General features: G+C 45.7%; 2 protein-coding genes across 17 annotated transcripts; both read right to left on the bottom strand.

The window, feature by feature from the left end:
* Positions 1–617: 617 nt before the first annotated feature.
* Positions 618–28,739, bottom strand: PARP6 (poly(ADP-ribose) polymerase family member 6). Of its 11 annotated transcripts, XM_059371903.1 has the most exons (25): positions 28,471–28,490; positions 27,761–27,889; positions 27,076–27,342; positions 24,406–24,603; positions 23,688–23,765; positions 22,854–22,948; positions 22,355–22,415; positions 22,022–22,112; positions 21,500–21,566; positions 18,374–18,523; positions 16,978–17,188; positions 16,407–16,460; positions 14,584–14,679; positions 13,896–13,988; positions 12,899–13,024; positions 11,554–11,619; positions 10,580–10,647; positions 9,449–9,497; positions 9,100–9,212; positions 8,246–8,318; positions 7,469–7,538; positions 2,019–2,098; positions 1,572–1,635; positions 1,342–1,426; positions 618–999 (listed from the first exon to the last, which is right to left on the bottom strand). In XM_059371903.1, the coding sequence occupies exons 4-25, from the start codon at positions 24,406–24,408 to the stop codon at positions 897–899; spliced, it is 1,896 nt and encodes a 631-aa protein (XP_059227886.1). In that variant the 5' UTR covers positions 24,409–24,603; positions 27,076–27,342; positions 27,761–27,889; positions 28,471–28,490; the 3' UTR covers positions 618–896. The 11 variants fall into 11 exon arrangements, 8 of the variants coding, with proteins under 8 accessions (XP_059227886.1, XP_059227884.1, XP_059227885.1 ...); XM_059371901.1 differs by lacking the exons at positions 27,761–27,889; positions 28,471–28,490 and adding an exon at positions 28,581–28,739; XM_059371902.1 differs by lacking the exons at positions 27,761–27,889; positions 28,471–28,490 and adding an exon at positions 28,581–28,739 and having other exon boundaries at positions 27,076–27,339.
* Positions 28,740–39,576: 10,837 nt separating this feature from the next.
* Positions 39,577–68,270, bottom strand: CELF6 (CUGBP Elav-like family member 6). 6 transcript variants are annotated; one of them, XM_059371893.1, is made up of 13 exons: positions 67,691–68,270; positions 63,887–63,969; positions 55,025–55,073; positions 43,375–43,503; positions 43,196–43,275; positions 42,879–43,022; positions 42,609–42,741; positions 42,376–42,525; positions 42,134–42,196; positions 41,802–41,882; positions 41,572–41,715; positions 40,788–40,943; positions 39,580–39,922 (listed from the first exon to the last, which is right to left on the bottom strand). In XM_059371893.1, exons 1-12 carry the CDS (start codon positions 67,950–67,952, stop codon positions 40,816–40,818), a joined length of 1,446 nt encoding a protein of 481 aa, XP_059227876.1. In that variant the 5' UTR covers positions 67,953–68,270; the 3' UTR covers positions 39,580–39,922; positions 40,788–40,815. The 6 variants fall into 6 exon arrangements, with proteins under 6 accessions (XP_059227880.1, XP_059227882.1, XP_059227876.1 ...); XM_059371894.1 differs by having other exon boundaries at positions 41,802–41,879; XM_059371895.1 differs by having other exon boundaries at positions 42,376–42,522.
* Positions 68,271–70,515: the final 2,245 nt, after the last annotated feature.

Raw genomic sequence — 70,515 nt, 5'->3', positions numbered from 1 at the left:
CAGCTATTTCCCCCTCACCTCCCTTTTCCTAAAGAAATAGTTGGGAGGGGTGCTTGGGTGGCTCAGTTGGTTAAGCAACTGCCATCAGCTCAGGTCATGATCCTGGAGTCCCAGGATGGAGTTCAGTATCAGGTTCCCTGCTCAGCGGGGAGTCTGCTTCTCCCTCTGACCATCTCCCCTCTCATCCTTTCTCTCTCTCTCTCAAACAAATAAATATTTAAAAGAAAAAAAAATAGTTGGGAAGAAGAGAGTAGGGGCCCAAGCCCTGAGAGAACAAGGAAGAATGGCAAGGTTAAATGCAGAAAGCAGAGATCCTAAAGGTAGGAAATCTGAGTTGCTTTGGCCTCAATGGTCCTTTTAAATCTTGAGGAACAGGCATCAATGGTATTCTCTATCCTTCTGAGTTTGTGTCATCTGCACAACTGGAAAGTTTCCCTTCTTTATCCAGCCGACTGAAAAAAATGTTGCCAGAACTGTAGGATGCTACACTAGATGGACTCAGCTTTGACTCCACCCAACATTAGTTCCAACCCTGAGGATATTCCACTCTCCCCACCCAACACCCCATTTGGGGGCTTGGGGCAGGTGCTGGGCCAAGGCTAGTCAGACCACAGTGATCATATCCAGTCCACAGCACCTTCCATTTTATTGTTTTATTTACAAACAGGGTGAAGTCAACTGGGAAAATCAGGAGGAGGGAGTCAGTCTGGGCCATCCAAATGTTGAGTGGTTCCTGGGTCAGTCTCCACCATGAAGGCCGCCTCTTCTATCCTTTTCCTGCCCCTTGGTAATGGCCCCTTGATTCCTCAGGGCAGCCTCGCACGCTGCTCCTGAGCCCTTGTATGAGGGCAGATGGATCCTGGGGGAACAGGGGTGGTACGAGGGCTGGGGCCCCCTCAGTTTGTGTAAACCTGAGTTCCGATCACACGCATGATTTCCTTCTGTATCTTGGGGTCCTGAGTATTAATGTTGGCATCGCCCACCTGACCATCCTCATATCTGCCAAAGATAGGGCAAGTGTGAGCATCAGAGGGAGAACAATACCAGAATAATGTCAACAAGTGGAACTATATCTGGAGGTGTGGTCATCCCATCCCAGAAGTCGAAACCCTTTCTTGCTACTCTTCTGGGTGGAAAAGATTCAGTGTTATCTGGTTTCCTTTAAACAGACCTTGACCTATACCCATCCCCATCTTCCACAGAGAAAGTTCTAGTGCCAGCTCCACTCAGGCAGCCAGGGACAAGTCTTCGATGACAGAAACAGACTTTCCCGGTAGTCATACCATCACAGCCCCACCCTCATTCCTCAAAGTAAGCCCCAAGGTACCCTCCTAGACTTACACAAAGAAGAACCGTGTGCAGACATGGTCAGACACAGGGCACACCCAGATGTTCCCATGCTTCTGGAGGTCCTTAGATGTAATCACTGGGAAGAAGGGGGCCAGAAGTTATAGATATAATGCTTAAGTCACACAGTCCAGGGAGGGGAGGAAAGACATGATGTGTCAACACCCTTGGCTGGATCACAGGGTTAGGGACACAGAAAAACAGGGACTGGGTGAGCTACCTACCTTCACAAAGTGCTATACAGTTTAGATTCCGACTCTGCAGGAACCTCGACTGAATGGATCGGGTCTGGAAGAGAAGGAGCGCAGAGACAAGTGGACTGTTACAGCTTTCCCTAGAGAGGACGGTTAGCTGCTGATGGCTAGGGGTGTGGATCAGGGATATCTGGGGACCCCAGCCATCACCTCCCCCAAATCTGCTTTCCCATAATCAGTCTGGATGAGTCCATAGCTTCCATCTTTACATTTTCATGTCATTCTCTGCTTTCATACTTATGACTGAGGCCACATCTAACTCTGGAAGTGTGTTCATCTTAGAACATACCTGATTCCTTCAAATGATCTGAAAACTCCCCACCTCCACCACCATCTGTTTCCCCATCCATCTCTGTAGCCTCAACTTATCCCAGGGGAAGGGTTCTGCCTCACTAGAGCAGTGCCAACCAATAATACCTGGGGGATGGTATTCATCCTGTTATATCTCTGGACCAGCTCATCCTTGGAGGGCATCCTGTGCTGTCCTTTTCCCATTCCTGTCACAGAACAACAAATCCAGTTTACTCACCCATTCCTCAATCAAATGTTTACTAAAGTGCATACTATGTGCCAGGCACTGAGCTACACATGTAGTGAATAAAACAAACAAGGTATCTTCCCTGACACAATTTAGTCTGATGGAGACTAGAGGCAAAGAACAAGTAATCACAACACAGTATGGTAAGAGGTGTGATGGGGAGAATCTAGAACAATGAGTGAGCTAGAGGAGGAGAAGTAGCCTGTTTTAGAGGTTTGAAGGTGGCTTTCCAGCGACAGCTAGGAAGAATTAGTCAAATGGAGAGGAAGAAAGTGTTCTAGCACAGGTAACAGGTCATGGAAGGGCTGGAGGAAGAGAGCAATGTGCCTTAGTTTGTATGGAGCACAGTCAATGGGTGGGGAGTGACAACAGATGATGTGGAAGCTTTAAGCTAGGATCAGATCAGGTAGGCCTTACAGACCATGTTAAGGCAACTGGAGTTTATCCCGAGAACATCAGAAAATCACTAAAAGGCTCTAAGACAGAGGAGGAACATACAAAATGAGCCAGGAACAAGGGGGCCCAGGAAAGTGGTATCAACACCTTAGATCAATGCCAGGTTGAGCAAAATGATTGAGGAGGAAGCAAGCAGAGCAAGCAGATCTGCTCTAGTCTCAGAGTTACGCAGAAAAATATTACCAGAGTCACTTAAGAGAAAAGGCAGAAAGCACAGCTGGTAAGTGATGAATAATTTTCCATAAGTAACCACATGGCAACAATCTTAAGAATCCTGCTTCCTTCCTTAAGTCTTCCCAGACTTGAGGAAGTGGTGTCAATTCCCTCCAATTTCCCCCCTACCTAAATCCATAAATCCTCCACCATCCTTATCTCCCAGTGAATAGCCCTATTTATAACATTTATAGACTTATTCTAGATTTTTCTTATTTAGATACAAAACAGTGCTTGTGTGCCCCTACTCCCAACTGTTTTTGGCCTGTGACTAGGACTTCAATCTTTGTACTAAGCTTTCTCACAGGCCCAGCCTTATCACAGTCGTGTGTGTGTGTGTGTGTGTCTCCCCCTTTCTGTCAGAGAGAGAGATGGATGAACACGGGAAATGATGCTATCATAACAGGCCATAAGCTGGGCCCCTATCTCACAACTCCATCCTGGGAGCTTTCTATAACTAATCCCCTCTGCTTCAATTCTTGGTTTTGTAACAGCCGTGGTGCAGGAGTGGGGCTGACTGGACTGCCATGCTTCACTATGCAGGCTGTCAATTCATCATGCACTTACACTAAAGTCCCATGACAGATTTATGGCTTGAACAAGACCTAGGGCAAGACTTCAAACTGTTCATTTCTTCCTCCTATGGGCCACTTACAACCCCTCTATTTCTACTTTCTCCATTACCTTTAATTAGGTTTAGCTCTGAATCCAAACATCATGACCTTCTTGTCTTGGGTATTTCAATGCAAGATTCTTTTTTTTTTTTTTAAGATTTTAATTATTTATTTGACAAAGAAAGATCACAAGTAGGCAGAGAGGCAGGCAGAGAGAGAGGGGGAAGCAGACTCCCTGCTGAGTAAAGAGCCCAACACAGGGCTCGATCCCAGGACCCTGAGATCATGACCTGCACCAAAGGCAGAGGCTTAACCCACTGAGCCACCCAGGCGCCCCTCAGTGGAAGATTCTCAGTGAAATTCGCACTCAAGTTCTACCCCAATCTGAAAGAACAATCTGACTTCTACAACTGGTCTTAGAGATGGCCCTTGTGATACAATACAAATCCTGTCCCATCCCAATCCTATTGTACACTGTCTTGTCCATATTGACTCAATAATCTTCTGTCAGTTTATCAAGATCAGAACCTGAGAACATAGTGGCCAGAATAATCCCCAAATGCTTAGTGTCCGGATGATAGACATGTCAGACGTCTCTAAACAGAACTAAACAGATGTTTACCATCTCCTTTCTTACTGGCCCTCATTATAACCTGCACACAATGGCCAAGTCATCTGAATGGAGGGTCCACTAGCCAGATAGATGTTCTCTATTTATACTGGCTCCCAGAGAGCACTGAATGCCACAAAACTAAGGATACCCTGGAGAAAAACAGGGAAAACCAAAACTGAATAGGGTAGATGGAAACACATAAGAAGACAGAGTTGGCTAAATTTTAGAGTAACTACAATAAACTGGACATTTGTACACATCTCACATGCTAGGGACCCTCACGTATCTGCAGGGCTTCAAGACTCAGTGATTCAAGTAAAGCCTACCTGGTCAACCCAACAAAGTGATAAGAAAACTGGCCTAGAAATTAAGAGGCCTAGATTCCAATCCTAGCTCTGCTACTCAGTTATGTGACCCCAAGAAGTCATTTAACTTTAACTGAGCTTTCCTAACTGTAAGGTAATAAAGGACTAGGTGTAACTCTAAGAGGAAAATCCTATGCCATTTTGTATCCATAATCAATGGAACTCTGCAAGAGGGAAAAGGATGGTGTCATATGATGTTTTTCTGTAATGAAGAGAGTAATGAAACAAGTTAAGGAGTCAACAGAGATTCCTGGCTCCATATGGTAACTAAAGTGATTCAGGCACTTAGTAGTAAACAAAGCCAGTGAGAGGGGAAAGAGGAAGAGAACAGACAGGAAGCAAGAATTCTATGGGCATCAAGAACCAGGAGAATCTCACTAACTTAGAAAAAAAGAGCTTAATGAGGGAAGCTCAGGCTTTGACAAAGATAAAAATGAAGAAAACCTGCACAAAGAAGCCAAAAAGACTATCGAACACAACCCCTACTTTGCACCCCAGGCACACAGAATAAGATTCATTCATGCATCAATATTTATAGGGCACTTATGCTGTGTGGATTCATCATCAGGTTTGGTTCATGACACATTATCATTTATTATCTATTATACCTATAGACTTCACCTACAAACTAAATCCAAGAACCAAAACCGTACTAGTGACTTATATCTAACTATCTGCCTCTCCTTGGGAGGTAATCACTATCCTGAAGTTTCTTTAGTTTTATCATACATACACACACACGCAACTAAATGTTTGTTTGCTTTTGAACAATATAAAAAAGACATCACACAGTAGTCTTCTGGGCTTGGTTTTCTGTTTTGTTTTTTTTTTTTAAGATTTTATTTATCTGAGAAAAAGCACGCACGTGGGGATGGTGGGAGGAGCAGAGGGAAAGGGACAAGCAGACTCCATGGTGAGTGCGGAGCCCAATGTGGGGCTCGATCTCACAACCCTGAGCTGAAACCAAGAGTTGGACACTCAACCCACTGAGCCATCCAGATGCCCCTGGGCTTGCCTGCTTTAAAATCAACTAATTACTGGGGCACCTGGGTGACTTAGTGGGTTAAAGCCTCTGCCTTCAGCTCAGGTCATGACCTCAGGGTCCTGGGATCAAGCCCCACATTGGGCTCTCTGCTCAGCAGGGAGCCTGCTTCCTCCCCTCCTCTCTCTACCTGCCTCTCTGCCTACTTCTGATCTCTGTCAAATAAATAAATAAAATCTTAAAAAAAAAAATCAACTAATTACTAAGATTTTTCCACAGTTGAGAGCCACTGTTTATCCATTTTCATTGCTAAATAATAATCCATCCTGAGAATATACTAAAGTGTATTTATCCATCCTCCTGATAATCTGATAAAGAGCATTTGGGTTGTTTCCAAGATCGGCTATTGCAAATGGTACTGCTTTGAACATTCAGGTACACCTTTGGGTGTATGTATGCAGGAATGAAAATGCTGAATGGCTAGAATAAAATTTTTCAGCTCTGTGAAATTTAACACCAAATTGTTTTCCAAAGTCATTGTACCAATTTATATTTCCATTAAAAATAAAAGAGATCCTGCTGATCTACGACATCTAGAATCACTAGATTTTTGCCAATCCAAATAGGTACTACATGTTAAGTCTTTTTGGTCTTGATTTTACTTCCTTGATTAATAACAGTTAAGCAGCTTTTCATATTTTTTTGGTTATTTCTCCAGTGAAATGCCTGTTCATGTCATTTGCCTATTTTTCTATTAGGTTGTCTTTTTCTTGTTGATTTTTTTTTTAAGATTTTATTTATTTGAGAGCACAAGCAGGGGGAGGGGCAGAGAGAGAAGCAGACTCCACACTGAGCAGGAAGCCCGACAGGGGGCTTGATTCCAGGACCCTGGGATCATGATCTGAGCTGAAGACAGATGCTTAACTGACTGAGCCATCCAGATGCCCCAATTTTTAAAATACATTTTTATTACTAATCTTTTGTAGCTAAATGTGTTGCTAAATGTCTTCTGGTTTGTAGCTTATTACTTTCATAATAAGTATTCTGATGAACACAAGTTTTTAGTTTTAATAAAGTCAAATGTACCAATCCTTTATGATTTATAATTCTATCTTTTTCCATTCTCTGGGTAATTTTGTAGAAGACTGTAGTAATGGTTTGGTTTGGTTTAAGACTCATTTATAAAACTATCTGGGCTCATGAGTTTTGGGGTTTTTTTGTTGTTGTTGTTGTTGTTAGAGTAGTTTAAAATTTAGAGACTCTTTTTTTAAGTTATACAATTCTGGATCTAAGTTTTCTTATCTTTGTAACAGTTATAATTACTGGAGAATACTAAATAATGATCTATAAAGAATCAAATACTGTCCCCTTTATATGGTACATGTGTAATATATGATGGTTAGCCTTTATAAAGAGACTATAGAACAAGAACAAAACAGGACTGAAAAGGAACTAAGACATGAACCTGGAACACTGAGACAGTTTCAAGTCAGATTCATTTTCTGAACAGAACAAAGCTGGACTTATCTCCTGACTAGAGTATGGGCTTTATTCATGCCTTATCTTTGGAATAAAAGACTTTCTCTTCCACTCAATGTGACTATTACAATATTATGCAATTACAGACAGTTTAAATTTTAAAAAGTAGTTGAGAGGGCGAACAATGTCTCCAGACATGTAAGCCAATTGAAGATACTCAAGCTTTCAAATGTATGCATATATAAACTCACAGGCCCACCATCCATAATAATGACTGGCTACTAACACCAAAAATGAGGTCTACGAAAAGCCTCCTTTCACTCTCCCGGTTATTCCCTCACTTAATCTCAGAAGCCTCTACAATGAATAAAACTATTCCAATGGAGAAGAGGACTACCTAAGAGAAAGGAAACAACTGGCCTCACTTGTAAAGAATCTGAATTTCTAATAAGAGGAGGCGGAGAGACAGACTATGTATCTGTGACTGGGGAGAGAGCTGACAGAGACCACGCATCCATGATGAACGAGGAGGAGACAGCATAGATTATGTATTTACAAAATGAATGCAACGTAAATAGAGTCAAGGTGGCTAGAGAGTATTTCTTACCTGAGTATCCAAAGGAAATACTGGAGATGGGGCTCAGGTAGATGCCTTTGCCATAGGCTGCTCCATGCAGCTTGCAGGGAAACACCAGGATGAGCAATATGAGCCTGGGCCCTCCCATGGCTGTATATTAGGCAGCCACAAGGCTTATCCAGCCCTCTGTCCCTCCAATTACTTTCTCACTCATTCAGATAATGCTAGGAACCTACTCTTGAAAAGCTGATTGGCTGAAAAATGGATGCAGGTTAACCCTTTTGCCCTACTAGATACTGATGTCTTGGAGAGTGAGGAGTGGCAGAGCCACTGAGTCAGTCCCTCAGAATCCATGCTTCTGTCCCCACACCTTGTATATATGCAGATTCCAAAAAAGGAACTACCAAACAGGTAGCCAAGAGGAGGGACAATATGCATTCCTTGGAGGCTCACAGGGCAAAGAAGTAAGACTTTTATAACAATTCTCCGAATGAACAGTCACATAAATTAAAAAGCTTTGTCTAACAGGTTAATTCATCACAGTGGCTGTGGTCAGCAATTCATATTCCTGCCTTTTGCTACAATCCCATTCCCGAAACCACCAAAAAACACAGTCTGGAGTCAGTTATACGACAGCCACATTCCTTCTATACAAACAATTCCAACCTCTCTCCTATGGAAGCCCCACAACAGGCTAGATTTGAGGATGCTGAGGCAAAAACAGCTAAGTACTCTAGAGCAGCTTTCCCCAAAACCGAATGCGGCATGGTGCGGGGTGGAAAGAAAGGGAAAGGGGCACAGCCTCACCTGCAGTTTGGTGTAGGAAGCATTGACCAGCCCATTGCGCAGGATCGAATGCCAGTTCTCAATGTGGGACCCACTGTAACGCAGCGTAAAATATGTGTTTCCTCACAGTATGAGGTTCCCAGAAGCAGTTCCAAGACTGCCACGCCACTCCCACCCATCCTCACCCACTGCCACTCCCACCCATCCTCACCCACACAGGACATGCTGATAGGCAGATACACCTCGTGATGGACATGCACATGGATATAGTCACAGGCATGCAAGATATGTGTGTGGCTAACCCTCCATCTTTAATTTCCAGTCCCATCCTTTTTTCTGTGCTTCAGCTAGTCTCATCCTAAACCCCCAAATGCTGGTTCAGTATTTTTTATTTGCCTATTCTCCTGATATTTCAAGTTAAGCAGATTCATTTCACACTCAACAAAAACTTATCACTGATCCCAAATATGGCTGCCAGTCCTGACCTGATATCTATTTTAAGAAAAGGGTGCCATCACCCCTTCTTAATCTCTCTCTCTCTTTCTCTCTCTCCCCTCCCACAGTTAGGCATAAATCACTGATTTCCTTCAAAATAGCTTTCAGATCTATCTCCTCCAATCTGTTCCTTCACCATCTTTTTATATGTAAATGTATTTTCTCAACTACAACATCAGTAGCTTGAGAGTAAAGACCAAATCATATGTATCTTTTTACCGTCTACAGCACCTACTACAAGAATAATAAATATTTGACTGATCTGTCGATGGATATAGGTAACACACACACTCCTATACCTCAAATGAAGTTGCCCTCCCATCCCCCTAAATTATTTGTTGTCCTCTCCACCCCCACCCCCAAGTCCCCACCCTCCTCACTGGAAGGCAAAGGTGCTGCCGTAGAGCTTCTTGGCGGTCCGGAACCGAGCCTCCTTGGCAGGAGGGCTGCTCAGCAGGAGGAACTGGTGTGAGGTGTGCATGAACTTCAGCTGCTGCCCAGGGTGGGGGTCGAGTCAGGAAAACAGAGCAGATATGGAGATCAGGGAGGGAAAGGTTGGGGAGAGGGGGCAAATCAGGCTGGTACTGACCCCAAATAAACAGAATATGCTTAGGTCCAAAGGCTGCTGTTGATGGACAGAGCCAATGAGGCAAGTCTAGGACCAATATGGTTAGCTGGTTTGAAGCCCCTCCCTGCCCCTCACCAGATATTTAAAGAATAGTCACTTACCCTGCTGAGAGGTAGTTTGACAATGTGTGACCTGTTGCTAGAGATGATCCTAGCATAAAACAGAAAAAAAGAGATGGAAAGAATGAGTGTGTGGCCAGACCATCCAAAACAAAGCAGCAGCCTTGCTGAACCCCTAGGAGAACAAGCAAGGATTCCAGGGCTATCTGCATTGTGTGAAATGTTCAGATCCTATCTGGGTATTCCTGTGGGTGGTAATGCTAGTGTAGAAAAATGTTAAAAGGGAAGCTACTGACCAGAGACCAGCTAGTTACTGGGTAAACAATGGAGGAAAGAAAGAGAGGGATGAAAGGGAAAGTGCTACATCTAGGAGGAGAAAAGGATAACATGAAAGGAAGAGTACATAAGATCAGCTACAAAAAAAAAAAAAAAATCAGAAAGCAAGGATCTGTATTAGCAGGGTGACAACTAGTACTTGGGTTTTAGAGACACACAACTGGGGCTCAAGAGCCATCCTATCTGAGCTCAGAGAAAGCCTTCAGGGCTCTGGAGGATGGATAGGAGTGGAAAGAAAGTTACTGTTTGGGCTGGAGAAATAAACAGAAGATACTACAACAATCTTCCTGAGGATTCAAGGACAGACTGGGCTGTGTATAGGCTGAATTCAGAGTGCAGGAGAGAGTAAAGGCATAAAACAGTGAGGGCTCAGCAAGGCAATGTTATCTCATGTAGTGGATACAGTTTGGTTCTCTGGGCTTCACCCATTTACTTGTGGTGCCATCCTGATGCCTGGTCACTCCTCGCACTATGAGGGAGCATGTTGCATAGCTGACTAGGATGTCAACAGCTGACTAGGAAAAGGTGGGAAAGCTATGTCAGCAAAACAATAAAAATCAAGATCAGGGAAGGAGGGCAGAAGGTGGAGGCAGTAGAGAATGTTCAGAATCTTTGTTAGAAGAGAATAATAATATTGCCTCAAGGCTGTGGACAGTGTACAGCAACAAGGAAGGACTTGAGAGAGGGAAAAGGAGTAGAAGAGGGAGACAGACCTCTCTGGATGCACAGAGAACTTAGCTAAAACAATACTAATGCTTACATACAGAGGATGCTTAAACAACCCCATACTTCTCTTCCATTCTCCAAAGGATGAACCATTCTACCCATACTACTTACCACTGCAAGAGAGGATGGGCCAAGGGATCCAGCTTGTCCATCTGCTTCTTAATTTCTAGGTATGAGCCCTGTAAGACAAAGGCCATAAAATTATCTCCAAGGAGAGGTTGGGAGCCCTCCCATTTATGACTGACTATCAGGGCCCAGGGCAAGGTAGGCACTGAAGGCCACACAAAGGTAAGAGGAAATGAGGTTCCCACCCTCAAGGAGCCCAGTTAGATTGGGAAGACTCAGAAATAAATATGAAAATGACTGAAAATGCTTACAAAACAACATGCAGGTGGGTCTCCCTCATTTTATGCAATTCCTACAACTCTAAAAAGTTGACTTTAAATAAAAAATAAATAAAATCAATGTCCCAGAAAAATCAGGCTAAGGAATGCTGTGGTAAAACTTTACATAAAGCAGAGTGCTTCTGACAAATCATCCCTCCTAGGTATCTCTAATGTGTTAATCTGAACTGTGATATATAGGATTTGCTGAGAAGAGGCCCACCTGTAAATGTGAGTACAAATGAATGTCTATTCATGCAGAGATTGCAGACGAGGGGTGGGGAAGTCTGGTGAGGGGCAGCCTTGAGTCAAAGGATGGTCACTGCTCCATGTTGTGCCCCACCCCTAGGAAGGACAGAAAATGTAGGCCCCTGGGGCTAGTTCCTTATGTCCAAGTCCCCTCCTCACCCTCCCAACCCTGGGCAAAAGTCTTTCCCTCACTTCTCTAATTCCCTAAGAATTATGGGGAAAACATTAAATACGAACAACTTGTGAAGGAATTGGCAACAAAGGTAAAGTTTGAGAGAGACATTAGGAGTGAGAAAGAGGAGTAACAGACAACAAGGATTGGGAAGGCTAAAGAGGGAAGACTAAGGTAAATACAGTGAGGAATCTGAGTAGCATTTCTAAATCTTCACTCCACTCCCATGGATTCCAAGCACAACAGGGCACTGAAGAAGGACAGGCAGAGGGCAGAATTACCTGGGTCATCTCCCGGATGGACATCACACTATCCAGAGCTTTCTGAAGTCGTTCATAATTCTTCTTCTGTGGGGAATCAATGGGAAGAGAAGACCCAGATGAAGAAAAGTGAAGGAGCGTAAGATGTGATGAAAAGGGAGGGCAAGATTTACACAAAAAGTCCAGGCCCCAGGGAAAGAGTATATGTCATGGAAAGAACACAGATTTAATGTCAGGCAGTTCTGGAATCACATGCTAGTTCTCTTTTACCAGCTGGAAGTAATAGGGGAAGAGGGGAAGTTACTTAACCGCTTAGAATCTCAGTATCCCTGTACGTAAATGAAGATAAAAATTCCCACTACACTCACAAAGACGTTCTAAGGACTAAATAACATATGTAAAGAATCTATATAGTGCCTGATACATAGCAAGAAGGGTAACAGTGAGGCCCTCTGCTGGGTACTTGTGATGGTTAACTCTGTCAGTGGTTAATCGAGTAGATCTGACTGGGTCATGGAATGCCTGAACATTTTGTCACACATTACTCCTGGTGTGTCAGTGAGGGTGTCTCTAGATGAGATTAATCACTGTATCAGCAGACTGAATAAAGCAGATTGCCGGCCCTCATTTGGGTGGGCCTCACACAATCAGTTGGAGCTCTGAGGAGAACAAAAAGGCTGAGGAAGTGGGAACTCTCCCTGCCTGATTGCTGAAGCTAGGACACTCACTGGTCTTTTCCTACCTTTGAACTGGAATTGAAAAACCTGCTCTTTCTGGATCTCAAGACTGCCGGCTTTTGGACTGGAATTTACACCATGGGTTCTCCTGGGTCTTCAGCTTGCCAACTGCAGATCCTGGGACTTCTCAACCTTCATGACCACATGAGCCACTTCTTTCTAATAAATCTCTTTCTATATATATCTCCCATTGGTCCTGTTTCTATGGAGAACCCTAATACAGTACTTTACATATATTCTCATTTTTATAATAAGCTGCAAGGTAGATATTATCCCCCTTTCACAGATAAGAAAATCAAGGTTCAGAAAGGTTAAGTAACTTTTCTTACACCATTCAGCTAGGAACAGTAGAACCTCAAATGGAATCCAGGTCTGTCTGGCTCCAAAGTCAATATTCTTCACTAGTAAAACCCAGTGATGTTAATTCTTCTCTACTCCTTCTAACAAACTCGTTATTTATTCACTAAAATAGCTAAAGCTTGGAGTTTAAGAGTTCCCAAGAACCAGTGTTCCCCTTCTTCTGTCCCACAATCCAAGCTGTTATATACACTAGAATGAGAGCCGTAGACTTCCACCACCTCTTCTCATTTCTATTCCTTAGCCCTGACTTTCTTTCCATGCAACGATACCTTGGGGTTAAAGGCCAGAGTCTTGGGATCAGTGGGGTCCACCACAGAGGGATAAGGCTCAAAGATGATGCTCTTTCTAGGGGATTCCAAAGCTGCCCTACACATGGCCACCAGCAGATCCACCACCTTAGGGGAAAAGAGAGAAAGAGGGCAAAAGCTAAAGGATCTCCCAGAGCTGGGGAGTCACACAATATCCAGCATAGGTCCACCTTTTGGAGGCTCTCAGCACTTACTCCCTGCTGTTCCTTTTAAAAGCAAACATGCTTATGGTTTCTTCATTAGAAAATACAGGCTACTTATAAAAATTCAAGTAACAGGGGCAGTTGGATGGCTCAGTCATTAAGCGCCTGCCTTCAACGCAGGTCATATCCCAGGGAACTCAACCCCCACGTCAGGCTCCCTGCTCCACAGGAAGCCTGCTTCTCCCTCTCCCACTCCCACTGCTTGTGTTCCCTCTCTTGCTATCTTTCTCTCTGTTAAATAAATAAATAAAATCTTTAAAAAATAAACAATTAAAAAATTCAAATAATGGTGAATTAAAAAGTGACTAAAGAAAAGATAAAAACCATCCTCTACCCCCAAACAAAGCTCATGCATCACAGGTACTACTGTGAAGTCTGATGTCTATCCTCTCAGATTGTCCTTCCTGTGGAAATAGTTTATTAAATAGGAAAATGAGAAAGAAAGAACTACACTACACTTACTGTTGCATTTTCTTTTTTATATATCATGTTCTACCCATAAGTAACAGCCATAGAGTATTTCCACTGTAAGGACATACCATGGTTTCTTTAACAGAACCCCACAGATGGAACTGTATCCATGTGGGTTTTTTTTTCACTATTACAAACAAGAGTATCGTGAGCATCCTTACACATGGAAGCATTTCCAGAGGTTAAACTGCAAGGAGTGAAACTGCTAGGTTGCCTGGTCTTTCTTGATGCCAGTTCCCCAGAAGCTCTCTCTCATACCTCTCATACCTCTGTTCCTCTCATACCTCTGCTCCAGTGGCGACCTCCTCTGCAGCTCCAGACATGACTCCCAGCGTGTAGAAGGAGAAAACACACAGCTCACGAGTACAGACAGCTGGCTAGATGGACATATTAAACAGAGAGTAATGACAGCAGGGTATGCAGTAAGAAGGTGTTATAGAGAGAAAGACGAATCTGACCTCAGAGAACTCTAGAATGAGGTAGGAATTTGGGGCCCTCTACGTCATAAGAAAAAACTATAAACTAGTCTTAATTAAAATGCTTTATGTATAAGTTTGAGAGTTAATGCTGTCTCCTCTATGAAGCCTTCCATGACTTCCCTAGGTAGTTAGATGCTCTCTCTTGTGAGTTTCCACAACACTGCTCACGTCTCCTCCCCATAGTTATAGTGTAGAGTCTGTCCACCCACTTAGACTTGGGAGTCCTTGAGAATAGTGTCATATGCAATCATCTTTATCAACACTTAATCCCTATTTTTAAATGTTGGGTGGGGGTTTGCCTTCAAAAACATTCATGTATCCTCACTTTCCAAACAGGATTGCTGAATTTGTTTTCTGAGAAAAATAATTATTTCTAGAGTCTCAGGGAGAATGGACAGAATTCTACCTTTACCACAGACCCAGGAAGAAAGGAAGAAAGGAGAGATGAGTTGCTAAGGGTCCAAGGAACAGGGTCACAGATTAGGGTATATACCTTGAGCATGGATCCATTCTGGAAGACATGCTGCTCATCACACACCACACAGTACTCATTCAACGTTGGAATCCTCTGTTCTGCATACTTCATGATCTGGGCAGAAAAGAGACTGTATCAAGTCTCTTGGAAGTACAGGTATAGATATGGGAAATCATTTGAGCTTCTTTCCAGCTATACTCCCTACTCCCAGCCCTGTGCCTAAGCCGGAATCTACAATTATTTATTATAGTAAACACAGGACCAGCCATGGCAGAAGACCTGAGTTAAAATCCTACCCACCTCTACCACTTAATGACAGATACAACTTTGGGCAAATCCGTTAACCTGAGCCTTATTTTCCTCATTTATAAATGGGGTATTATTCTCCCCAAAGAAGAATGGATATTAATGAAATAATTTCATTAAAGTATTTTATAAACATTAACAAGTACTAACCAAACTATTAACCTTAGTTGTAGTTAATTATATATTGTCCCTCAGAGATAAGTGAGTATTCAGTCCACGATTACATGGTAGGGGGCCTTAGAAGCCATTTCAACTACCCAGAACAATCAGCCTGTTCACTGGTCAAAAACATAGGCACAATTCCGTTGGGAAGAGAGCACAAATTCAGAGCCATTTCGCAATACTCTTAAAAATAATTTTTTTTAAGTTAACATACAGTGTTTTACTAGTTTCAGGGGTAGAATTTAGTGATTCATCAGTTGCATATAACACCCAGTGCTCATTACTAGAGAAATTTTTAAAACACTCTTGTCTAGGGGCACCTGGCTGGCTCCGTCAGTGGACCATACAACTTTTGATCTCGAGACCATGAGCTCAACCCCACAGTGGCTGTAGAGCTTACTTAAAAACATAAACAAAACCTAAAAACAACAACAATGAAGTAAAACCACACTCTGTCTTAACATGACTCTACCAGGTACCAGGTTTTGTGTGAATCAAGTTGTTCCCATTTCACATACTTTGGGGATGGTAAAGGGACATGCAAGGGCTTTTATTCACTGAGATGTACTGAATGCCCACTATGTACCTACTATGTACCCAATGTGGTGAATGGTCTCCTTGACTATGCAATAACTTAAAAGATTATTGGTCTCCTTGACTATGCAATAACATAAAAGATTATTCTTCTCAGACCCTCAACACTGACAAGGAAGATGTGGCATGTATACAAATTAATTACAACTCAAAGCAGGATAGGGTATGTGACACACAGGTTCGATACAAAATAAAAATCATCTTAAGAGGTCAATGAGAGGAGAGATCACTCCCACCTAATATGGTTGGAGTAATGGAGAAGAATTTTATGGCGCAGGTAGCAACGAGCCTTGACTGCAACAGGCTGATTTAGGGAGGAAGGTCAGTGGAGGGAATGATGTGAACAACGGTAAAAGAGATGCAAAAGTGAAAGAAAGCATGTCCAGGGAATAAAGAGATATGATAAAGAAATGACCCAGCAGTAGCTGAGCAATGAAAGAGGTATAGGGAAAACTGAAGACCACTTGAGTGAGGATTTGGGGATCACAAGGAAATCAGTGTCAATCCCTTTCATATCTTGACACCTATGCACTTATAATTTGCATCATTTGCACTTGATTGGACATGATCTGTTAGCGTCTTCCCAATAATGCCATCAGCCTCTTGAGGATGGGAACTATGCCTTCTTTTCTCCTATCCACACAATGCGAGTACAGTTCTGGGAGCAGAGCAACTCAGGAAATATTTGTTAATTGAATGAGGAGCTGGGAGATGTTAGGGGATCAGATGGGCCAGACAACAAGGGAAGGGCTTAGGAATGAAGCTTTGTACTCAATTACCTGGACAAGGAATCCATATTCCAGAGTGGGGATGTTCTTGCAGTGACCACTGACCTAACGAGAATAGAAAGACGGACATCATGAGCCTTCCATGATGCTGGTGCCAAGCGAGACCTCACACTCATCACCTAGGATTCTCCTGAAGTAGCTACACCTAGCTCCAATGAGCCTAAATAATCCCAAAGCTGGAGAGAAGACCTTTAGACATTTTTGCCAAAGGCTCCTGAAAAGAGCTCACCCATCTTTAACCTTCTTCAAGGTAGGTGGATAGGTTAATACAGCACCTGATGACCAAGTCCTAACCACAGCCAAATAAAATCATACATGACATCTTGGGATGCCCAAGCTCAGACTCCCTGCTTCATGGCCTACTATTAGAGAAGCTGGCCAGTTTAGAGATGTCTTCAGCTATTAAAAAATGCGTTCTATTCTACCCATTCATGGTACATGTCCAAGTTTGACTTAGGATCCCTGAAAAACCATATTCCCACCTCATTTTGAGACGTTATACTCTCATATTTCCATTCCCAACCTTCTGGCACCCAAGTCAAACCGTCCCCAGCCCATGTACCAAAGGAGAGGTCCGTGCTGGGGGAGGGAGGCCCACGTGCTGGGGGCACAGGAGACCTGCCTGGGGGCTGGGAGGGTAGCCAAACACCTCCACTTTGGGGTTCTTCATGGTGCAGGAGATGGAACGGTTCATGAGGCGCCCAACTCGCAGCTCTGGTACACCCAGTTTGCCTTTCAGCATGGAGTCCTGTATGATAGGGAAACTGGGAGACCTGGAGAGAAAGCAAAAGAGAAGTGATGAAACTGGGGATACAGAATGAGCCTCAGAAGAACACTGGAGGTAAGTGAGTACTAGGTCTGCATGGGTGAAGTGACTTAAGCCAAAGAAGAACTCCTACCTGAGGAAAGTTCCATTGGATCTTAAACACATTTAAAACAAGTAGGTCACAAATCTGAACTGATTTTTATGTCATTATTTTGTGTTCTTCAGATTGGAACATGGAGAACAGGCAGAGGCAAAGTCTTAGTCAATCTCTATGGCATCTGGGCCAGGTATGGAATGATCCCTTGGATAGGATGCCTGTTTCACTCTTCCATATACTGTGTGTGTGTGTGTGTGTGTGTGTGTGTGTGTGTATGTCTGTGTGTGTGTGTGTGTGTGGTGTTTATATACAAATGATTAAGTGCTAAATACTGTACTAAGCAAGAAGTAGTTGCAACCCAAAGAGCCTAATGTCTATCTGTCAATAATAGTGCCTGGGAAGCTATAAATCTGGGTTTATATTAGCCTTTGGGAAAATCAGAGACCCAAGGGGCACAAAATGAAGGCGTGGGGACAGAGAACGAGACAATTATTTCTAAAACCTAGATAATAAATCAGTGCACCCTCTCATTAGAAAAAAAATTGATGCCTGTTCTCAGATTCTACCTTCTTAGGAGAAAGAGTAATGGATAAGGTTCAAAGAAAGAAAAGACAGAAAAAATTAGCATACAATTCTTCAAATATATACCATCAGCTAGGTATTACATTTTACATAAAGGACAAGGTATGGGGGCACCTCGGTGGCCCAGTCAGTGGGTTAAAGCCTCTGCCTTCGGCTCGGGTCATGATCTCAGGATCCTGGGATGGAGCCCTGCATCGGGCTCTTTGCTCAGCGGGGAGCCTGCTTCCCCCTCTCTCTCTGTCTGCCTCTCTGCCTACTTGTGATCTCTGTCTGTCAAATAAATTAAAAAAAAAAATTAAGAAAAAAAAGGACAAGGTATGAATACTGGTGATAGAAGTACAAGAATAAAGACACCTGGGGACACGACTGTGTGGGTGTATTGTTAAAGATGCAGAATTTAGAGGACCTCGGGAGAAAGCAAAATAGGTAAGTTTAGGTAATCAAGAAAGTGGGGTGGGAGCTCAGACAAGACCAAGGGCATCAGAGATGATCTGCTCCTGGAGGAGCACTTACTTGGGGATGGGCGAGAAGATGCTGAGGCCAGCTCGGAACTTCTTGATGGTACCACTTGCCTTGAACCAACTGTGCCTCTTTTCCTGCTGGGTCTTCAAGAAATCATTGCTGAGATGTTTCCATTGTTGGGAAGTGAACATACCCAGGATCCTAAGGAATCAAAGAGAACAGGCTTACAAAAACTCAGGCAGGGGAGCAGGTCAAGGAATAGATCTATGAAAAGCAATTAATCTAAAATTCAGACCCAGGGGCTATAAAGCTAGTTGTGGTGAGGAAATGTGTCTGAAGACCCCCGATAATAACCTTAGCACATGGAAATGTGCTGTCCTAAAGTATCTCTTTACCTTAGAAGTTAAATATCCACTCCCATTACCTGGTCTCATGGACCAGAACAATTCTGAGATGATTTGCCTTTAATGGAAGATCTCAAAGGCGAGCCTTCAATGGCCATGAACCTGCGAATTTATTGCCAAGAATGACTATACTGACAATGGAACAGAAGTAGTGGGATGACCTGAGTACCAGCAAATAAAAGGAGTAGGGACATGAAGGGTATTGACATTGTTAGGCAAAAAATTATATCCCCAAACTTATGGCTTCCAACTGGAGCTGGGCCCTCAGCTAGTTCTGTCAGTTCTTTCACTTGTCTTTGATCAGTCCTCTCTGGCATTACTCTACGCTATTATCGTAAATCCTTACCGCCTTCTCTAAGCTTTTAACTTCACTTACAGCTGATAACCTCCTACTTCTTAACGGAGAAAAACTGAAGCCATCAGTTACCCTCTCCCTTAATTTTCCAACCCTACTATTAAAATTTATTTCCATTTCCATTCTACCTTGATTCCTCCATTCTCTGGAGACAAGGTGACCCTTCTCTTAATTCCTCTATTTGTTCACTAGATCTCAACTCCTTCTTGCCTCTTAAGGGACCTTCATCCATCAATCATCCCCCTTTCCTGTCAGTTCCTTTCCCAAAGTCCACACAAAATTTCAAGTTTCTGCCCCTCAGTCTAGTTAGACCTCCCCTTGCCCCTTCTATCCTCATCCAAGTATCTGAGTCCACACTTACTGTTTCTACTTTGTTGCTAACCACTCACTTCTCAACTCAATTGCAGTCCAGTTTCTATCTTTGCAACTCCATTACAATTGCTCTTACCTTGATGTTAAATCCAACAAAAACTCTTAAGTTCTCCTCTTATTTATCCTTTATCCTTTCTGGCATCTTGCCCTTCTTGTAGAAACCCTCCCCCTTGCCTTCTGCAACACAATTCGCTTCCTATTCTTCTCCAACTTCTCTGACCTATCTTCAATGTTCTGTCTCTGCCCACTCATTTTCTTGGGTACTTTGTCTGGATGTCAAAGGATGTTTTGCCGTTGATCTATATTCTTTTCATTTTATCATGTTTTCCCTTAGCAATCTCATACTCTCCACCAGTTGTAATCTCCACCCATTCACTGAATTTATTTTCAACCTTAACTTCTGTGACATATCTATGTACTAAGTACAACCACTTGAATATCCCAAGGTTACCTTTACTTTTTTTTTTTTTCAAGTAGGTTCCATCCCCAGCATGGAGTCCAATGTGGGGCTTAAACTCATGATCCTGAGATCAAGACTTGTGCCAAGACCAAGAAGTGGACTTAACTGATTGAGTCACACAGGAAGCCCCCCCACCCAAGGTTATCTTAAAACAACATGTTTAAAATGGAAGTAATTGGAGCGCCTGGGTGGCTCAGTCATTAAGCATCTGCCTTTGGCTCAGGTCATGAGCCCAGGGTCCTGGAATTGAGCCCCGCATCAGGCTCCCTGCTCTGCAGGAAGCCTGGTTCTCCCTCTCCCACTCTCCCTGCTTGTGTTCCCTCTCTTGTTGTGTGTGTGTGTCTCTCTCTCTCCGTGTCAAATAAATAAATAAATAAATAAATAAAATCTTTAAAATGGAACTAATTATCTATAGTCATCCCATAAAACTGTTCCTCTTCTTACATCCCTATTAAATTTGGTGGTATTACAATTTACCCAGACATCTAGGCTGGAAGCCTAAGAGTAATGTTCCACTATTCTGTGGTTCTTATGACCACATATAACATAGCCAAATCAGTCTTCAAGTCTTATTGATTTTATACTCCACAAATCTCTCTAGTCCACCTTTCATCTCTATTCTCAATACTTTCTCATTATTCTCTCACTTGGCTCAGGCCCCTCATCATCTCATGTCTGGACTTCTTCAAAGGCCTCCTAATAAACTAGTTCTGGTCTCTTGTCTCACCCCCTCCTACCTATTTTACATAGCGCTACAGGAATCATTTCTCTAAAATGAAGTCTGGACACATTCTTTCATTGCTTAAAACCCTTCCAATGCTCCTGCTGCCTACAAGATAAAAGCCCAAGATCCTCTCTGATTTGGACCCCTTCCTACTTCTCTGGCTTCAGTTCCCACCACTCTCCCCCTGTATTTTACTAGCAATATTTAACTACTAGACCTTCCTACACACAGGCTGCTTCACCTGACTATGTCCTTGAAAACGTTATTCACTCTCAGAGTCTGTCTGCATGGGAAACTCTTATCCATCCTTGAAAACATGAATCATCTCCCTTTCATTCATTCACTCAAAGCCCTCCACCCACCACCAAACTGAGTCACCCCTTCCTCTATATTCTTTCTAAATCCTACATGTTCACTTGTATTAGAACATGTATCCACTAGACTATTCACAGAGGGTAGAATCTTTAATTCACTTAATTTTCCTTATACACCAAATATTAGCAAGACACTCAACACATTCCACAAACTAAAACTGTCTGAGCTCCGAGAGCCCCACTCTGAGAAAACCACAAGAGAAAACATGAAGAGCATGACCCCATTTCTAGGGTTGTACCTATCCTAAAATGGTAAGTACTGATAAGCCCCACCTCACCTCCAGGAAGTCTCAAGGCCAGACACCCCAGAACCAGAGGGTCTCCCACCTAATCATAAATTTGGCCTCCCAAATTTATTTAGTCTTTTTCGGGCACATCTCAGAAAGATATTTTTGGGAGGAAGCATTCCATCCAAAGGTCTGCCTGTCCATCCATATATCCATCTCTTCCCCTCATATGTTCATAACCAGAAAGATCAAAGTTCTTACTTTTTCAACTGAAGACCCAGCCCAAATCCTTCTTTATTCGATGGCTGGAAAACCTCAATTGATGGTTCTGCAAAGAGGAAAAAAAAGCTCCTAGTATGTATGTCTCCATTTCCCTGGGAGTCCAAAGCCCCAGTTCAGTTGACGAGCGTCCTCAGATTCCAAGATTACTCTAACCAATCGTGATGGAGAAGGCAAGCATCTGAGGCAGAGGGCAGATTCTGGGAGCTTTCTGACCAATTCCAAATCACTTCACTTCTATGAGGAAGGTGAAGGAAACGGAAAGAATAAAAAATATCTGGGGACCAGAGAAAACAATTCATTAACCAAGAAGGCTTTAGGGGATGGCTATCAGGTGACAGGAAATGAAGGCACCAGTGACAGGAAACTGAAAAGCCCCTACCAACGGCCAGCAAATTATACCCAAGGACCGTATTCCTAGCTTTTCTGTGTGGCTCAGTTAACTTAGGACTCTGGATTAGACCACACTCGAAGCACCTACTTGGCCAAACTCACAGCCTTTACCTGGTCCATCGAGGTACTGGGAGAGAGAAAAGCGCAGCCGCAACACAATAGGTTCTGTTCGGAGGACCTTCCAGGCTGTAGAGACTTCCTCCTAGAAGAGTAGGTGAAACAGGTTTCAGTTCAGCAACAGAGAGGAATGGACTTGGAAGTTTTCCCTATATGACACACACATGCACATGACAGTACACACCACTGTCTGCTGATGGTCTAGGAAAGACAGGGATGAAGAATATGTGCTCCAAATGCAGCACTCAGGAACAAGACTCCTGGCCTACATGACAAAATCCACAAGTCCAGCTAGACATGTTGTTGGCAGGTACTAGCACCACTTACATCGAGGAAGCTGATGTTGATGTGGAGGTCAATGTCCACGTCATCGATAGTTCCATATTCTCTACAGAGATATAGGGAAGACTCATTAAGGGGGAAAGAAGGGAACAGAGACTGAGGTGGATGGAGAACTGAGCCTGGGGCCAGGGGAGAGGGAAGAGTGGAAGGTAGCTCTGCATCCAGACTTAGCTACAGCCTCAAGCCACTTACACGATCAGGGCTTCCTCTAGGCCAGAAGCCCTTCTGACCTCAAAGGTCAAACTATCAGCTTAGAGGGAGTCTAGGATGAGAGGAAACTTCTAAGAAAAATGGCTATACTTCCTTTATCACTGCTGTCAGCTAAGCTTAAGTATTCTGAGCATGACTCTTGTTTATCACTATTTATCACTAAGCTCATAATTTATCCATGTCCACAGACCACCCTTCAGACCATTAAAAGAAAAAAACCTCTAGCCTTCTACAGCTCAGAAAGAAGTGGCTTGCTCCTGAAGTGGAGTCCCACCTGATGGATACAGAGTTCTCACTATAGATCTCCTTCACGGCTTCAATGTCTGCATCAAGCTGGGGGTGTCGATACAGGTCAGCTGCACAGCTCCCCTGAATCAACAGCAAAGACAGTGGGGAGGTTTGAGGGGAAGGGAAAGAGAGAAGCAAAATAAAAAAACATGAACACCAGGACAAGAAATCAAACGGCAACAGTACATGTAAGCAAAAGGTTGCTTCTGTGACGGGGCTCTTGATGGTGGCCCTAGACACCCACCACTGGCACACAAGTCTCCCACCATCTCCACTCTATGAACTTTCAGTGGACCAAATGCAGACCTTGCTCAAGTCTTAAGTCTGCACCTTTTCCTCTGACCTTGACTAAGAGATACTTAGCTATCCTTTGTATGAGAACTCAAGACAGGGTAAAGAGCACAGAATTTAACTCAGATGGTACTGTGTGAAGAGTCCAACATTCCTCCTCAGGACTGTGCCCTGGGTAGAGATAGTATGAAGCAATCACTGGCAGGATAATCTTTTAAAAATTTGACCCTAATGAATGAAATGACACCCACTAGCTAGTAAAGGAAGAGTCAAAAACTAATTATTTCCAACCAAAAACAAACGGGTAGCTTCCACATACAAAGGATGTAGTTTACTCTCGGAAAGGCAGGAGTCCCAGACAAGAGCAAGGATATGAGATCAGCTCTGATAAGACAATGCTCAGAGCACACCAACATTGTACTGCATCCTCCTCTTACCTCTGCTGCAGAATAATCTCTCACTACTTGCTGTATTCAGAGAAGCACACATTTGGACTACCGAGCATGGTTTTTAGGGGCGGTAATCTCACCTGAACTCCATAGAGAAATTCCTCTGATTCATTATCTCCCTCCGAATCATCATCATTCCAGAACTGGCCTTTGATGTCCTAGTGATGAAAAATAAGGATACAACCTTGTTGGATCCCTATCATCCCATGGAATAGAGTGGTGATAGGAAACAGATTCCCACAAGGAATGGGAGGTCCCTTGGGACAGAATAACTGAGGACCTATTTCCTTTACTCCCTTCACCTCACCCTTTAGGAACACCTGCCTCTTCCTGGATCTGGTTATATCCATGGCCTACCTCTGATTTGTGAGGGATGAAAGAAAACAGGGGATTTTGGCCTTCTTCTTGAGTGTAAGTATGATGATTGAGGCTCTGGTAGCCAGCAGAGGAGGGATGCAGACTTCAAAATCAATGCTGATTCCTAGGCGTACCTAGATCCTAGTGTAAGCTGGCCTCTTCTAGGATCATTACTGCAAAACAGCTACCACACATAGTTAAGCTCTCATCTTATCATTCCCTTTCTATCCCTTATTTAACTCTCTCCTTCCTTCCCAAGAAAATCTACTGTACCCACCCCCAAGTAATATGGTCTCCACGCTCCTTCTCCCTTTAACTTCAGATAACCGCTCTACGCTTCAAAAGGGTAGAAGGGAAAATGCCAGGAAAAGGTGAGGTTTGCACTTTGTACCATCTATCCCCTGGATGATCAGTTGGGAGAGGTGGGCAGTCAGTTCTCACCATTGGGTCAGTGGGTCACACACACTCCCAGGTCAGTGCTAGGCAGCACCCCTCCATACCACCAGCTGAACCCAGGCCAACGGGATGGGCATTTAGGAGGCCACAGAGGGAGACAAGGGAGGGGGTGATGTCAGGGGCTGACTGGAGATCTGCTGGGGATGTCAGGCTCTGCTGTAGTGGTGGTAACAAGTCACTGTCCTGTGGAAAGTAGACAACAATTGGTTTCATCACCACTTACAGCTAGATGGTATTTACACAGGCACACATGTTTATGGATACACTTTTATTAGACATATTACAGACACTTGCACATAAAGACATACTTGCATGCATGTACACACACTTGTACACATAGTTCTTTAAAGATAAATGAACCGTGAAAGCACTATACAAACATAAGACACTATTGTTCCATTTGAGTTCAAGAGTTGGGATTAGAGCAAGTCCCTGCTCTAGATCATAATGCTGAATCAACCCCTAAAGCCAAAAGTGATGGTGGCATGACTAGATGATACATTACTCTGTCTAGTCAATTCATTTAGAAACATTCTCCATAGTACCAACCCTCATCAGAATCAGATTCTTTTGGTAATCTTTACCCCTAGTTATTTACTCAAATTGAATTATCATGTCTTATTAAATATCAGTATCACTAGAAGCCTTTATATGACAATCATAGCTAACTTAAAAAGTCCTCAACACTGAACACCTCCAGCAGACAAGGTTCTAGTTGTCATGAGGAAAATAGTAGCCTGTATTAATCCTAAAACCTACTCCCCAAATGAAAATACAATAATGATGCCAATAAGGTCAGAAACACTAGCCCCTAGCCATTTCACAAAATTAGCAACCACTATCTAGGAGGCGCCTGGGTGGCTCAGTAGGTTAAGCCTCTGCCTTCGGCTCAGGTCATGATCTCATGAGCCCACATCGGGCTCTCTGCTCAGCGGGGAGTCTGCTCCCCACCCCACCCGCCACCTGTCTCAGCCTACTTGTGATCTCTCTCTCAAATAAACACATAAAATCTAAAAAAAAAAAAAAGAACCACTATCTAGGGGTGCCTGGGTGGCTCAGTGGGTAAAACCTCTGCCTTTGGCTCAGGTCATGATCCCAGGGTCCTGGGATCAAACCCTGCATCGGGCTCTCTGCTGGGCAGGGAGCCTGCTTCCCCCCTCTCTCTGCCTGCCTCTCTGCCTACTTGTGCGCATGCCCCCCTCCCCGTCAAATAAATAAATAAAATCTTAAAAAAAAAAACAAAAAGAACCACTATCTAGGCCTTTCTGGCTCTGCCCACCAATTCCAACCTTAAACAGAGGTGTTCTTAGTCTCTAATATGGTCCTACTGAACCTTACATTTATAAATCCAAGTGGGGTCTATGGATCTGTAACATCAGCATCACCTGGGAACTTATTTAAAATTTAAATCATCAGTTGGGGCGCCTGGGTAGCTCAGTGGGTTAAGCCTCGCATCAGGCTCTCTGCTCAGCAGGGAGCCTGCTTCCCCCCTCTCTCTCTGCCTGCCTCTCTGCCTACTTGTGATTTCTCTCTGTCAAATAAATAAATAAAAATCTTTAAAATAAAAAATAAAATTTAAATCATCAGACCCCAGACCTACTGAATCAGAAACTCCAAAATGGGGTCCAGTAATCTGTGTTTTAACAAACCTCCACATTAATGCTGATGCATGATAAAAAAATCTCAGAACCATTGTTCTAAATCCTTGTGTTATCCAAGGGCCTGTGGTCTGTTCCCCAGTTACCAACTCAAGCCTGGTAACTGACCCAGGATGGGGACATATGGCACAAAGCCAGGCCAAATTCCATAGTTGTCCTCGAGCTGATAGCAGTGCCTGACTCATCAAAAACAAAATGCAAAGGGAAATTGAAATTCAAGTTCTTAGAGATGAAATGACCTGATATGTGAGGTTTACTTGTAAATACTACTCCAGCCCAAAAGGGGGTGTGGGGTATGGGGGGGACAATGAAATAAATATGGCAAATATTAAAGATCAGTCTGAATGATGGGTTCATGAGAGTTTCTTTTACACTTGTGTACAGCTGGAAAATTCTCTAGCAAGTTAAAAAAAACAAACAAAAAAAAACATAGGCTACTCTTTTACTTTTTCAGGGGCCCTAAAAAGTCAACTCTAAATGTGAACAGGAAAATCATCCTAGAAATTCCACAAGTGCCTACTTGCTATTCTCCAAACATATCAAGTATATTTCCACCACAAAGCCTTTGTCCCTGCTGTTGTCTCTTCTTGGGATGCCTTTCAGGTATCTATACGGCTTGCTCCTTACTTTCTGATTTCTGCTCAAAGGTCATCTTTGACTATCCTCTATAAAACAGCAAAACCTCAACACACACATACACACACACACTAGCACTTTCCATCTCCCAACCTGATTTATAGTTTCCCACAGCACCATGCTCTGACATACAAAATGTTTTCTTTATCTCCCAGCAGAATATAAGCTCTGTTGTGGCAGAAGCTTTGACTCTTCACTATGTTGTCGGTCCCTCAACTCATACTTACTGAATGAATAAATGAATGAATGAAAGGTCTGCTAGATACCTAAACCAAAAGGGAGATACATACAAGAACTTCAATGTGTCTGCACATAGACAAAATCATACAAAAATGATTTTAAAAAGCAAGACTCCATTCACCTTCAAGAGCAGCTGAGAACCAAAATTATGAAGATCTGAGGGCTGAGCCGGGTTTGTGAGATTTGAAAATAAACAGTCAGGTGCTGATCTGGATGATCACAGAGGAAGAAAGAGGGAGGCACTAATGTCCAGCTTGGGCTGTCTTGGGCTGGGTGGTAGGATGTTGGCAGCGTGGGCCAGAAGTACCAACTTTCTCAAGGTCTTTGTCACCGTAGAAGTCAAGAAAAACTTAGCCTCTCTCCAAGGGCTGTTGCTGCTTGGTTTCTGCTGTTATCACAAGGAGAAAAAGGCAGTTCAGAGGGAATTTTTCTTGTCCAGGGAAGAAACAATTCAGAGACTACCATCTTTTCCAAACCGGGCTGTTTCAGTGAAAGAGACTCCCGTCTTCTACTCTCAATGCCCATTCCTCTGGAGGTAGAGGATGGGTTTAAAGAGTGGGAAAAGGGAAGTGGTGGGTCATGAAATTTACGGAATCACAGACATCTGAAAGAGGAGTATCTCAATGCTTTCATGTTATACATAGAATACTCAGGTGTAGGAAGGCCAAGCAAGTTGCTTAGCATTGGTATAGTGGAATTGGGACTTAAGCACGTTTGACAGGTCCTAATTACATCCTTCTCTTATAATGTGATTATTACTAATTAAAGGAGTGTCTAATTAAGCAAAAAAGACCTATCCGATTTACCTCAATGGAGGGAACCTTTCAAGAGAAGCTGGACCAAATATACACTGTGTGAAGAGTACCCAAACAAGGGTGTTGCTCAGCTCAATGTTAAGTCTGGACGACGGCAGCTAACACAGAAGGCTTTAGGGACTGGTATGGGAATAGGCCAAATGTAAGTAAGTCTTAAGTCTGGATCACAAAGGTCCTTCCCTAGGTCCACAGGCACATCTCAGTGTGACAACTTTTCGTCTAGCCAAAAAAGCCTCCGATCCCAACGTTGAACGCTGGGTTTCACTCCCAGCTTTTCAGTCCCCGGAAAGGGGGTTATCCACTCTATACCGAGCGTTCCTTTCTCAGAAAGACTAAGCCACTGAACAAAGAGTGCGGGGGAGAACCCGCGGGTGGCGGGGGGGGGGGGGGGGGGGGGGGGGGGGGGGGGGGGGGGGGGGCGAGATTCTCAAAGGCTGGCGCTATCTGCCGTACACCCGGTGGAGGGAGAAGACGAGGTTAGCCCCCAAAAGACTGACTGCCACCCGCGCTTCCAGGGCAGGCCCTAAGGCCTCCCTGGGGGGAGCACTCATAGCTCTTCTCCGGAGATCCCAAAGACACCCAACACCTGCCTCCCGGGGAAGAAGCTCTGTGCCCGATCGGTGTCACCAGCTGCCTGGCCTTGAGCGAAGCCTGTCAAGCCTAGGAGGGCCCCTCAGAGCCACCCGGTCCAAGCCCCTTACTTCATCCACCCCGGCCGAGGCGGGGCGGGCCCCGCACCCTTCCCGCGGCCCGGCCGCCCCGCCCCGTCCCCGTGGCGGCCGCCCCACAGGCCGGCCTCGCGAGTACTCACGGCGACCCCGGGCCGCGTGCGGCCGCCGCTGAGGGGACGAGCGGCCCGGGACGCCCCGCGGGGGCGGAGCGGCAAGCCAAGGGGCGGGGGCCGGGCCGGGCGGGCGAGGTCGCGCACCCCCACGCCTCGTCGTTCCGTCACGGGCGCGCAGAGCTACTCTGCGCACGCTCGCGCGGCGACACCGTCGTCACGTGACCGGCGTCTGACCAATCGCCATGCGGCCTGTTTCTGGGCGCGCCACCGCCCCGGACGCCAGGCTTCCGACGCTTGCGCGGTGCTCGCTGGTTGGGAGGGGTGCGGCGCGGAGGGAGGTGGTACCTGCGCCGCGGGTTGGGTTGGGTGAGTGGAAAAATGAGGGACTCTGGGGGTGCGAGGAGAGCCTTCTGAAAGAGACTTTCGGCATTTGGCGCCCCGTGTGGTTGGGAGGAATGAGTAGGAAAGACAGTCCCGTCTGCCTCGCAGCGTTGAAGGCTGGGCTGCTGGTATTTTGAGAGAGGCTTCCTGAGACCCTGCGGGTTCCAAAAATCTCTGGTGTGCATGGGGGTCGGTGGGTGTCAGACACCTCGAGGTCTTTTCTTAAGGTTAACTCATTTGCTCCCCTGGTAGCTGTGGCGTGCCGGAAAGCACTCTTTGTATTCAAACAATCTGGGTTCAGAGCTTGGTTTCAGCACTTACCGACTGTTCAGCCTCAAACCACGACTTTCACTTTCTGAGCCTTAGTTTTCTCATCTGTAGAGTGGGGGCAATAATAACTTTTAATGGCGTTGTTGTGGTGAGGGTGAAGTAAGATAATAGCTCGAACCTTACGAAATTGCCCTTTTGTAGGCTGTGGAGTCGAATACCTGCAATGTCATGCGGTTCAACGTAATACATATAAGAACCTACGACTAGAAAGTAGTCCATTAAGGGAAGCCATTATTGTGGCTGTTGCCATTATTAATCTCAGACATGGGCAGATGTCCCTTCATCCTTAGAATTGGGTGTTAGGGCTTCCATACACCTCTTTTCCATCAGCACTAATGGGGAAAGTCATATCTTAGATCTGCTGTCCTTCCTCGTACCCTCTTTTTTTAGCTGGATACAGCATGCTCAAGGAAGGCTTTGCCCTGAGTCATATAGGCATGTCATATCTGTCCCTCCTGAGCAGCACTGCAGTCAGGATTTTCCTGGTGACGTTTTTAACATTTGGATGTCCTCAGCATCTCCTTTCTAATTCCCTCCTTTTGATGCCTCCCATCCCAGTCTTTTCACCTTGGTCTCAGCCTGGACCACAACACTGTCTTAGTATCAGTTCGTTACACCCATTGCTCATAATAACTGAAAAAAGCAAGCGATATAAAAGAACGAGACTTACAGCCTTAGTCTCAATGTAGCTGTTGGGGAAGGAGTTGACTCTGTTCCCTAAAATAATTCCCCAGCAGGGGCCCCATAACAGCATTTGAAAGCCATGGATGCCCGGCAGTGTTTGAACACCAGCACCTTCGTAAGCAGAAGGGGTCTGTCCCCTTGAGTAAAATGTCAAAATCCAGTATTTCATAATATTCCAGGATTTCCCCTCTTCACCCCTTCCCATTTCATGCCACCAGATCTTCTACTCATTATGAATTACATTAATCTCAACTGTCTCGTGGTTTATCATTATCTTCCTTGCTTCAGTTCTTTTCCTATCCAGTCCAGATCCTATTGTCAGTTATATCAAATTTTATTAATATGCTTGCCCTTAAGATCGCAATCTTGGGTTATTCCAGCCATTTACCTCCTCTCCTGTCCCATCCTAAACCAGGATAAGGGAAATCGCCCAGTCCTGCAGAACCGCACTTGTGGGTGGACACTGTTTTGAGTTAGTCCAGCCCATAAGCCCTATTCTTTGGAAATTAAATTTTCTATATTCGCCCTCCAGATCTGTGGGCCCCAAGGCCATTCCTGTTTTGTGTGACTCCTGGCACTGCGATTGCAGTTTTTTGAACTATGAGTGGATTTCTAATCCAAGCTGTGCTCAGTGAATGTTCTCTCCTGGGGATTTTGGATTAGAGGTGAGAGATTATAATGCTGACTGAACTAGTTTCTTGAACAGAAGGGATAAAAACTCGGGAGCTATGGTGCAGCTACCTCCCAGCTACTATGAGGAATGAGAGATGGAGAAAGACTACTGCACGAAGAGAATGAACCATCTAGAGGCAGAGACCAGAAATGGGGGGGATTGGTCTCTGGTTACCAAAAGTTTCCCAGGCCCTTTGTGAGGCTCTCTGAACTTACGGTTTCTGAGTGACATTTATCTAGAATAAATCTTTTAAGCTAACTTAACTTGTACCCAAGGCAGAGCTGGGTACAAATTCAGTCTCTTCAGTTGGGCCCATAGTGTACTCAGCAGTCCTTATACATGGCAGCTTCCGCCCACCATCCCCCATTCTGCTTCACAGGAAAAAATGAAGCCCAGGGGGAAGAAACTGCCTTAGTTTCCAGGCCCCTCCAAGCATCTGACTCTCCCGCCCCTTCTTTCTTGGACAAGAGAGATCTCCCTTCAATCCAAAATTAATCCTTTCACTGTGGTGTGTATTTCATTCCCTTTTGTCTCTTCAGGAGCTTTGCTCCTTCACTATGCCTCTCCTTCATGGATATTGAACTTTTCCCTCTCTCCTATTTTTGATTTCAGCACATAAATTTGATCAACTAGCCCAACCTAAAAAAAAAAAAAAAAATCCAATTTTAATCCCACACGCCACTGACTGTTGCACATTTTTTTCTTGCCTTCAACAAGCTTCTAGGGAGTAGTGTGACTCCATTTCCACTTCCTCACTTCTCATGCACTCTTTTAAATCTAATGCTTAAATCTAGTGACCTCTTCCCAAAATCTCTACTGAACATACTCTCACTGAAGTTGCAAATGACTTCTGACCTGAAAAATCCACTGGAAATGTTCAGGGTTAGCTTAGTTGACCACTTGATGTCATTTAGCTTTGCTGGTCACTCTGACCATGTACCCCTTTTCTCTCCTACCTCCTGTGGGCTACATAATTCCAGTTTCTTCCAACACTCACTACATACTACAGCATCCTTCATGGGCTCCTTTTGTGTCATTCACTATTTAAATAAGAAAACAGGGCATCTGGCTGGTCAGGCAGCAGGGCATGTGACTCTTGATCTCTGGGTTGTAAGTTCAAGCCCTACATTGGCTGTAGAGATTACTTAAAAATAAAAATCTTCCCGCAAAAATGAGAAAACAGTTTAACCCACACCAATTTCTCATCTCCTCCCTCTTCCCAGTGATCTCCACAGCACCGACCCAAAGCAGACCTTGGTAATTCGGAGTTTCTCAGAATCTGATTCTCCTTCTTCTTACAAGTCTTGGTGGTAAGCAGAGGCTACGTTCTATGGCAGACATTGAAAAGGTTGACAGCTAAGACAGAGGCGTGTGACCTAGGCCTGACCAAGTAGCCCGCGGAAATGGAGATTGTGGAGTTAATGCTTCAGAGAAATTGTGGAGAATTATTCTGCCAGCAGGCACAGCAGGGTCAGCACTCTCCCATACTTGGGGACTGAGGTGGTATTGGTACTGGTGGTGATGACATCAAGCACCCACTGATGATGAAATCCACAGTATTCTCACTGTCTGTTTCTGACATATGACTTTGGCTTTTGTTCTGGTAGCCTGGCCTCCCATTGTTCCCACTCATTTCCCAGCCTTGCGTGCCCTGCTTGGCAATACTGTGACCCACCCAGTGCCCATTCAACAAAAGGCTTTTCTGTTTAAATCATCCTGTGTGGTACCCTGCCTGAAGGTGACTAGGACTCCAGATGTATATCTCCCTCATTTGTGAATTTCAAGTTGCCTTTCGGATAAGTTACCTTTTAGACAACTCCATTTGTACATCTCACAGACAAACACATCTTGTTGTCATTCTACATCTCTTCCATGTTCCTAACCTCATAAATAGAAACTATGACTTGTTCAGCCTGAACCTTGAGAGAGAAACATCCTAGACTTCTCCCGCCCTCATTTAAACGAAACCAATTTTATCTTGTAAACATCTTACATTTCACCTCTGATTTTACAGCTTAAATTTTAAATTTCACAGCTTAAATCAATCTTTCTTTTATACTCCTATCTTCCTCACTGAAACAATTGCACTGTCCTCCTGTCTAGACCCTCTATTCCAGTATCTACTCCTCTGGTCTGTTCTCCACCTGGATATCCAGTGGAATCTTTTTAAAACACAAATCCGATCATGTCACTCCTCTATTAAAGCCCTTCAATGGCTCCTCCCTGCCCTCATGATAAAACTCTCACTGCTCCTTCAGGGCATCTTAAACTCCAGCCAGGTCAAATCACACATTCTTACAGACCCTGCAGGACATATCTTTACACTTCATAAGTCCTCAATGGGTCTGAGAATCACAAAGCCACCTCCACCCCTTACCCCTTTCATCTCACAGAGGTGGATACATGACCCATTAGGCCAGGCAGGGGACTCCATCGCCCTGCCCTAAGTGATTAGTTTAGGCCTGAGTTTGTGATCTTAGTAGAGCCAATTGGTTTTCTCTTCAAAGCTCTCTCATTTTTAAGGCTATGGTGCTAGGAGCATATGAGATTGAAGCTGCTGACATCCGACTCTCTCTGTCACATGGAGAAAGTGTGTCTGTGGCAGGAAAGAGAATGGGACCAAGGTACAAAGAGAAACAGAGCCCTGAGAGATGAAATGAGGGTTAGCTGATAACATTTAATTGAGCCCTTGAATTCAGCCCTGCCTAAAGTCAGTTCCTTCTTGCGGGTTTGTATTGGTTTCTATCACCTGTCATCCAACCAGTTCTAATACAAAAATGGAATGGGATGTGCAGACTGTAGAATGGTACAACCTACAAGAAATGGGGACAGTGGCGATCTGACAGTCCTTGGCTGAGAAGTTGGAAATCCCTGTTATGTGATAGCAGATTAGCTGGCTAAATGATCTTCTATTTTATCTCAGATTTGGGTCATGTATCCATCCTAGATGGAGATCTCAGGGACACACTGGAAACATGTCTGGATGTTGAAATGTGCTGACCTCTTAACATTTTCATTAAGGTCCTGCAGTTCAGCTCACTTCCATGCTGGCAGAACCAGAATTATACCCGGCTTTGTTCAGAGTTGCCCTTTCTGCCTGTGGCCAGCAAGCTAGACTGCCAAGGGTCATCACACATCTTACAGATTGTAAAATCCAGACCCTCTTCCTCAAGCATAAGTAAGTGAAAACAAAGGCATAAATATGGGACATACAACAGGAGATATTGGAGCTTATGGCCTGAGAAATTCCAGAGAAAAAGTCTGATCCTCCATGCCACACCTGAATGCATCTTTTTTTTCTCTCAAATTAAAAATAATATGTATTTATTTCACTTAGAATTCAGACAGTGCTGGGGATTCTGGTGCCTGGGGATATTGGCTGTGAATGCTGTGGGAAAATGTAGGATATATAGGTCACAAACCTCATGTGCCGTCTTGAACTTAAATCCCCACCTATGCAAGAAAGCCCCTTCACTTCCTCCTCTGTAGTGGAAATGCCACATGGTGGGCCGTGGAATCTAGCTTCCCAAGCAGTCACCTGGAGGCAAATGATGGAACTCTGAAGTACAGTGGAGGTAGCTCTCTGGGGGATGCACCTTGGTCAGTGGGAAACAGGAAATGAAGGGGAGAACAGATGGCTAAATTCTCTCTCAATTCTCAGTTCTCCTCAAAGTGGTTTCTCCTTGCAAGCACCATGTGCTTAGCAAACAACACTGTCACGTGACCTGTTCTCCCCTCATGGCTTACGTGAAGATGTCACCAACACAGTAACGCATTGTCTTGCATTGCTTTACATCTTTCCTGACTCTTGTCTCTCCTCCCTGTCACCACCCTGGGCTTCCCTCTCCCCAGGCGGTGCAAGCACCATAACCCTTGCCTCAGAAGCTGTTTCTGGAGTACTTTGACTAAGACATGGAACCACAATCAAAGTCTCTGTCCCCACATTGAGTCCCAACAGTGAGAGAGCAAGAAGGTCCTGTGGGCACAGCAGGTTGCCTGCTCAAATGCAGAGAATCTAGCCCAGACAGCTGGCTTGCTATCAGGAGCCCAGAGCCAAGGTTGTGGGCAGAGGGGCAGGGATGGTGAGGGAAGTCAGGCCATTTCTAACCTACTCCATACGGGAAGCTGAGACTCATTTCACAGGCTGTCTTCGTGCTTCCCTGCGTTTTCTCCTGGGCACCTAATACTTACTTCCCTTGGGAAAAGTCAGACCCAGGCTTGCAGCCTGCTGTGGCTTCTGGGTCTCTGCTCTTAGGCATCTTGAAGGCAGGGTGCCAGAGCCTGGAAGTTTGAAACCTCCTCTACAGATGGCCAGGCAGTCAAAGGCTCTGATCAGCCCAGGCTGCCGGAGGGTGGAGAACATGGAGAGCAGTGTGTAGAACCAGGGCGAGGGAGAGAAAGGGTGGCTCTCGGCTCTTTCTGAGTTTGTGCTTGGCACAGATTTGGTCACCCATTTGTGGACCCCACATGGCTCATCCTGGAAGGGCAGCTACTGTGTTGGCTCTGAACTCGCTGAGCCTATGAAGTTTCTCCCTTCACTGGTTCTCTGAAAAACATAAATTGTGTGACATCATTGTATACATGTACAGGCTGTGAGGGGAGGCCCAGAGGCCAAAAACAGCCTGAGTCCCTGCCGGATTTGGCTGTGTCGTGATGCGGACAGTAGTGGTCAGAACAGTAGAGGCCCAAAGATCACAACTGAAGCTGGAAATTATCAAGAGAGATCCTGTGACCTCTGTGTCCTTAGCATTTCTCTGGGAGGGCATTCCATGCTCCGCTGAGGCAGAGGCGAGACTGCAGGTCTGGTCAGAGCACACAGCAGATCCAGAACTGCTTCCAGTGTCACAGATCATTCATCCCATCTCAGACTAGGGCTTTTCTTCTTGTGATCTCCTACATCTAAGACACCCAGGCTGTACCCAGGGAGAAAGACATTCCAGAGGCCCTGCCAATGGCTGAAGAGCCTGCCCACAGTCCCCAAGTGATACCAGTTCTCAGAGGGCCCACGAATTCAGTGTCCACAGACGAATCCTCGTAGGACTGCTTTAGTGATGTGGCCTCAGTGTAATAATAGACCATGGCCAGGGGGCCGGGATGGAGCGAGCTGCAGGTTGGCCCAAATAAGTGATTGTCCTGCTGCCTCACTCCTATCCTAAGCATCTCCTTGGGTCTGAGGCATAGGAGCCAGTACCACTCAGGGATTTTGACTATCTGGTCAGAGCTACTAGAGCATGAGCCAGCTAAGTGTTGAATAATGTTTCTTTGGGGGCACACTGAGCAGATTAAGATTGTCTTATCACCATAGACAGACCATTGTGAAAGCCATGAAGCTGAAGTGGAGGGGAACGGGAAAAGTGTGATCTATTGCCAAGAAACAGAAACTACAAGGGCCTGATCCAGGTTCAAGGACAAGGATTCTTGATTCTTGATGATGGTCACTAGCTCACAGAGGGCCCAGGAATAAAATCAATTGGTTTGAAAGGAATTGTATCACCAGAGAATCCTCACCCCTGGCATACAGGTTCTGGGAATGCATAATCTCTAAGGCAATCTTCAGGTCTAAAACCATTCCCAACGGGAAGAAGAATGTTTCTATTCCAGAAGGAGCATCCTCTGAGGGATTTCTATGAAGGACAATGGATAATAAGAAATGCTTCCCAGGGGAAAGGACTAAAACCAATCAATTTTGTTAACCAAGAAACTCGTTCCACTGCCTAGAACGATGTACTATATGCTACAGGTTAGTGACCATTGTTTTTTCTTCTCCCCTATTCCAAATGAAAGATTTCTTTCTTTAAAAAAAAAAAAAAAAAAAAAAAAACTTGGGATGCCTGGGTGGCTCAGTGGGTTAAGCCTCTGCCTTCAGCTCAGGTCATGGTCTCAGGGTCCTGGGCTTGAGACCTGCATCGGGCTCTCTGCTGAGCAGGGAGCCTGCTTCCCCCTCCCTCTCTTTGCCTGCCTCTCTGCCTACTTGTGATCTCTCTCTCTCTGTCAAATAAATAAATAAATAATCTTTAAAAAAAAAAAAAAAAAACTTCTCCTATTCCCCCTCCCATTTCATGTTGGTTAGGTAGGGGTAGCTAAATTGATCTTTTAGTCGTGGATTATAAAATCACAAGTTACATCCAGACCTGATCAAGAATTGCACATCATCAAGGGACCCTGGACTGAGAGTTCAGTAAAGCAATTGGACATGATTCTGTTTTGTCTCACATTTTTGTTGGGCCTAGGATCATTTCACTCTTGGGCAGGCACATTTTTGAAAATGTATGTTTGTCAAGAAAAATATAGGTAGCTGCTGAGCAATAAAGGGGTGGGATACAGTAGATTCATTTTGCTTACTTACCCATCATCCCTTTGTTTGGGGACCCATTTCTCCCCTCCACATAGTCCTGGAGAAGCTGTCAATTATGGTGGCCTACTCTTCCACCCTAGGCATAGGCATGTGTCCATTGTGGTCAAAGTCCTCTCTAGGACTTTAGAGCTAGAACTAGTGAGTCTGACATACAGAAGGATGCAGAGCCAAGAGATGGGAGACATCATCAACTGAAACCCTGGATCCAGCCATGCATGACACCAGACCCATCCTTTGGTTTATCAGTTGTATAAGCCAGTTAATTTCCTACTGGATTAAACATGTTTGAGTGGGGTTTTGATACTTGCAACTGAAAGAGTTCAGACTAATACATGCACATACAACAGAGACACAAACACTATATTGTTCAAACTGATTGGATATTGTACATGTCCTGCATGATCTTACAGGGGTCAGCAAACTTTTTGTCTAAAGGACTAGATAAATTAGTTTTGTGGGAGCAGAGACGGTCTCTGTTTCATACTCATTGATTTTTTGTTTTATTTTCAGATCCCTTTAAAAAAAGGGATCTTAGTTTGTAGGCCATACAAAACAGGTTACAGGCCAGATTTGCCCACAGGCCACAGTTTCCCAGCCCCTGATCCAGACCCTGCTACCCTCTGCAGCCTTGACACAAAGTCTGTCAGTCCCTAACCATGAAGCAAAATGCGAAGTGCCATTTTGGTTCAAGTGTCTTGATATGACTTGGTGTAATGAGTTAAGGATCCAGATTGAGATGTCTTCATCCCGTTTTCTCCCACGTAATTGGCACAGAATACATGGTAATCATTATTTTTTCTTGGTAAGAAAGGTAACTTATCAAAATGGTGCAGCTGTCCAAACAGCTTTGTTCAAAGTCCCAGTGCCTCCTTGAAGACCCTTTTCTCCTTAAACTCCGTTACGAAATCTTTCTCCTACCTCCCTTTCTATTTGAGTCTGAATTAGATACTCTTCTGCTTGTGATTGTAGACCCTGTGAGGCCTTGGATTATAACTACCTAACTGGTCTGTCTTTCCCACTAACTCTGGGCAGGTATAACATGCCTGAGCCCCAGCTCCTAGCAAAGTGCTTAGCACCTAGCAGTGAAAGGCCTCTTTGCCACCATGTGAGTATCTGTTTGAAGGCAGGGGTACTCCACACGTCCTCCTGTGTCCAGGGTGATCAGTCTAGGTATCAGCATTGGCTGGTGTAATGATGCCCTCAACACTGTTTCCCTCTGCATTGGAAATAATTTGTTGATATACATTACACATTACCTGGTGATGTCATTACCATATCTATTTTTCATCCCATTCCCTCCAAAAACGAGTCAAAGACAGAGGAACAGGTGGGAACAAGTTTTCTTAGAAACTGTTATGAAGGAGGAACCCTCCAACCCCACCCCCACATCCTTTCCTTTACTATCTGATGTGATAGCAGATCAGAGGCCTCCAGCCTCAGCGACATCTGGGGATCAGAGTGCCCACCACACAGCTGGGGCCCCATACTACTTTGATCCATGTCTGTGAGGTGGAGGGGAAATTAACCTCCTGGGGAAAATATGTGCAAGGCCCTACAGGCCCAGGACAGGCTGACCAAGGCAAGGTGAGTCATGGTGTTCTAAGCTGAATCTTTTGCCCATCTCACAGAAGCAGGCAGGAAGCACCACCATTGATCAGTTTTATATGGCACCCACTGAATACAACAGAGAGACAAAGACAGACAGAGCACACACCACTTCTAAGCTGAACACTGCTCACCATCTAGAAGCACCTTGGATAAGCACATGTGAGACACTCTTGCATAGGAAAGATGTACTTTTTAAAGGAATGAAGAAGTATTTTGGCAAAACATCTACTTCCCTCCCAGGTCCTGGGTAAAGAGGGACCTCTAAATTCTGAAGCTTCTACATATTGAAAATGATCCCCTTCTCAATGGCAGTATATACAGTAGCAAATTTTCCGAGTCTGTTGTCACAGCCCTCTAGGTATATCCTGGATCTACTTTACAGGTGGGCAAACATAGACTTGGAGACAGAAGGTGGCCTGGAGCAAGGGGACACTGGGACTGGCTCAAGGTGAGGGGAAACAGGAGGTGTCTCGGCTCAGCCAGAGGCAGGGCCTCTGTCTATCCAGATGGGAAAGGGAAATCCTGGGGTGGTTAAAACTCCCTCTTTCTTCCTGTCTGGGGAAGCAGTGGTTCCACGGAAAAGGCTGGCAAGGACACTCCTGCTGGCCAGTGGGCCCCTCAGGATGGCAAAGGCCAGGTCAGGCCAGAGCTCCTCCTGGCTTCAGGGATATTCTCTGAGTTGGGGGATTGTGGGTTCCCTGCTTCCATAACTCTCTTTGTTGCCTGCATGGGAGCCTACCCCTAGACGTTAAGTCCTTCGTTATTTTAAAAAGTGGGGGGATTTAAGAGGGAATGAGACACAGAACACTCTTTCCACAGCCTCCCTCTGCCTAGGCTGGGCTTTTATGGATCTCCTTCACCCTGTCTCCTAGGGATATTTAAAGGCAACTTGTATGAGACTCTATACTGTCTTTTTGTTTCTCTTGTGGTTTTTTCCTTTTCTTTTGTTTTTATTTTCTGTTTCCTTCTTTTAATTTATATAGATATATTTATATTCTTAAAAAAGCAATAGTCCTTTGGTCCCTAAACTCTAAGGAATGATATGATTTTGAAAGAAGTAAATCTGGGCTTCCCTTGCAGAGAAGCCCTTGGCACCCCCAAGGCCCTCTGCTGGTTCCCCTAGACAGTCAGTCCTCAGCCAGCCCCAGCTGCCTTGCCAGCCTGCGCTCTAAGCCACAGGCACGGGACAACCCACTTGATGAAAACGATCCTTAATGTGGCCTGAGCCCCAGGCGCCGGCCTGAGGTCCGATCCACCTCCATCCGTGGCTGCTCCTTCAGGAAGGGCTGCTCAAGCATTTCTGTGCTTTTCCTTTCCTTTCTTCTCACTCTTCAGTTTCTGTTGTTGGGGATTTGTTGATTAGGACAGAGGAAAGAGAAAATTAAAAAAAGGCAAAACTCACTCTGGCAGGCAAGACAAAAAGAGCAGCTTGCCCCAGCAATGACATCGCAGGTGAGTGGCTTGACCTCTCTTCCTGAGGAACAGAGCTGCTGCAGGGTCAAGGCAGCACCCTGGTCCACTGAAGTGACCTTGGGGCCTCTTGGGAAGATGACCCCAGCCCCTCAGCCTCCCTAAAGGGCCCCCTGGGGTAGCATCAGTGAGGCCAGGCCATGTGGACCTCTGGAGATGGCAAATCTCTAGAAGGTGCAGGCAGCTGGCCCTGCCAGAAACCTAAGGGAGCTTGTCAGCTCTCTCCCCAACACCCCCAGGCCCTACAGATCCTGCTTCTTTAGCTTATTTGCTTATATCCTCATCTCCGGGTTCTCTGCCAATAGCCCAGCCCCTGCATCTTATCCCCTCTTTGCTTAAACTCTCCAAATGTTTCCCTACCATCTTCAGGATAAAGTCTCAACTCATGAGCCTTCACAACTGTTCTGGCCTCATTCTCCAGCCCCCTGCCCTTCCCCACACACAGCTTCTCTACTCCCCCCTGTGGCCACCTCTGGAGGAGAACTAACTGGTTAGATCTTGATGTAACTGCCTCTCCCAGATTGTGGGGGCAGGACGGTGTCGAATTTATCTCCATCCTTGGACCAAAGGAGAAACACAAAGTCTCCATCTGAGGATCCCTCCTTAACTTCTGGCTCTTCTCTCCCAGACTTTTTCAGAGGCGGGTGCTCCTGACATCTCAAAAGGGACATCAAAGCTGACAGGGCCTCTGTCACTAGGGCCCCGTCTGCTTAGGGTCCACCCCTGGACTTACCTTTCTGTGGCTGGTCAGTGAGAGAAGATCAGTAAGGCCGATTGGCATCCTTGGGCCTCTTTAGCTGGACCTTGAGCCTCTTCATGCCAATTTGAAAGCCATTCATGGCCTGAATAGCTGTCTGGGCACTGGTTGGATTGTCAAAGCTAACAAACCCTAGGGGGTGTGGGCAGAGAGGTCAGCTGGAAGCTCGGCCTGGCAGGGCCTCCATTCTCTCTGACCAGTCCCTTCTGCCCGTGTCCCCTCAGGCCAGTTCCAAACATATACCCCTCCAACCTTCATTGTTTGCACGTGCACCCACACACACACAAACACACAGTCATACAAAGGCAAACGGCCTAAGTCTCCTACAGGTGTAATTCTTGGAAGGACAGGAGGCAATTCTGAGGTATGTGTGTTAGGGTGAGGAGTGTACTGGTTGGAGTGTTTCCCTGTCATTTCCCTGGCAGCGGTTGTATTCTCTCCCTCTTCAGCACCCATTCTGGTCCTCTAAACTGCAGCTGGGATTGGAGGGGATCTCTTGCCTCAGATTCCTACTCTTCCTGCCCTTCTAGACTCTGAAGCCTGACCTGCTTGAGCATCTTCCAGGCACCTGACTTTTCTGGGTGAACCTGAAAAAGACTTGTTCTTGGGCTGGGCTTAGCCTAGTCACTGGTCCATGAGCCTGCTTTCTGCCATATGCTCAGTCTCTGGGAGCCACTGACTTATGGACAGACAAGCTTAGGGTCTGCAGTGAATCTCAAAGTTAGGAGTGGGAGGGGCCCATGGTTGGGCCTCAGCTCACCGAAGCATTTGCTCTGGTTGGTGGCTCGGTCCACAAAGACTTTGGCAGACACAACAGCTCCAAAGGGCAGGAATGTCTGTATGAGTTCTGCATCACCAAACTCCTGAGGCAGGTGATAGATGAAGAGGTTACAGCCTTCTGGGCCTGTAGGAAGGGCAACAGACTGGTTCAGGGGAGGGACCCTGAGCAGAGTCCCACCAGGCCCTGATCTCCAGCCCCCTGCCTCTCACCTTCTCTTTGCTGCTGGGGCAGGGCTGAAGACTGCTGGGGAAAAGCTGTGCTCACTGGGGCATAGGCCGATGGGTAGGCTGCTGGAGACAGAGGTGGGAGTGGGCAGTGACCCCTAGAAGCCATCCCCCAACCAAGCATGTCCCCATTTGCCTAGCCATCTTGGACCAATTCAGCCCAGTCCAAGTAATTCCCCTTAGAGACGTCATTCTGGGCCCAGGGGTGGGGGGATGGGAGGGTCGACTCAAAGAGAGCCTAACCACCCCCGCCAAAATCTCCCTATTCCTTTCTGGGGCCCTTCAAACCCCCCAGGCCGCGGAGCGCCAAGTGAAACCTGCGTAGTGGTGCATCCCAGCGTAGGCCTGCTGCAGGGGGTCAGCCACGCCAGGGCTCTGGGCTGGGGAGAGAGGGGCGCGGGGCCCACGGTGAAGGCAGGCGGGTGGGGAGGTGGAGCGACGTTGTGAGAGGCAGCAGGGGAAGAGGAGTCCCTTCCCAAGGCCATAGCCGCCTCCCCCCAACCCCTCCCCGCGCTCCCCACTCCATTTCGGGGAGATTTGGGCAGAGCGGAGGGCCCACCTGGGTAAGGGGAGAGCCCGTTATTGTAGAGACTGTCAGATCCCGGCTGCCCGTTGGTCTGGGGAGTTAGGGGGCCAAATCCATTGACCCCGATGGGCGCTGGCAGACCCGGAAGCGAGCCTGGGCCACCGCCAGGCGGGGAGCTGGCTGCTGGAGGCAGAGGAGGTCGGAGAGTCAGGCCACAGCCCTGCCTTGTGGGGTCCCAGCCGCCGCCCAGCTCCTGAGCACAGTACCTGCGGCGGGCAACAGGGGCGCCGCCACCAGGCTGAAAGCCGCCACGTGCTGCATCTGGGCCGCCACTGCGGCCACCGGGCCTAGGCCTGGGCCCTGTGCCGCTGCCAGTAGGGCTGCCTGGTGCTGCAGGATCTTTGGGAGGGAAGAAAAACAGGTGTGTAGCACCAGTGGTGGACAGGTGCCCCGGCTCCCGGCCTCCTTTGGGGCGGGCCCACAGGCGCACACAGGCCCCAGTCCCCTGAGAACGGGGGTTGGTGTCAGGCACCTACCGCGGTGGTGTAGGCTCCGCACGCCCCCAGCGGCAGCGGTGCTGGGTGGAAGGCGCCCAGCTGGCCGGCCATCTGCTGCATCCGCCGTAGCGCGCGCTCCCGGTCCGTGTCCGCCAGTTTGACCACGAGGCTGGACGAGGCGCCCTGGGTAGGGCAGGGCAGGGGAGGCCGCCGTGACCAGTCCAGACCCCAGCCCTGGCCCTAGGCCAAGCGCTTCGCCCATCAGGCTCTTTGCTGGGGCATTGATCTCACGTGGGGAGGAAAAGCCCGTCCCCACCCCACTGGCCTCACCCTGGGCCCCGGGTGCCCGCCCTCACCGCCATGGTCCGGCTGCCATGCAGACTCTGGATAGCTGCCTGAGCTTCCCCCTGACTCCCGAACTTCACAAAGGCACAGCCTGGGGCAGAATAGAAGGATTGGGTGGCTCAGGCCACAGGGGCCAAAGGGTCATGTGGCCCAGAATGAGGCAGGAAATTCCAGGGTCAGCTCAAGTCACCTTTACTGGTGCCATCAGGGCTTCGCAAGACGGTGCACTCCTCGATATGGCCAAAGGGCTGGAACAGGCGTCTGACGTCCTCCTCACCCTGCTGCTTCCCCAGCATCCCCACAAACAGCTTTCGGTCCTCTGGGGACAAATCCAGGAGTGATCTGGAGACCCTAAGTCCTCTTGGACTACCTTCTTAAGATAGCTTACCCCAGTCCAGCTCTGGGAAGAGGTATAGGGAGTAAGAAGGCTCTGGGGCTATAACGGTGGGTTTCTTTGAGGAGCAGGATGATCTATAGACAGATCTGGAGGAAAAGAACTCAACCCAGATCCACCATGAAAACCTGGGTCTTGGGAAGGAACAAGAAAGACTGATTGCTGCTCTTGTGGAAAGTGATTCAGTGATGTATTTGGTTGGGTACAGCCCTGTATGCATCGTTTGTTATTTTTGAACTTTCTGTTCTGAAAGTTTGGGAAAGGCAGTTTTGGACCGTTTTAGTCCTATGGGGAGGGGGTGTCCTCAGTGAAGGTCTTTGTATTCAGATTGGACTAGGAGAAAAAAAGCACACCCTTGCTAGTCAGGCTGATGGCAGCACCATCAATGCCCCTTCCTGCTCAAATCAAGGAGGGCTCTGGGACAAAAAACAGCACAGAAAACAGCTGTTTCATCGTACTGCCTCATTCCCAGATGTTGAGCGCTGGGAATGATGAATCTCTAAGCCTAGCACCAAACTCAACTTGGGTGCTCCTCCCAAAGGCCTAAAGAGGGCAGGAAGCTTGGGTTCCTGAGCCTCCAACATTAGCATTCCTCCTCTACAATTGCTAAGCCCTTGACCTCTTTCCTTAACTTCCACCTCCACTGCTTCATTCCCCAACTGAGCTTCCAGGGCCTTCAGTGAGCCCTTCTGCCATCTCTCTGCCTTCCCTTGTGCTCTGCCCTGATCCTTCCCCAGGTGTTCACACTATGGAAGGACAAGTTCTGCCTGTAGACTTGCATGGCCCCTGAGAACAATTCTGATCCCTCCCTTTGTTCCCTCTTCCTCTGGGAGAGTGTTCCTTGGAGAAAGCTGGAGAGCTGGGGCTGGAAACCAGGGCTTAGCCACACATCTAGCAAGTCAGGCCTCAGGAGACTGTCCAGGAACCCAGGATAGAGGCCTCAGGAGACTGTCCAGGTCACACGGCCGGGTGTCAAAGTCCTGCTTTTTTCTGCACCAACATAACTCTCTGAAATAGGATGTGGCTTCATGCAGGCAACAGATTTGGGGAGAGGAACAGGTGAGAATCTGGTTTCAGGCTTCACCTTCAGATCCTGGAGCCCAAGAAAACCCATCCTAAACTCCTTTACTCCTTAACAATTTTGGCTAGGCCAGTGGAGAATCTTTGGATCCTGAATCCAAGGAAGACAAGGCTGGTGAGGGTCATAGACTGAAGTGTGGCAAAGAAAAGGAAGAACAGACTGCCTGGAGTTAGCAGTGGACAGACTTTCCAGTAGGGTTATGTATGTGTCCATATTTTATCTGGATGGTGTGGGATTCAGCCTAGGCTGCCCAGGGACCCTAAAGTGCCTGTCAGTGCTGTGTCTGTGAGGAGGGTGGAGGCTGTGGTTAAATGGGATGGGCAGAATATGTATCAACAGAATCCTGCCTCCTCTCCAGAGGATTACTGCTCAGTGATCTCAAGGGGGAAGGGATATGTAATGTACTTGTGGCTGGAATCTTAGAGGAAGTGCCCATCTGATGTGGTGAGAGTACAGTCAGTGAGTGTCCTTCACTTCTGGGAATGTTAGCCACAAAATAGTGCTTTTGGAACAGATCACTGGTTTCCCAACCTTTTAAAAAAGCTGCAGAATCTGTTGTTCTAACAAAAATATTAGGATGAAGCTAAAAAATGAGAGACAAATAGAACTGCTCTGACTAAAACCAGAAAAGTGGGGAGTGGGGTTGGGGCTGAAGTTCCTTTTGCTTCATCTTCTCCTAGTACCACCTAGAGGGGGTTGCAAGGAAAGTTCTTTAAAAACCACTGACTGAAAATATAATGCATAGAATTCCACATGGTATATGCAGAGAGATCTGAGATCACTCTCTTCAGGAAACCAAAAAGATAAAGAAAAAATTGCTTGATCAGTCTGCTAGTGGCTTTGCCTTGACATTGGAAGACAGGCCCCATTTGGTCAGGGAATCAAATGTCAGAAGACTGTGTCATTGTTCTGAGCTGTGACTCTAAAGCATGCCTGTGTGTCTCTCAAAGGTTTAAGAGGAGCTAAAGAAGATCCTATGGCCTCCGGAGTCCCAAGGCTTAAAGAGGGCTTAATAATACCCTAATTTGTAGTGCAGTTGTGTCATTGGATAGGGTCTGCAAGATGGTGGTGTCTCCTAGGTAAGATATCATGCCACAGGGACCAGCATCCAGGTAGCCCTAGGTAGGAAGTGAAATGTCAAGACTGAGATGGAGCCCCCAAGGCAGGAAATAGGTTTGTGTGGACAGTGGTCTGATCCTTTAACTGCTCTTCCTCTTGTTGCTCTTTCCCGCTGATGGTGGTTAGTTCAAGCTCATTCTACAGACCATGAAATTCTCTGATACTTCTTTTCCAGTGCCCAGTCAAGAATTTTAATCTCCATGAAAAGTCACAGACCCTATGGTCCTGGACTACTGAGCTATACAGAATTTAAAATTGAAATAAGGCTGCATTATAGGCTGGGCTCTATACTGCCTGTTTCACAGGTATCACCTTGAATGCTGGTATTCTCTTTGCCACTTTACAGGGAGCTTGGTAATGTTTGGCAACAGGATGATCAAGGTCACAATGACCAGGAGTTTCAGGTGATCCCAAAATGGTGGGATAATTTTCTCGGGAGACCTGTCTAAGAGAAGTACAGGCTTGACCTCCTAGATTAGCCCCCAAATATACAGCCCTGGAGGTTCTGAGGGTCAGTGCCCCCAGAGAGAGGTGATGATGGGATTTAGCCCAGGTAATTCAATTTCCTCTACTTCAAACTCTACCACTTAGGTAAAGAGAAGATTCTATAAGAAATGGATCAGAAATCTCTGAATAAAATCATCCCCTGGGTGGGTCTCCAGAAAACTGGGAATATCAAATAAGAAGGCTCAGCCTTCCTGGAGTGGAAGGAATTAAAAGATAGCATTAGTGTAGAATTGAGACATAGTTGGATAGAAACACAGACGGATGGTATAATTGCCTTCTCCTGTTGTCAACTAATGTGTATGCCTTGCTCTTCTACCAAATGCTTTTTTAAACCCAAACCAAGCTGTTTGAGCCCCCGAGGCCCAGCTCCATAAAGCTGCCTTGCGCAGCCGGTCATATAGGTCAGGGATTCTAATAGCAAATGATGGGATTGAGAGATCAGAGTCAGAGTCAGTCCATTCCCTCTTCCTCAGGAAAGGCGCCAAGATGCCTTTCAAGAAAAGAGGCTCTACCTCAAGTCGGCTCAAAGGAATTCCTGAGGGGCCGAGTTTCTAGCTTCTAGGTCTCTCATACTCATTCACCTTCCTGTTGGTGGGATGCCATGATTGTAGGGACTGTGTAGGAATGAAGTTTCAGCATTGGGGTACCAACCACCAAATACATCCTAAAAATACTCATCCACTTTTCAGTCCAGATACCAACCCAGGGATCCTGCTGGTGGCAGCATATGGAGCAAAGCATCTTTCCCCTGATATTCTTAGTAATGACTCCAGCATAAGGAGCCAAGAGAACCTGGGAAAGTCACTGAGGAAATAGCCAGGGCAAAGAGAGTCTTCTGGCCTGATCTGATAAACATCAAGAAAAGCTTTAATTCCGCCCCCCCAAAAAAAACCTTGCTGGAAATAATAAACAAATCCAGCAAAATTGTAGAATACAAAATCAACAAATAAAATGAGTTGTGTTTCTATACACTAGCAATGAACAATACGAAAAAGAAATTTAAAAAGCAGTTCCACTTAAAATAGCATCAAAAAGAATAAAATCCTTAGGAATAAACTTTAAAAAGGAGGCAAATAGACTGGTATCCTGGAAACTATAAAACATTGCGGGAGCATCTGGGTGGCTCAGTGGGTTAAGCCTCTGCCTTCGGCTCAGGTCATGACCTCAGGATCCTGGGATCAGCCCCACATCAGGCTCTCTGCTCAGCAGGGAGCCTGCTTCCTCCTCTCCCTCTGCCTGCCTCTCTGCCTACTTGTGACCTCTATTTCTGTCAAATAAATAAATAACATCTTTTTAAAAAAACATTGCTGAAGGAAGTTAAAGACACAAAAGATGGAAGACATCTTGTGTTCATGGTTTGAAAGACTTAATATTGTTAGATATCACTACTGCCCAAAGAAATCTACAGATTTAATGAAATTTCTATTAAAATCCCAATGGCATTTCTTGCAGAACTAGAGAAATCCATCCTAAAATTCATATCAAGTCTCAAGAACCCATTGTCAAGACAATCTTAAAAAAGAAGAAAGTTGGAGATCTCACTTTCAGATTTCAAAACTTACTATAAAGCTACAGTAATCAAGCAGTGTGACAGTGGCAGAAAGACATGCAGACCAATGGAAAGAAGAGAGAGGCCAGAAATAAGCCCTCACATATAGGTCAAATGATTTTTGACAAGAATGTCAGTCTTTTCAGAAAATGGTGTTGAGAAAAGTGGGTACAAAATGACGACATTGGACCCTTACTTTGCATCATATACAAAAATGAACAAAATGAGTCAAAGACCTAAGCATGAGTGCTAAAACTATAAAACTCTTAGAAGAAAACAGAGAAAAAGCCTCATGACCTTGCATTTGGCAATGACTTCTTAAATGTGTCACCAAACACACAGCCAACAAAAGTAAACTGAACCTCATCAAAAAAATTTTTAAAGCTTTTATTTATTTATTTGACAGAGAAAGAGATCACAAGTAGGCAGAGAGGCAGGCAGAGAGAGACGGGAAGCAGGCTCCCTGCTGAGCAGACAGCCCAATGCGGGGCTCAATCCCAGGACCCTGAGACCTTGGCTGGAGCCAAAGGCCGAGGCTTAGCCCACTGAGCCACCCGGGTACCCCAGACTACATCAATTTCAAACTTCATGCATCAAAAGACACACTCAGTGAAAAGACAGCCTACAGAATGGGAGAAAATATTTGCAAATCATGTATCTGATAATATCCCAATAAAATCTGGTAATATCCAAAATGAAGAGTTCCTACAACTCAAACAAGAAAACCAATCATCCTATTAAAAAGTAGACAATGAGCTTAAATAAGCATTTCTCCAAAGAAGATATATAAATGGCCAGTAAGCATAGGCAAAGATGATCCATATTACTAATCATTAAGGAAGTACAAATGAAAATCACAATGTAATACCACCTTACACTATAAGGATGACTGTTGAAGAAGGAGAAAAAGAAGGAAGAGGAGGAGGAGAAGAAGAAAAGGGGAAGGAGGGAAAAAAAGAGTAAGAAGGAGAAGAAAATGTATAGAAGGAGAAGATGGAAGAGGAGGGGAAGAAGAAAACAGCAAGTGTTGGAAAGACTGTGGAGAAATTGAAACCTTTCTGCACTGCTGGTGAGAATGAAAAGCCACTGTGGAAAACAGTATGACAATTCCCTCCAAAATTAAAAATAGGATTATCATATGGTCCAGCAATACCAGGTCTGGGTATTATAACCAAAAGAATTGAAAGCAGAGTCTCAAAGAGATCCTTTTTTTTCAAAGAGATATTTGTACACTTAACGTTCACAGTAGCATTATCCACAACACTTAAAAGGTGGATGCCACCCCAATGTCTTTCAAACAATGAATGGATAAACAAAATGTGATAAAAACATACCATGGGATATTATTCAGCCTTTAAAAGGAAAATCTGACACAAGCTACAACATGGCTGAACCTTGAGGACATCATGCTAAGTGAAATCAGCCAGTGACAAAAAGACAAATACTGTATGATTTCACTTATATGAGGTATCTAGAGAAGTCAAATCCATAGAAACAGAAAGTAGAATTATGGTTACTAGGGGCTGGAGGGGGGAAAGGCAGTTATTTAATGGGTACAGATTTTGAGCCTTGTAAGAGGAAGAAATTCTGGAGATGGTTTGCACAACAGTGTGAATATACTTAACACTATTGGACTGTACACTTAAAAATGGTAAAGGTGATAAGGTTTATGTCATGCCTATTTTACTATAATTTTTGAAAATGAAGGAGATCTTTAAGGAGGGCTGAAAACTAGGTACACAGACCAAGGAAGAACAGAGACTCTATTGTCCCTTCATTCTGATCCAGGAGAACCGGGAAGTTAAGGGAGAAAGGTAGACGGAGCCCAAGATTCCAAGTTCCTCCAAGAGAAAAGAATCTCAGCCTCCAGATTTCATTTTCCTTTTGCAGGCTGTATACCTGAACCCAAAGGGCTTGTGAGGATTAGCCATTGCCATGACCTAAAAGTGTTAACAATAATCTTTGGGTGATTTGCTCTGAGTCAAGCTGACGGGAGGCACCTCCCAGAGGTAGAGTTAATTTCAGGAAGTGAAACCTTAACTTGAGTAGTCTTAAGCAGTACTGTGAAACTTATCCAGTCAAGTCTTCCCTGGAAGAGTACTTCATAGAATTAAGTAAGTATAAGGATCAAAGACAGATAAGCGTGTCCACTGACTGGCAGAACGGTTGTAGCCAAGATCCATACTTCATTTAGATCAGAGAATGTGTCCCAGTGTTAATGAAATTCTGAAAATTCTAGCTGAAAATTTAACTTTAAGTCAAAGTTTAGTCATTAAATCCCGAATGAAGTAGAATCCTGGATAAAATTACATAAAAAACATGACTCATCTGTTCAATAATTATATATATTTATTATTCAAAATCTGAGCTAATATTTAAACAAAACCATATAAATCCAGTTAGAAATTACCTAAACCATTCATTCATTATAGGTTGGTGATGGGAGGGTTGATGTGATAACAGATAACTGGTCTCTTCAGTAAAGCCAAACTTCAAGATTGAAAAAGAAATGACTCACTTCAGAGACTGTTTTTAAAGTATAAAAAAACTAAAGTGGAAAGAGTGCACGGGTTGATTACTTAGCTGATACCTGTACCTCAGGCATCCTGGGGGAAAAATATCCTTGGTAAAAAAAATACTGCCAAGGTTGGAGAATAGAACGAGCGGAGCAGTCACTATTGAACCCAAAGGTTCAATTTATGAATTTATTGATTTTATGTTATGAAATTTGAAAGAGAGGGAAAAATATACAGGAGTTTCTTTTTTTCTTTCTTTTTTTTTTTTTTTTTGATTTTATTTATTATTTGACAGAGAGAGAGAGAGACAGCGAGAGAGGGAACACAAGCAGGGGGAATGGGAGAAGGAGAAGCAGGCTTCCGCTGAGTAGGGACCCTGATGTGGGGCTCAATCCCAGGACCCTGGGATCATGATCTGAGCCAAAGGCAGACGCTTAGCAACTGAACCACCCAGGCGCCCCTATACCGGAGTTTTAGTGACTGAATATTTTGCCTTGGGACTAAAAATAGTTTTCCTATTAGATTAGTGCCTACCATTAATCTTATTTTTTGTGCTTCCATAGAAGGGATCATGAGAGTTAGGAAAAATCAACTGCAGCCTCCATGCTGAACAGCAAGTAAAAGAGACTTAATGACCAATGTCTGAAGGATTTGGGGGTTGCTGACCTCGTATAATTTGACGTTGACATTTTGAAATACACAACCCTTGAATTTTCATCCAGGCAAACATTTTAATGTTTACATTCAAATAAATCCAGATGCTGAGGAGAAAAGTTTCTGGCACTATGTTCATTTTTGATGTAGAAATGGTTGCCTTTACTATAATTAGGATATCAGGTCGTTTGGACAGTTAGGTGCATTTTCCTTTTAAGAGTATCACTCAGTGCCATAGGATGTAAAATATAGGCATGGAGTATGAAGTACATAAACAGCATGGAACTTAGCTCCAGAAATTATGGGAACAAGCTGAGATCACGAAAAGGCTGCTATAGGGCGCCTGGGTGGCTCAGATGGTTAAGAGTCTGCCTTTGGCTCAGGTCACAATCCCAGGGTTCTGGGATAGAGCCCTGCATCGAGCCCCACATTAGGCTCCCCGCCCTGTGGGAAGACCGCTTTCCCTCTCCCACTCCTCCTGCTTGTGTTCCTGCTCTTGCTATCTCTCTCTCTGTCAACTAAATAAGATCTTAAAAAAAAAAAAAAAAAAGCCTGCTATAACATAGTCCATGAAGACCTGGATGGACATCTAACACTCAGAGCATCATCAGGGTTGCAGAGGATGGCCATGGAAGAAGAGGACTCCAGCACCTTCTATTAGGCAGATTCTGTTGTGTTGGTACTATTATTGCATTGTAAGTATCGAATGTACAGGTGTTACCAGTAATTTCTAAAAGTGATACACATACAGTGTGTTTAAAACAGGTTATTTCAACCATAAACTTCATGTCTATTGATTTAAAATAAGAGGTATACTACTCTGCTGCATTGGCATCAAAATTCAAGAAAGATAATGTAAAGTAGCTGTTTTCATTAAAAGCTCATGGGTGCACAATAGATTCCTCCTATATGCAGATGGGAGGAATGGAAGTCTTTGGGCCGAAGAAGCAAAACTGGTAAGTTTGGTTAAGTTCTGCAGTGCTGGTCAACTTTTAAAAGTGGAGTCATTTGCCAACATTTAATATAATTAAAATATAAATTGTAATTAAATCATGACAGTCTCATCTATTTAAAGTTATCTACCTGGCTCCTGTAGCATTTGAGTTGGAAATCCCTGTTTTATTGAGGGAGGGGGATGGAAATCTAATAATCCCTTCTGGAAGAAAAAATGGTGGAATCTTGGAAGATTATACTGTTTGCCTTGATACCCTTTAGATTATATCTGCATTGATACCAGTGTTCTTCTTTTTTAAAATTTTTTAATAAACATATAATGTAGATACCAATATTCTTAAAAGATATAGAAATCATTGTTATTCAATTGTAAACTAAGGGATTTAATTTCAGGAATTAAAAAAAAACATGCAAGCTTATAGGGATAAATTTATTAGGACAGGTGTGATCATTAACTCTGAAGGCTTATTGAATGGGATCACAGACAGAAGACTTGAATAGGGCAAGCTGTCCCACACTGATGTCAAATGTTACATTTCAGAAGCAAAATTCAGTACCATTTTAAAAAGCTGAGTTTCTAAAGCGTTAGTTTGTTTTAAAATTCAGCAGAAAGCTGAATTCGCTTAAGAAGAAATATATAACATTGAAGAAAAGGAACACATTTTGATTACTAACAAGATTATCTAACACAGATCAGTTGGTAGTTAAATACTTGTAAATTTTAAAGGCCCAACTGTTTTTGCAAGGCTTATTACATATGCCTCCTCTCTCCTGAAGATGTAGCAGGGAACATTTGGTGGCTCTGAGTGGGAGCAGGAAGAGTTGAGAGATCTGGTCATCTAAACCTGCAAGAAGGATTATTCACGGATGCCTTTAAGAGCCATCATTTGTCAAGAAAAACGTAACTACTAAAACTGTGCAAACGTAACTACGTAAAAACTGTGCAAAACGTAACTACTAAAATTATGACTTGTACTGCCAGGCAGTCCTCTTTTCAGCTAGATTTGCTTTTCCAACTCTCCTGAGCTGCTCTGAATCTGAACAGGTGTATATAGGTGGGTACAGAATCTGTCAATGACATGACACCTGAAAACTCTGTGCAAAAAGGGGAGGGTAATGATAAAACTCTGGCTGATACCGCTGCGTGGGGTCCAGATGATAAGGACATATGGACCAGGCCAAGCAGAAGCCTCATCGGAAGCATGCTTTGTAGAGCTGCCCTCTCCCCAACAAGACTCCAGACAGCAAGAGTGCCCCCAGCACTGGGAACTTAGTTCCTGAACCAGAGCCAGGTTGCATCATGTTCTGAACTCTGTGCATGCTATTCCCTTTGCCTAAGCACTTGCTCCTTCTATTTCTCTATTTGACTACTACTTCCTTTCTCTATTTGACTACTACTCTTTCTCTTCTTCCTTTCTTTCTTTATTTGACTACTACTTTTTCATCCTTGGGATCTCAGCTTGAATATTACTACCTCAGGAAGTCCACCTTGACCTTCCAGACTAAGATAGATGCCCCTTGTTATTGTGCCCACAGTCCCCCCAGGACTTGAAAAGCACTGATCACACTGAATAGTAACCTCTTATTTACTATCCCCTCATAGCTCCAGAGCTCAGTGAGGCCAGATGCCAGGTCACAGATGCTCACAGAAAGATGCTCACATCTCTATTCCTAATGTGGAGTAAGTTACTCAGAAGATGTTGGTTGGATGGTTGAATAAACTACAGGCTCAACCTGCCTGCTTCTAAGCTCACTCAGGTGCTCTAAGCTAGCCTCTGAGCTATGGAGTAGTTAATGTTTGTGGACAAGGCTTAGAAGAGGTCCAACAATGGCCAACAATGGCCTTGATACCTAACACAGCTTCCCAAAAGGCAGAAATTCTTGGGACAAGTGAACCAGAGGTTCAGTAGGGAAGCTGGAACTTTTCAAAAACCTGTCTGGAAAGAATGAAGTGGGAAAAGAGGACATGTGTTAAGGGGAGGAGGAAACTTGGGAATATCTCTTCAAGGCAAAGTAGAAGTGGTAACACCTTGGCCTCAAATTGAGAATCAGAGACCAGAGGTCAGATCATCTAAAAGGATAAAGGAGGGTTTCATAGAGGATTTAACTCCACAATGGACCCATGAAGCTACCAGAGCCCCTCGTAAGTACAGACAGTGAGCATGAAGTCTGAGAGGATGCACACAGTTAGTAGACGTTAGTAAAGGCCTGTCAGTTGGGTTCTGTTCTCTCCCTGATTGTGGGCAACTTGTTCCACCTAACAGTGCCATGACTGATTTTGGGTAAGGCAGGGAGAGAGTCTTATCCAAGGGAGAGAGTCAGCAGACATCAGGGCATTAGGCAGATATCCTGGAATGATCTAAGACCCAAAGGTGGGAAAGATACCAAAGAACTGACAACAAAAGCTAGCATCACTTTTCCAGTGTGGAAACTGGCTAGAATGTAGCTGGCTGTCAAAAAGCACAGGCTTTCTACCCCTCCTGTTCTTAAGGAGCATTGGTTCCAGGAAACAGTACTACTAAAAACAAACAAACAAACAAACCCTTCAAAGACTTGCCATGTCCTCATTGCAGAGTCAAATTCCTTCATATGACCTGCAAAGTCTGTCTTACCAGACTCATCTTTTACCATAAGTAACCAGGCAATTACAGTGAGGAAATGAGTGGTCCCAATCCAGAGTGGACAGAGCCCTCTCTGATCAGAAGAATATATTAAAAAAAAAAAATTTCCAGCCTGGTTTTTCAAGCAAATCTGGAAGTTACATCTGACAAAACAGGAATGAACTCTCTCCAGGGCAAGGTGATAAGAGCCTCCTTCCTTTAGCTCCAGCATCTTCTCAGTCTCTTCCTGCTTCTTTGGAATCTAGGGGCCCTGGGACCCCATCTCTCCTCAGACTGAGCTGGGAAGACTAAGCTCTTTCTGGTACTGAGCAATTCTGAGACCCACTTTCCCTCGACCGACCCAAGGGAGCTCTGGTAATAAACCATGGGTAGGACTGACTCGAGGAATAGGCCCACCGTCCCCTACATAGGTGATACCCTGAGGTTTGTCACGTAGGGAAGTTACCTCCTCGGCCCTCACTGGCAGCCGGCTTCACTTGGATCGGACGATTCATCTGAAAGACATTGGACCAACACACCCAGTCAGCATGACTGCCTGGTCCTGGCACCGGGCTTCTCCTCCCCTCAATGCCTCAGGATCTAAGCCCTGTGCCCTTTGAACTCTGTACTCCACCACTCTCATGGTGGTCTATAGATTTTCTCCAAGATTCTTCATTAAACTGGGAAATTAAGAAGGTAGGAAACCTGGATGGTGGGGTGGTGATAGGAAGCTTGGGTGGCAAGCCAGGATGAACCGTGGCTGCTAAAGAGATTCGGCTCTGGGCTGGGATGACTACGCGAGGCCTGTCCCTCTGGCTCCTAGACCTCCTTACAGGCTTTGGGTGATGAGTTGGGTGGGAGGGTGGAATTGCTACTGAAGATTTGTGTTTTGTACTAAAACAGAATATAATTCTATATGTCATTTAGATTAAACAATCTGGGAATCAGACTTAGTGCTGCTTACCCCAACTCTGCCTTTTCATGGTTGTATGACTTCGAGTAAGCCACCCTCTCGCAGAGTCCATGTGTTAAATGGGGGAAAACCTTCCCCAGCTTCTGTGTCGCCACAGTTTCTACACTCACCCCCTCAGTTCCCTCCCTGGGCCCCCCTTCCCTTGAGGGTGCTGGCGTTCTCCAGCATACCGTCCTTGGCCCTGCTCATCCTGCTGTTCCCATTCTTCCTGGATAGTCTCGCCCACACCCGCAGCTTCAGCTACCATCCCCGCAGGTCTGACTCAGAGCTCTGCCTCCCCAGCCCACACCTCCCTCCTGAGCTTCAGACCCATGTACCCAGCTACATGCTGGACAGTCCCGCTGGCATCTTCCACTCAACACACCCACACCAGAGCTTATCGTTTTGCCCCGACCTGATCCTTCCAGTCATCCAAGCTAGAAACCTGGAAAGCAACTTGACTCTTCCCTTTATCCCCTCCCCCCACCAACCAGATTCACCTTCTAATTCAGGGGTTCCCTGATAAGGGTGGATAAGAATCACCTGGGAACCATACCAGACTCTCAGGTTGGGGGATTGTACAATTTGCAAAAGCTCCTAGGTGATTTCAACATACACTCCCACACATTCCCATCCCCCAACCACCCTGAGAGAATTCATGATTGAATCCCCATCTCACCTTCCTCTCATGGGTGTTGTGGGGATCACATGAGATAATGGGGACGCAAAAGGTCTTTGTAAACTGCCAAAAGCTGGGAGCGTAGGATGTGAGGAATTATTGTTGGGGGCAGACAGCTGAGTGCCGGGAGGAAAGAACAGCGGCCTTCCTGTTCATGGAGGAAGGGGTACTGATGCCCATCTGGCCTGAGAAGGTGATGATCTGACCCCCTCCCTTCAGGAAATGCACTGTTTCTGCACCAATCAGGGCCATTCCATCCTCTACCAATGTGCTCGTTGCCGAGACAACAGGCAGCTTCCTGTTACCATAGCCACAAGTGCTACCCAGTAACCATGGTAACGCCCTGGCAGTCACAGTTGAGCAATTTCCTTTGGATCAAATTTGGGGGTGGGGAACTGGGGAGGGCTTATTTAAAAAAAAAAAAAAAAGGAAAGGAAAGGAAAAGAAAGGAAAACAGGCCAGGCCTGAACCAGCGCAATCTCCCTCCCACCCAGGGCTCAGGTTCTTATACGCTCTGACACACCCACCCGCTGGCAGTGGAGCCCCTGCAGTGTACCAGGTTGTGGGTGGGGGCCGAGACACCGACAGGACTCAGGCTGCAGTCTAGAGGGGATGACAGATCAATCCAAGCAGATCAGGGCGAGCTGGGCAGGTCTGGATTGGCTGGGACCAGGGACCAGGAGGAATGGGAACCGTCCCTGGGCATGGCCACCTGTGATTGTGGAGGAGAGACCAAGAGACAGAGCCATGGAGAGCAGAGAAACAAGGAGAGATGAAGAGACACAAGAAGACAGAAATCATGAGAGAAAGAGACACACCCAGAAAGGGGCAAGGAAAGAGAGAAATACTGGTGGATATGGGAAGGAAACGAAGGGATAAGAGGTCAGGAAGGAGCACAGGAAAGGCAGGGAGGAGTGTGGCAGGGAAGAAGGAAAAAGGGCTAGAAGCCTGGGGTGGGGCGCAGTGAGGGTGAGCAAGACCATCATTATTTTATTAGTTCTTAAATAGATCCTGAGAATTTCTCTCTGGAACCTAGAGTGACAAGCACATGTGACAGCAGTGGTTTCCATGGCAGCTGCCTCCCTGGCTGGGTTTCTGGAGAGATGGATCTCATCAGTGCTCTAGGGGACACCCCGTTCCCCCTCCACCCTCCCCAACTCTTGAATGGAGAGTGGGCATTAGGTGAAATATACATGTTCATAGACCTGGCAGAGTCCAAGCCTCAGAGTCTGGCACCTACGCTTACCACTGTTCGGGCATGCTGCCAGCATTTCCTGAACTCTTTGAAAAGCCCCAGCCTGGGACCTTCATGGAAGACAATAATGACCCTTGAGACCCTGTCCTCGATGACTTATGGAGGGGACTATAACGCCACTATTTTGTAAGAGCCCACTATGTACCATGCCCTTTCTGGGAGACCATACATACATTGTCTCTAAACTCTTTCCAACTGCTCTGCAAGGTAATACCATTGTCCCCATAGTATAGATGGGAAGTCTGAGGCTGAGGGAGGATAAATCACTTGTGCAAGTCACAGGATGGGTAAGTGGTTGAGCTGGGATTTGTCTCCAAGTCTGTCTGATGCTGAAGTCCATGTTTTTGCATTGTGCTGCTCAACTCCATTCTTAAGACATGAACACAAGGAATGAGGCATAGAGTGACCAGGGCCTTGGGAGGAGTTCAAGGTAGAATTCTGCAGGAGAGGCTGACTCCAACTGGAGAGGTCGATACAGGGAAGGCTTTACAGGGGAGGCAAAGTTTGACCTGGACTTTGCAAACTGGGGTCAATGAGCCATGTGGAGATAATGGGAGAGATAAAGCTGGCGGCTTAGCACTCCAGATGGCTGGGGGATAGAAAGGAAGCTGCAAGTCTGAAGGAGCAAGGATTCAGGTAGCCAGGGTAGAGCAAATTGCTTCTGAGTCATATGGCCGTGGATTTAAATCGTGGCTCCATCAGTGGCAACTTCTCTAAGGTCTCTGAGCCTTAGTATGCACATTAGTAAAAGGGAGAATTATGATCCTACCATGCAGTGTTGTGTTTGCTTGTTTGTTCTTAATGGAAGGGTATGAAACTAAAAGGTAGCCAGTGACCACGGTGGGAGGAATTGTGAAAAACAAAACAAGGAATTTTGGCTTTGTTGTATTTCCAAGGCAGTAGGGATCCAGAGATGCATATTAAATGGGGATAGATCCCATGAGCTGTCACTATGCTGAAAAAAAAGATCGGAAAGGGAAAGATTAGAGGTGGGAAGATCAATGATACAGGTAAGGGGTGAGGGTGACCTGGACCGGGGCAGAAGGAAATGGACAGATTCAAGAGATGTTTAGAATGAATTAACTGGACTAAAGTTCTACTGGATGTGGGAACTGAGGGAGAAAAGGAAATAGTGGCTGACCTTTAGGTTTATGGCTTAGGTGATGAGGGATTTGGCAGTTTGGGAGTTTGGAGATGCAGGGGAAGTCCCAGGAGAGGAGCCCAAGAGGATGAGGACAGAGTTGGGGAAAGTGGTTCTTCTTTGGTCCCCACTGGGAAGTGGTTAGAGAGGACACCTGGAATTTAGGTACACTCTGCATGACTGGAGAAAAAAAAAGAGCTGTCTGCATGAACTGCCTAAGCAACCCTGCCCTGCCTCGTTCTTGCCACAGCCAGCAGAGGGATGTGGAAGTAGGGTGAGGCAATCCCTGCTCCCCTTTGAATAAGGGGAATTGCATCCTTGGCCAAGAATTTGTCCTGGGACCTCAGGTGAGCTCCTGCCCTTGGCTGAGTACCTATTCACTTGAAAGTTTCCCAGATAGAGTCCAGGCCCACGTCTGCTTCAGGGCCCAGACCTGGTGGGGAAATCAAGGGAGAGAATGTCAGAAAGCAGAGAGAAGAACCTAGGCAGTGGAGTGGAAAAGTTTAGAGGCAGTGCAGTCATACATGAGACCCTGGTACTTTGGCCCCCATGAGTAGAAGGGAAGGCAAGGCCCTACCCCTTTTTCCTGCTTGATTTGCCTAAAATTCCTGCTTTGGAGTGAGACTTGAGTCCATCAAGACACTTCTGTGTCTTACACTGAGCACTTGTGCCCTCAACTTCTTAACCACCACCTCTCTTGGACAGGTGACATGGATGCAGGGAAGAGAGAGGCAGAGAAAAAAAACTTCACCATTTTCAGTTCTTTGTTTTACCTACCCTCTCTTCTAATCCACTCCACTGCCAAGTACCACTAGTTCTAGAATCTATATGGATATCCTAAATAGCTCTCAAGGCTGTCCTCTCTTCCCCATTCCTGCCCTATCCCCAAAGCTAGGCCAGTATACTCATTCAGCTGCATTCAAGCAACAGTGTCCTAATGGATCATCTGCCTCCAGTGTTCTTTCTTCTCTAACCCAACCATCATACTATAGCTGAAGTGAGCTTTTAAAACCAGTCCCTCACTCTTCCTTGATTAAAATCCACCTATGGGGGGCGCCTGGGTGGCTCGGTGGTTTGGGCCGCTGCCTTCGGCTCGGGTCATGATCTCAGGGTCCTGGGATCGAGTCCCACATTGGGCTCTCTGCTCCGCAGGAAGCCTGCTTCCCATTCTCTCTCTCTCTCTCTCTCTCTCTCTCTCTCTCTCTGCCTGCCTCTCTGCCTACTTGTGATCTCTGTCTGTCAAATAAATAAATTAAATCTTAAAAAAAAAATCCACCTATGGGAGTGCCTGGGTGGCTCAGTGGGTTAAAGCCTCTGCCTTCAGCTCAGGTCATGATCCCAGGGTCCTGGCATCAAGGCCCACGTCGGACCCTCTGCTTGGCGGGGAGCCTGCTTCCTCCTCTCTCTCTCTCTGCATGCCTCTCCCCCAACTTGAGATCTCTGTCTGTCAAATAGATAAATAAAATCTTAAAAAAAAAATAAAATCCACCTATGGTTCCCTATTGCAAACCTCCCGATAAAGCCCAAGATCCTAAGACTGGCAGTCCAAACCTGTGAGTTTTGCCTCCCTTGCTGCCCCAGAGACACAATACTCTTCATTCACATAGAGCCTTGGCTGTCTTCACTGGACACCTTCCCTACCAATCCTCACACTGTATCCAGAATCCCAGAAGTCGTCTTGTCTTTCAGCTTTCTAGACCCTCAGATGTGATGAAATATGATCATATATGGGATCGGGTAGCATTCCCTCTGTGAAGCACCTCCTCTCTCTCCACTCCTGATGCTCCTTTTATGTGCCCAGGTGTAAACTGCACTGAGATGCAGTGAGTTATTTCGGGCTGGAAAAAGCTCCTTGAGGGCAAAGTTCTGATTTGCTCACTAGGCAGCTGCTAGCACATACAGTGCCTTGTGTGAGTTACAAAAAGGCACTCCCCTGACTCTGTGGATGAATTTGAAAAAAAAAAAAAAAAGTGCCTCTTCCTTTGGGCTGACACAGCCCTGTGATAATGTGCATGGCTTGGTCAGGAGAGCGTGGATGAATTTTAGCCCCCACTTGCTCTTTCTGCACAAGCTGTTTTGTGCAGGGCACAACCTGCAAAAGCAAATGTACGCAGTTGTCTGTCTCCTTCACAGTGTTTGAAGGGACGAATGCCCAGTGGAAGGGAAGTCATGAGTAGGGAGAGAGACAAGTGAGGGGAGGGCACCTTCTGGGCTAGGGTTGGGCCCACCTTCTTTAGGTGGATTCTGCAGCCTAAAATGAGGCTGCAAGACATAGCTTCAGCTTTATGAAGAAGAAGCTACAGAAGATGGGACAGAGCACAGGTTTAAAGGAAGTCCTGAGCGGGGAGCCAAGTTTTGATAGGTAACAGAAATTAGCAGGGGCATGTGAAGGGGAGCAAAAGGGAGATCCCAGTCCAGTAGATATTGTGAAATTTTCCCCAGAGGTTCAGGCTTTCTCTTTGGGGAACCCCAACCTTTACAGCTCCCAGGGTGACAATCCTGCCTGTCTCTAGCAAGAGCCCAGATTAAAGTCTTCCCCTGCTTCTCCAGCAGATGGCAGCTGTGCCCAGGACCCAGTGCCTACAGAGAGCTGGACACCCTCCTCCCTTCATGCTGATGGGCCTGAGGCCAGGTGACTAACACTGCTGCTGCCCCTGGCAGGCCCAGAGGAAAGATTGATGGCACGGACATTGCTTGGGCTGGCCAACAGAGCCATCGATTTTCATTTAGGAGAATAATTAAATATTAATTTTCACTTTGTTAAGCTGGAGAGGGTGAATAAAGCCAATCCTGGCAGTACAAAGGCAGGCCATGTTGGAAGCCTGTGGATGAAATGGTGGGAGAGGGCAGATGTACCCAGTCATCATCCCCTCCAGAACCTTAGACCTGTCTGCCACCAGCTTGGCCCAGGTAATAGTGTAGTAGTTAAGTGAATGAGTTCTGGAGCCAGACTACCTGCATCTTCCCAGGTCTTCCTATTAGTAGCTTCATAACCTTGGGTAAGTCGCTGGTTTCCTTTGACTGAGTTTCCTCATCTGTAAAATGGGAAGGCCAATAATACCTTCTTGTTAGAGGACGAAATGACTTTGAACGTGCAAAATGCTAGGAACACTGTCTGGAATCAACAAATGCTAGTTATTATTTTTTCTCTTTTCTCCTTCAGAAATTATTCTGTTAGTCCAGAGCCTCACAGCTCTTATCTCAGGTGCCCTCAGTCTCATTCAGTCCTCCCTTTGTGGAGCCGTGTGGCTGGTCAAAGAGGGTTTTTTGGTTTTGCTTTTGTTTTTTAATTCCAAAGTTCATCTTAATTTTCTCAGTGCTCCCATTGCTTTCAAGATAAAGTCCAAGTCCCTCATCCTGGCATCCAAAGTTTCCTCTTCCACCACTGCCCTCTGGTGGATCTTCTCTCTGGCCTGGCCCATGCTTACATGGGCCCTCCTCCACAATCCCAACCCCATTCACACCCATCTTGTTCCTTCTGTCTCTGCACCTTTCTATGCTGTTTCCCACACGGAATGTTACAGTTTGTCTCAGTGACTTTCAATTTTAGCAGCAGAAGTCATTTGCTCCCATGGTTGGATGAGTAATAACTTCTACTACTACCCCTACAAACACTGCTGTTACTATTACTACTACCATCACCACCACCTAACCCATATTAGTGCTTGTTGTCTACAAAGAACTATGCTAAGTACTTTATGTGAGTTAGTTCACTTAATTATTATAACTATTCTATGAATTTGTTTTTACATATGAGGATGCTTAGGCTTTAAAGTAAAGACATGCCCAAGGTCATACACCGAGTTAGTGAGTGGTAGGGCCTGGATCCATACCCAGGTCTGTCTGACTCCAGAGCCTACACACAGAGACTTGGTGAGGATAATACGTTGGTGTTACTTAATGCTGAGTCTTCAAGAGTGAGGCTCAAGTTGCTTCAGTTACTGGGATTAGTCTTATGAACTGATGGTACACTAACAGCTTGGTCAGCTCTAGGCAAACCTTGTGCCATTGCTAGACAGCTCTGATTCAGAAAAGTGATTTCTTTGTACTGAGCTGAAATTAGTGTCTGTTCTTTATATCCACTGATCCTGATCCTGCCCTTTAGAACCACCCGCAGCAAACCAAAACCTCTTAATAATCTGAAGGTGGTTGTCCCCACCTCAACAGTAATATTTATTGAGATCTTACTCTGTGCCAGGTACTTGCTAAGCCTCAGTTAATCCTCATGGTAGCCCAGTGAGTTAAGTGTTAGTATAACCCACTCCTTACAGATGCAGAAATCAAAGCTCATGAGTCTAAATAATGTATCTGGAGACACAGAACTTAAATGACAAATCTGGGATTCAAGTCTAGGTCTGCGAGACTCAGAAAGTAGTATCCTTAATCATTATGTAGTGATGCCTCCCTATGAAAGCCCCCATTAAACCCTATCTTCTCCAGCCAAATATCTCCAATTTCTTCAAATCACCATCCATGACATAGTTTATGTCCCCATCCCATCCTGGTCTCTTTCTGATAGGCTAATGATCCTCTTAAGTCTGAAGCTTAGAACTGGAAATAGTCCCAGGCTTGGCCTGCCCAGGGCATTTGAATAGTGCTTTTGTTGTAGATCCATCACTCCTTTGACAAGGGAAAATGAGGTTATGTTGTATGATTTGCTTTTGGTGAACCCACACTAGTTCTTAACAATCACCATTCTCTTCCTGCCACATGGTCTGTAGGCCCCACTTTCCTTTTTGTCCAGTGATTAGCCATTAGCTAATGCCATATGAGGTGCCACTGATATATAATGGTTTAACTGTGCACATATAATCAGGTCCTCTTAGCTTTAACCAAGTGTTTGGGGGAAAAGAAGGAAAGCAATCTTGGTGAGTCAAGGCACCAAAAAAAAAAAAAAATTACAGGAAGAAGACAAAGGGAAGTGCTATAGAACTGGAAAAAAGTAGGATACCAGCCTACCCGATGTATCTGCATATATTCTCACACCAGGGACAAATGACACATTAAGCCATGACTTTAGCCAAGGCTGGCAAATTCTGGCATAGCGCACAACACTTGTGCTTCTCTGAAAAGGTAAGGTGGAATATTTGGCCCAAGTGTTAAGCTCATTTCTTTGGGCCAGAAGACTAAATATACCAAAGAACCTAAAGCTGTTTGGGGCACGGGTAAGCTAACATCTAGAAAGGTGACTCTGCTTCTAGTTCCTGGTCCCAGCCCAGCCCCTACATGCTACTTTGGCATGCACATAAGGCATGTCCCCAGCCTGAGGTGATCCCCACCCCCCAACCCTGGTGGACTTACCCCTGGCAGGGTCTTCTGCTCGTGCAGTGCACTCTGAGCCTTGAGAGCAGAGTCCCGGGCGCAGTAGGTGAGGAAGGCACAGCCTGGAGAGGAAGAGGCTGGCTCAGGGGGTTTCCTGAAACCCCCAAATACTCTTTGTGGAAAGACCCCATTAAGTGACAAACTTAAGGCCACTCTCCTTTCACAAAGCACTGCTCTGAGAAGCCTTCTCTGCCTCCCGCCTTCTCTGAATGGAGGGCCTTCATGTATCTGAGTCCCAGACTCTGGCTCCCTCTCATTGGCTCCTGGTTTCTTGCCTAGGGAACATGTGTACCCACATCCAGCCACATGCTCATACAATCCCACAGCTCCCCTCCCCACTCCAGCCATAAGTCCGGTTGGGGTTAAACCTCCCTAAGCGGCTTTTCCTTCAGCTTTAACCCCAGCCTCTCCCTTCCTTTTCGTATTTATACTCACAGAGTCTCCCAGAATCAGCCTCAATTCCTTCCCAACTCAGTTTCAGATGGGAGGAGGCAAAAAGGAGGAGGAGGGTTGGGAGTCAAACCCAAGACATCACAACTTCTTCTTAATGCCTCCCTCTTCCAAGTTTGAAGCTGTGGAATGGGTTAATCTGAGGCTTGCAAGATGGGGCTGATTTAAGGACTTTCTGCAGAGAGGAGCTTTCAGGGACCTCCAATCCTATCGAAGAAGCTTGATCTGTCAGCTCTCCCAGTACTTCAAGATAGGGCCTGTTAAAGGGTTATTGTGCCCCAAATCTTACTTCTCTGAAAGAACCAGTAGTTATGGGACAGAGACTGGGTTGAGTCCAAGGATTAGTCCTACTCCCCTTTAAGTTCAGCCTCAGAAACTGTAGCCTGCTAGGAAGCACTGAGGCAGGGATCTCTTCCTTTCCAGTAGTCACTGAGCATTCACGCATTCAAAAAATATTTGTTGAGTACTGACTTGTTATGGTGGGGCATTATACGGGCTTGGGGATGAAGTGGTAACAAGGCAGACACATTCCCTATTCTCATGGGGGTCATGTAAAGAATCATGAGAGGAATGTAATTTGAGTCCAAAACGTTGAGGAATGCTTCAAAGAACACACTGAATCCTCAATAACAAACAGGGCTTACCAAAGTGACAAGAAGGGTGGTGATTATTTCAGGCTGAGGAAATAGCACATATGAAGACTGAGGCAGGAATTTGGTGTCTTGGGGAAATGGATGGAAGACTAGTATGGTTGGAGATTGGTGAAAGGAGGCAGAGTGGATGGTGAGGTAGGTAGGGATCAGGTCACCTATAACCTTGTAGGCCTCAGTCTGGATTTTGAACTTTTCTCTAAGAGCAATGAAGAGCCACTGAAGGATTTGAAGTGGGGATCTGACATGATAAGATCTATGTTTTCAAAAAGAGCCTTCTGAGTGTAGGAAGGAGAAAGACTGAAGGAAGAGAAGGTGGATGTGAGAAGCCATTAGGAGCTTCGTGAAGTTTTCCACTTAGACCTCAGCAGACTAGGAAGGCAAATGGGAACATTTTCTCTGATGTCTTCTATGTGGCTGCACCCTTAAGGTGGGTGACTATCTGCTTAGAGAACACCTGAGACAAACTCTTACTGTATTGATAGGGAAACTGAACCCAGAGGGTGTGTCAGTGGCAGAATGGGGTTTCGAATCTCCTAACTCTTAGGCTGACGTTGTTTTCAAAGCCCTGTGACTGCTTCCCTCAGTACCCAGTCATCAGAAGGAAAATGAGTCACTCTGGCTTTTGGATGTCGCTGTTGCTGGGGAGAAAGGAGGGAAGATGTTGACTTGGAGACCCTCCCCAATCATGCTGCAAGGCAACCCTGCCTTGGAGAACTTCGGGTTGGTTTGGGGATATATCACGAAACACCTGATTTGCTTACATCTCTGCTCCGTCTTCTGCCACTCAGCCATATCAGCTGACGTCAGAACTGGGCAGGGCTGGGGCCCTGTCTGAAAGGCTCAGGGGCCCAATTGCTGCCCAAAGGAGCCCCTTGTGGAATACCTGGGATAGGGGGTGGAAAAAGGAGGGATGAAAAGACAGAGAAGCATGACTTGAGGGAGAGACACACGAAAATAAGAAACGGGAAGAATTAGAGCTAAATGGAGAGGGAGAAAAAGGATGAGAGAACAATTCAGACTCTGATGGTATTTGAATGAGAAGAGTGATAACTAAAGGTATCTTATACACTTCCCTTATTGTACAGATGGCCCAGAAAGATTAGCTTGTGCTTACACACTGAAATAAATGTCTAGAAAATAAGAAGATGAATTGCTATGGATGGATGGACAGCCAGGCAGTTGGACAGCATTAGAAGGAATCTGGGTGGCATAGTCTTATTCTTTCATGCCCCTTTTAATGTAACCCCACCCCAAAGTGTTAAAGACACATTGCTCCCTTGCTGGTCCCAGATCTTCTGTGGGCATTTTTGTGAAGCCCCTGTGTAAGTGTGCCTAAGGACGTTCCAAAACCTCCCAGTTAAAAAGAGGTGGCAGCCTCATTCCAGCTCTCAGGGCTTAGGAAAGTATCTTTAGCTGGTATCCAGGGCCCACCACTTTTCTCCTAGGAAAATCATGGAGGATGGTTGGTGACCCTTCCCCCTCAAATCCTGAAACTGAAGTGTGATGAACGTGGAGAGAGGTAGAAGTGTTTCTCCTTAAATAATTTCCTTCCCCTGCCCCTGTATGACATGTGACTCCAGCTCTCTTACTCCAGCCCAGCCTGGACAGACTTTTCTGCATGTAAACAAGCCTCCTTCCTCTCTCTACAGGAAGAAAGGGGTGTGGCTGGACAGGACTGTGGTGCCTGTCTCTCTAGCAAGGGCAGGGGAGAAAAAAAATCCCTTCTGCCTCTTCAACCTGACCCACCCTGAAGCTCTGGTCCACAGGCTTTGCTCCAGGACCAGCCTGTGAAAGATGGAGAGCAGGAGGCTATAAAGAGGATTGGGGAGGGGTAAAGATGAGGTACCTAGTGGGGGAGATTAGAGGATAAAAGAAGGGTGGGTTCGCTGACAGGAAACATGAAACAAGGGGGCACAAGGTGGTGGTTTTTCCCAGCTGAGGTCAGGGTTCTGGAATCAAGTCAGAAGAGGCAGAGTATTGGCATTCTGGCAGGGGGGTGGAGAGATTGGGTTATTGTCCAACATAAGGGTGGAATTTGGAGCTGAGAGCCTCCTTGTGGGGAATTGGATTTTGTGAGTTAACCAGGCCTGGATTCTGAAGAAGGAAGGACCTTGGGTTTGGGGAGGGGGGTAGTAGCAATCTGCCTCAAAGGAAGGCTCTGTGGGGGTTGGCTGAGCTTAGAGGCCAGAATGAGGGGTACAAGTCCAAGATATATGTGCAGGCGGTTAGGCCTGAGTGGGGTGATACCAGATTGGGGGAGGAGGCCAGAAATGATTGGGTCCAGGGTTTGGGAGATTGAGGATATCAAAGGTCAAATAACTTTCCGAATTCCAGGATTTGGAATGTCTGATGAGAGGAGTGGAGAAAGGTCCAACTGAAAGGTCGGGATTGTTGGGATGTGAGAGGTGAAAGGCAGGGAGTTAGAGGTTAGAGTGGAGAACATGTCAGGGGATCAGAATGATGATCAGTGGGAGGATATCAGAAAGAAAATTCCAGGTTGGGGGTTCTGTGATCTGGAGAGGAGACTGGGCTGAAGTGGGACTGGTATTGGATTGGTGTTGGACTGACTCTAGGTAGATCTAAGGTTGGGGCTGCGGTTGAGGCTGGGGTTTGGGCCGGGCCCACTCTAATCGGATTGGGGCAGGGCTGGGCTGGGCTGGGCTGGGCTGACCCCGCGCACCTTTGTGGAGGCCGGTGAGCCGGTCCTTCAGCACCGTCAGCTCGTAGATGCGGCCGAATTCCTCGAACAGCGGCTTGAGGTCCTGCTCGTCCAAGCCCCGCGGGATCTGCCCCACGAAGAGCTTGATGGCGTCGTGGTCCTTCATGGGCACGGCAGGACCGGGGTTTAGCCCGCTCATGCCGACGCCGCTGTCCGCGGTGCTGAAACCTAGGCGCGGGCCGGGGCCGGCGGGCGGCGCAGACCCTCCGGGCGCCGCGGCCATATCCCCGCCCGGTCCGCCCTCCCGCCGGTCCCACTGGTCCCGCCTGTCCCGCCGTCCCCTCCCTGGACCGGTGATGAGGGCCAGGGGGGAGGGGGCGGGGTCCGGGCGGCGGGGGCGGGGGGCTGCACTGGGGGCGGGTCCGGGTGGAGGGGCGTAGAGGGGGTGGGGCGGGCTGGAAAGGGGCGGGGCAGGGGGCGGGGCAGGACGGGGCAGAGGCGGCGGGACGCTGGGGTCTGGGTTGAGGTCCCCGCGCGGCGCTATCCGGGCTCCCGCCCGAGCTCTCCCGGAGCCGAGCCCCGAGCCCCAGCCCCGGTGCTTGGTGACGTCAGGCAGCCGGCTGCCGAGTCTACGCAAATGATTTGCATAATGAGGAAGCAGCGACCAATCAGAGCTGGAGTTGACCGGGCTCCGCTGGGGGCGGGAGGGGCGGCTGGGCTCACGCGCTCCTGTTCGCCATGGCAACTGGACCCTTGGACGCCCTGTGTGTGTTGAGAGTGTGCGGGCGTGGCTGTGGATCGCGCGTGTGCGCCTTGGACCGCGTGAGGGGAAGTAGCTTCGTCATGCGTGGTGATGTCTGTGGGAGTTGGAGTGAGCCCCCTCCTCACACAGAGGCACACACGTAGCCACACACACTTCCAATCACTGGAGCGTTTCCTGCGGGGGTGGATGGGGATTCCTCTTCTGCATTCCCACTACCAAAGCCAGTTCCTCGGAGCCGATCCCACCCCGCCCCATCACACATGTCTCTTCGGTGCCTTCACTTCCTTAGCCACGCGCCTCAAGCACGTTCGTCTCCCCTGCATCCCCCAAAATAAAAAAACAAATTCTTAATGAGAGGGAAAAAAAGAATAAAACAAAACAAAACTCCAAAACATTCCTTGGACACGGATTCTTCCTCAGGAGAGTGAGGGAACTTATATTAGCCATATTTGCTCAGTTGCCCCGCTCATTCCAATTCCCGTAAGCTCAGAAATGTTATCCTCCTTTTCTGGAGAAGGGAGCTGTGGCTCTGAGAGTTAAGGAGGACAGGACCGCTCTAACAATCGCTGAGCACAGGGTAAGAAAAGAAAGGGGAATACACATACAGTGTATCTAAATATTTAAAAGATACAAATCAAGTTACAATTTGTTGAATATGTTCGCCTCTTATTTTCACAAAAACACGTCTGTTTAAAAAAATTATGTGTAGAGCTGTTTTTTTATATGGCTGAAAGTTAGCAGAATATCAAAGCTGATGGAATCCTATTACTCTTGTTTATGTCTCAATGTTCTGATAGGCTAATGATGTTTGAACAGAAGAATCCAATAGGGATAAATAATTTATAAATTCTATAATTATTTCATAAAACTTTTTTCTTGCTTTCTTCCAGTAAAATTGCTAACCTCTGCTGATTGACCACTCCAAGTAACTGTTAAAGAGCAGCAGTGGCAATCGGAATTAACAAAATATTCTTAGAGAAACATTCAATTTCAGAAATTGTGATTTTTAATTTTTTTTACTTTTAATAAAAGCTACCCTTTTAATTACCTAATTATGGAGTGTGTTGCCAAAACATTTCACCTTTATTCAGTTTGATGTATTTTTTAACTTCCTTGCAACTTGCTTTTTGACCCATGGATTATTTATAACTGTATAGTTTAGTTTCCAAGTGTTTGGAGACCTTCCTGTTATCTTTCTGTAATTGATTTCTAGTTTGAGTTCATTTTGGTCAGAAATAGTCTGTATTATTTCAATTCTTTTACATTTGTTGAGGTTTTGTGATCCTCAGACTTGATCGAACTCAGTAAATGATTTGTTGGTGTTTGAAAAGGATGTATATTCTGTAGGTGGGTGGAGTGTTCCTTTATGATATATCTATTTCCTTGCTGACTTTATGGGCAGTTGTTTTTATCAACTATTACTTGTGAATTTAACTATTTCTTCTTTCAGTTCCATTAGCTTTTTCCTCACATATTTTGTAGTTCTGTTGATTGGTTCAAAGAAATTCAAATTGTTATGTCTTTTTGGTGAATTGACCCTTTGATCATCATGTAATGTCATTTTCTCTTCTAGATCTTGCTCTGAGACCTACTTTATTTCTTGCTTTATTTCTTTATCTGATATTAGTATAACCACTCCTGATTTATTCTGGTTAATGTTTTCATATCTTTTTCCATACTTTTATTTTCAATCTACCTATATTGTTATATTTGAAGAGAATTTTCTGTAGACAGCATATAATTGGGTCATTTCAAAAATCCAAGCTGCTGATCTTCATCTTTTAATTGCTGTATTTAGACCATTTACATTTAATGTAATTATCCATATGTTAAGGCTTAAATCTGCGACTTAGTTTTTTGTTTGTTCATTTTCTTTTTTTTTTTTTATCTTATTTGAGATAGAGAGTGAGAGGGAGAGAGAGAGAGAGAGAGAGAGAGCAAGCACAAGTTGGTTGGGGGGACAGGGCAGAGGAAGAGTGAAAAGCAGGATCTCCACTGAACAGAAAGCCTGACATGAGACTCAATCCCAGGACCCGGGGATCATGACCTGAGCCAAAGGCAGACACTTAAACCGACTGAACCA

This window comes from Mustela nigripes, chromosome 13 (genome assembly GCF_022355385.1).
Source record: "Mustela nigripes isolate SB6536 chromosome 13, MUSNIG.SB6536, whole genome shotgun sequence".
Taxonomy (NCBI): domain Eukaryota; kingdom Metazoa; phylum Chordata; class Mammalia; order Carnivora; family Mustelidae; genus Mustela; species Mustela nigripes.
Note: the sequence above shows the minus strand (reverse complement) of the source record. Positions and strands in the feature narration are given on the sequence as shown.

Bases quoted from the DNA above. Each gene is read 5' to 3' on its own strand.
- PARP6 (XM_059371901.1), bottom strand. The intron at 22,949-23,687 runs GTGAGATTACCG...CTGTTGATTCAG, and splicing joins AATTTCTCTATGGAGTTCAG to GGGAGCTGTGCAGCTGACCT. The intron at 22,416-22,853 runs GTGGGACTCCAC...ATATCTCTGTAG, and splicing joins GAGAACTCTGTATCCATCAG to AGAATATGGAACTATCGATG.
- CELF6 (XM_059371893.1), bottom strand. From the start codon at position 67,952: ATGGCCGCGGCGCCCGGAGGGTCTGCGCCGCCCGCCGGCCCCGGCCCG. The intron at 43,023-43,195 runs GTGAGGGCGGGC...TGCCCTACCCAG, and splicing joins ATGGCAGCCGGACCATGGCG to GGCGCCTCGTCCAGCCTCGT. The intron at 42,742-42,878 runs GTAGGTGCCTGA...TCCCTCCCAAAG, and splicing joins GCGGAGCCTACACCACCGCG to ATCCTGCAGCACCAGGCAGC.